Here is a 64,424-nt window from a genome sequence, read left to right on the forward strand (position 1 = left end):
AAGTGCTCCCGAACCGTGTACGTTCCCCCTGAGGACCTCAAGTCGCGGCTCGGACGCCAAAGTGTTCCCCAAGTGCCGTCCCAGACCGCCAAAAGCTCCGTGCGAGCCGCTTCCGGGACTACAGCTCCCAGCATGCTCCGCGGTGTACAGAGAGCGCTGTTCCAGCGGTGACTCCACCTCCCATCATGCCCCGCGCCCCACCCAGAGCCATTGGAGCTGCGCTTCCAACTCCCGTGATGCTCCGCGGCCCCGTTAACCCGTGTTATACCCGCGCCTACAACTCCCATCATCCCCCCGCGCCCCAGAGAGCCCCCTCAGAGCCCCCCAAGTGCCCGCCCGGACCCCGAAGGGCGCCCAGATTCCCCTCCCTGACCTCCAAGTGCCCCCCTGGACCCCCAAGTGCTCCCATGGACCCCGAATTGTCCGACAGGATCCCAAAGTGCCCCTCCAAGTGCTCCCCCGGCTCCCCCAGGTGTCCTCCCAGACCCTCAAGTCTCTCCAAATTCCCTTCTCCAAATGTGCCCCAGAAATGTCACCATGGAGCCCAAAGTGATCCCTTTTACCCTGTCTGAGAAAATTCTGAAAAATATGACAAAAGAACTAAAAAAGCGGCTAATTAGCATAAAGAGGGAGAAATCAATAGCTGATAGTGGTCAATTAACTAATGAAGGGAATGGTGTTAATCAGATCTAATGACCAAAAACTGTTTTGGTTGCTTAAAATGTATAGATTTTTATATGTAAATCTAAAAAATAGCTAATAAAGTACAGAATAATACTAAAAATAACCATAATTTTAAAATTAATTAAATTTCAATTATCAAGAAAACTAAAAAGAATTCTCTGCATTTTGGGATGTCAGTCCGAGGTGAGTGATGTCAGACATGCTGAGGTTGGGGTGAGGAGCAGCTTGTCCCAACAGGATCAGCCCACAAGGGGCTCATTCTTCTTTATGTCCAAATCTCCTGAAGTAACATTCAGCATTAAGATCATTGAGGGAATGCTTCTGTCACCTCTCCTAAGAACTGAAAATTGAAACAATATGCCCTTGATTAAAAAAAAAAAAAAAAAATAATGAGGTGCACTTTGAAATCTTCCTCCTTAAGAGAACTCCAAACTGACTCCAAGCAGCTTCACAAGCCCTGGAGACATGAAGAGAGCTGAAGGAAAGACAAAGAGCTCCTCAGGGCTTTCTGCATTTTAATCAGCCCCACGCTGGATTTGGGGCTGAGTCCAGGAGCCCCAGGCACTGAGAGAAGGTGGAAGAAGCTGCTCAAGGAGTCAGAAGCAAAAGCCCAAGTCCCTTGGAGCATCCCTGGGCCCCAGTGAGGGCAGGGAGTGCCAAAGGCTCCCCAGGGACTGGTGAGAGCAGATCCTTGAGGCCAGGAGTGCAGGGAGCCCGAGGCTGTGAGCAGGGCACTGCAATGCTGAGGCAGGCCTGGGCTGGCTGGAGGGAGCAGAAAGGCCAAGCCCTGAGCCCAGGCCTGGGACAGCAGGGCCTGTCCCTCCCGGGGGGCTCGGGGCTCTTGCTGGGGCACTGGGATGGCAGCAAGGACAAATGGCATCAAGCTGCCAGCCCTGCCAGCCTGCTCAGGGAGGGGCCAGGCAGAAGCCAAGTGCAGCCCCTGGAAGGAAAGTTCCTTCAGTGGGGCCTCCCGAGGCGCTGGCAGAGCCCAGGGGACAAAGGCCTGGGTGCCTGTGGCCCTGCCAGCCCTGCCCAGCCCTTGGCCATGTGTCCTGCAGGCTGTGCCCCCTGGGCGTGCTGCTGCTGTGCCCTGGCCGGCTGCACACGCCCATCTCGCTGTCCCCCCAGCATTTGTCAGCCCAGCATTGCTGTGCCCTCCCTGGGCTCCCTGCACCCAGCGCTGCCGGCTCCTGGCACACAGAGCCAGGCCATGGCCCAGCCTCACGCTGGGACACCTCCTGCACCAAAATTCTGCCCTGGAGGGACTTTTCTTTGTGCTAGCTCCAGGCTGAGCCTTCCGAGCTGCACTTTGGGGAGGTTTCCTTCTCTTCCCACTGCCAAGGGAAGCTCTGTCTGCTGCTGTTCACAAACAGAGAAGGGCTGCTGGGGGATGTGGTGCTCGGGGCCATCTGGGCTACAGCGACCATGGAATAATCGAGTTTTCAATATTCAGTTTCACAAGGAGGGGGCATCAACAGAACTTCTAAACTGGACTTCCAGTGGGCAGACTTGGGCCTGTTAAGGTTGTTGATTTGAGACTACTGAATCGGATACTGATTGTTTGAAGGGAAGGAGCCCTTCCACAAAGGGGTCCAAGAAGGACTGATGTACTTCAAGAAAGAAATCTTGAAGATATAGAGCTGTGCCTATGATGAGCTGACAAGTAGAATGACTGGCCTGGAGGGGCAGGGAGCTTTTGCAGGAACTCAGGGCAAAAAAGAGTGTGCACCAGTATTGGAAAGAGGGGAAGGTTGCCCAGGAAAATTCTCAGAATATCATTAGATCCTGAGAAAGAAAATTACAGCTAGTGAAAGCCCATGTAAAACTTAATCTAGCCACTTCTGTGATGAATAATAAAAATGTTTTTAGAAATACATTACTGGCAAAAAGATGGCCAATGACAACCTCCGCTCTTTATTGAATGCAAGGAGGAATAGAGTAACTAAAGATGAGGAGAAGGCTGAGGTACTGAACACCTTCTTTGCCTTCATTTTCAACATTAAGACAGGTTGTCCTCAGGACAAATGTCCTCTTGAGCTAGTGGATGGGGTCAGGGAGCAGAACAGCCCCTGTAATCCAGGAGGAAGCAGCTGCTGACCTGCTGAGCCACTCAGATGCTCACAGGTGTCTGTGGGAGCAGATGGGATCTATCCTAGGGGGCTGAGGGAGCTGGTGGAGGAGCTCCCCAAGGTGCTCTCCGTCATTTCTCATCAGTCCTGGCTCACCAGGGAGGTCCCAGAGGACTGGAGGTGCCAATGTGAGCCCATCCCCAGGAAGGGCTGGCAGGAGGAACTGGGGAGCTCCAGACCTGTCAACCAGACCTGAGTGCCTGACAAGGGAATGGAACAGATCCCCTTGGGTGCCATCACAGGGATCCTTGTGTGGATAAGACCCAGCCAATGTGGGTTTAGGAGGGGCAGGTCCTGCCTGACCCAACTTTTATAGCCAGGTGACCCACCTGGTAGATGTGGGAAAGGCTGTGGATGTGTCTACCTGGACTCCAGCAAAGCCTTTGACACCATGGGGCACAGCATTGCCTGGAAAAGCTGCAGCCCATGGCTTGGGCAGGTTCCCTCTTTGGTGGAAGAATGAAGAACTGGCTGGAGCTTGGGCCCAGAGAGTGCTGGGGATGGTGCTGCATCCAGTTGGTGTCCAGTCCCTGGTCGTGTCCCCCAGGGATGTGTGTTGGGTCCTGTCCTGTTTAATATCTTCATGGATGATCTGGTGGAGGGGATCGAGTCCTCCATTAACAAATTGCAGATGCCACCAAGCTGGGTGTGAGTGTGGATGTGCTAGAGGGTAGGAGGGCTCTGCTGGGGGCCCTGGACAGGATCCAGGGCCCAAATCAACCAGTGTGAGGTTTAACAAGTCCAAGTGCCGGGTGCTGCACTTTGGCCACAACAACCCCTGCAGTGACACAGGCTGGGGACAGAGTGGCTGGAGAGTGGCCAGGCAGAAAGGGACCTGGGGGACTGCTGGACAGCAGGCTGGACATGAGGCAGCAGTGTGCCCAGGTGGCCAAGAAGGCCAGTGGCACCTGGCCTGGGTCAGGAATGGTGTGGCCAGCAGGAGCAGGGCAGTGATTCTTCCCCTGTGCTCAGCACTGGTTGGGCAGCACCTTCACTGGTGTGTCCAGTTGTGGGCCCCCAATTTAGGAAGGACATTGAGGGGCTGGAGTGTCCAGAGAAGGGCAACAGGGCTGGGGAGGGGTCTGTAACACAAGTCCTGTGAGGAGGGGCTGAGGGAGCTGGGGTTGTTTATCCTGGAGGAGTCTCAGGGGAGACAAGGCAGTGTCAGGGCACAGGTTGGACTTGCTGATCTCTGATGTCTTTTCTAACCTTGTTGATTCTGTGATTCTCTGAAACCACCCTTGCAGAAGTTGCAGGATGAGCCCTGGGCCTCCTCTTCAGAAGGTGCAGAAGCCAAGATCCCTCAGCTTCTCCTCACAGCCCCAAAGCCCATCCTGTCAGTCCTGCAGAGCCTCTGCAGCTCCTCCTCATGGCCCAGAGCAGGGAGCCCCACAGCCAGACACAGCAGCCCAGATGTGCCCCCCTGGGCTGTGGTGCCTCTGGCAAGGAGCAGCACCAGGCACTGCAGGAGCCTGCAGACAATTCCTGAAGCACTTGGAGAATGATCCTGCTCCCCAAGGGATGTTCCCATGGTGCCAGCTCAGGAACTGCAATGGGCAGTGGGGCCAGAGAGGAAAGGGCCAAGAGGGATGGGCTGTTTGCAGGGGAGGGAACATGGGGTGGGCAATACAAAGAAACTTGCAGCTGGAAGAGTAGGTAAAGAAAGTTCAAGCAAAAGAAATGCTCTGGACGGTTTAGGGTTGGATGACTCTGAGAAACAACGTTTGCAGTGGCACAGGAAACTCACAGCTGATGGGAATAAACTTTCTGTGTGACTCAAGAGCCCTTGACAAAGCTCAGTGGTTTCCCTGCTGTCCCTCAGCCCTTCCTGTCCCCAGGGGCTGATGGCATTTGTGCTCCCTCAGGTTCATCTCCCCACACCAACACCATGGGGGTGCTCAGGCCTGCTCTGGGCAGTGCAAACAGGGGCTCCTGAGCCAGTGCTGCCGTGTCTGTGCCTGCAAGGATGGGGCCCCTGTGTGAGCTGGGGGAGAGGCCAGGGCTGCAGAGGGGGGATGTTGTTGGCAGGTGCATGAGGACGCTCTGGGACGCTGCCCTGGGGTGTCCAGCGCAGTGGGGATGGATCAGGCCCTGCTCTGCTGCTCCTTCCCGTCTCCCCCAGGGACCTTGCAGAGCCCCAGCCATGCTGTTTGCCCCCAGCCTGCCCACGGCCAGCCTGGGGCTGCTCACGGGGCTTTTCTGTGCTGGGCATTGGCCTGGGCGTGTTCTGGAGAGAGCCTGGGCAAGGAGGCTGGAGCCCCCAGGCCCTGCCCTGAGGCGTCAGCGCTGCCCCAGCAGTGCCCATGGCCTGTCCCTGCTGCAGCCCCGGCACTGCCACCCCCAGCCCTGTGCCCGGCCCCGAGAGCACTCAGGCCCTACAGCAACACCAGGGCCAGGAGGGCAGCGGGGCAGGGCCACGGGAGCAGCACTGCCAACACCAAGGGCTGCTGCTCCTGGCCACAGCTGCTGTGCCAGCCCTGATCTGCCCCAGCTCTGCACACAGACATTGCTGCTGCAGCTGCAGAGAAGGGAACAAAAGGGGCATCTCTGCAGAAAACTTGGCTGGGAGATCCTTGAGTTCCTTTAAAGCCACCAAGAGTGCAGGCCCTCATTGACACAGGTTGTGGCCACAGTGAACATGGAACGAAACAAACTGAGAAATTAAACAAACAACAACAACTCATTGTGGACATGACTAAAATATAAAACACTGGAAAAAAACCAAAGCAACAGCAAGTATCAAAAATTACTTTTATTACAAGTGATTTGCAGAAATATGCCAGCAGTTTTGAATGATCTGAAACCATCCAGTCATCAGTGTCCTCACTGCAGCTTTGAGCTCCTGGTTCCTCAGGCTGTAGATGAGGGGGTTCAGGGCTGGAGGCACCACCGAGTACAGAACTGACAGGGCCAGATCCAGGGATGGGGAGGAGATGGACAGGGGCTTCAGGTGAGCAAACATTGCAGTGCTGAGGAACAGGGAGACCACGGCCAGGTGAGGGAGGCAGGTGGAAAAGGCTTTGTGCCGTCCCTGCTCAGAGGGGATCCTCAGCACGGCCCTGAAAATCTGCACATAGGAGAAAACAATGAACACAAAACAACCAAATGTTAAACATACACTAAGAGCAAGAAGCCCAAGTTCCCTGAGGTAGGATTTGGAGCAGGAGAGCTTGAGGATGTGTGGGATTTCACAGAAGAACTGGCCCAGGGCATTGCCATGGCACAGGGGCAGGGAAAATGTATTGGCTGTGTGCATGAGAGCATTGAGAAAGGCACTGGCCCAGGCAGCTGCTGCCATGTGGGCACAAGCTCTGCTGCCCAGGAGGGTCCCGTAGTGCAGGGGTTTGCAGATGGACACGTAGCGGTCGTAGCACATGATGGTCAGGAGGGAAAACTCTGCTGCAATGAAGAACAGAGAAAAAGAGATGAGCAGCACATCCTGCATAGGAGATGTCCCTGGTGTCCCAGAGGGAATTGTGCATGGCTTTGGGGACAGTGGTGCAGATGCAGCCCAGGTCGCTGAGGGCCAGGTTGAGCAGGAAGAAGAACATGGGGCTGTGCAGGTGGTGGCCGCAGGCGACGGCAGCGATGACGAGGCCGTTGCCCAGGAGGGCAGCCAGGGAGATGCCCAGGAAGAGGCAGAAGTGCAGGAGCTGCAGCTGCCGCGTGTCTGCCAGTGCCAGCAGGAGGAAGTGGCTGATGGAGCTGCTGTTGGACATTTGCAGTGTCTTGGCATGGGGATCTGTAAAAAAATGAAATCATGGAATAGTTCAGTTTGGAGAGGACTTCCAATATCCCAGCACAGCTTGGTGGCACTTTCCCCCCACTGCCTGCCCAGGGCTCTGCTGCCTGGAGCTGTCCCTGCCTGCAGCTGCTTCCCTGTGCCCAGGGCTGGGCCCTGCCAGTGCTGCCAGAGCCCAGCCCAGCCCTGGGGGCTCAGCTCTGCCCTGCAGACCCCTCCCAGCTCAGGCACTGCCCAGGGGCAGCTCTGGCTCTGCAGGCTCTGATGGCAACATCAGAGCAACCCTGACGAGGCTGGAAAACTAACAATGGTGCTGCCTGCAAGGGACCCTTTGCTGATTTCTGTCACGGTTTGGCTTAGTAAAGTCTGAGAGAAAATTGTTTGGTTCTTTTTTCTAAACCTGAACTGAAAGATCAGTATCTATGAGCAATTTCCCATCGAGGCAACACAGCAATAGATTTAAAAAGCAGAATTTTCCATTTTACGCAGCCTCTCCCTTGCTGTGCTCCCTGTATAATCTGCCTGATAATGTTCTGCAGTTAAATGTCATGCTGGGAGCAGTCCTGAACAATGCAGCATCCTCACCACACAAGGAGAACACTTCCAAGCCTTACCAGCTGTCTCCTTCCACCCAGATCCTGTCCCCCAGTGCTGGGAGCAGCCCCCCAGGGCTGGCTGAGAGCTGTCCCTGGCAGGCAGCAGAGTCCCTGCCCCAGCACAGCGCCCTGGGCTGCAGGACCCTGCTCTGCAGGACAGCCCTGGGCACCCCTGGCTGCTCCACACAAGACACAATCAGAGAATGTACTCACAGAGTCTGTAGGCATTGGCATGTTCCAGCTGTAGGAGATCACTGCAGGAGCTGCAGCTGCATTGTCCTGCAGCCAGAGGTTCCTGTGCCAAGGGCTGGCAGTGATTCTCCCGCAGTCACTTCTCAGCCCCTTCCCAGCCCTGAGTGATTGAAGCTCTCTGTGCCTGTGTGCTGTGCCCGGGCTGGCTGCAGGCAGTGCCCCAGCCCTGCTGGGCTGGGAGAAGAGCTGCTCAGCAAGAGAAATGTGTTTTAAGCTCTTCTTGGTTGCCAGGAGCTGCCTCTGTGCCAGGAGCCCAGCCCAGCTCAGCAGCACAGACACAGCACAAGGACTTTAATGAGCCTCTTGGGGCTTGTGCTGAGGCCCTGAACATCAGTCCCTCAGAGGGAGATGAAGAAACCTCTCAAGAGCTCCAAGTCAGAATCCAACTCCAAAGTTTCCTGAAGTTTTAATGGGTCCCACTGAGGGACACGACAGAGAAAGTGTCCCCAGGCCCCAGGCAGAGCAGAGAACTGCAGGCAGTGATGACAGGTGGGGACAAAGAGAAGCCAAGTCCTGGTGTCCTGGGGCACAGCAGCCTCTGTGCCACCAAGGGCTGTGAGGAGACACCTTGTCCTGAGGCCCTGGGGCCTCCTGGCACAGCCCCAGCAAGGCTGGGCACTGTCAGCCCCTTGTCCTGCCCTCAGCATCCCCCTCCCATGCCAGTGGCCTCTAGGATGTGCTGGAAGGAGTTCCTGGGGAGCCTTGGTCAGGAATGGCCTTGGAGGGCTCCTTAATACTCCCAGGGACTGCAGGTTCTTCAAAGGACTTTGAGTTTTACTTTTGCCTTGGAGTCTCTGAGAGGTCTCTGCAATCCTGGCCTCCAATTATCTGCTTTAATTAGTCCCTTGAGAGGCTTTGTCAGTAACAACACTCAGTGGGGCTCATTAATGCTTCAAGGTACTTCAGTTATTTTAAAGGAACTTGGTTTCCGTTTTAAGAATGTCTCTATAAGAAGTTTGTAAAATCATGGCCACAATTATCTACTTGAACAAGTCCCTTGGGATTCCTAGTCAGTAAAAACACTCTGTGTGGCTCATTAATACTTCAGGCTTCTCATGGTTTGTTAAAGAACTTTTTTTGACACTGAGTGTAAGAGGTTCATGCAATCATGGTTTCCCATTATCTGCTTTAATGAGTCCCTTGAGATTCTCAGCCAGTAACAACACTCACTGGGACTAATCAATGCTTCAAGGTACTCTGAGTAATTTCAGTACTTTTTTGTGCCACTGAGTCTCTGAGAAGTTTTTGTTCAATCCTGGCCTCCAGTTCTCTCTTCCAAGGAATCCATGAGGGGCCTGTGTTAGGGATGGACCTCAGTGTTGTGGATGGACCTCAGTGGGACCCACTAATGCTTCCAGACACTTTGGGTGTCTCTCTGACTTGGACTCCTGTGCGATCTCCTCTCCTCTCAGGCCATGAGGTTCCAGGGCTCAGCACCAAATGCACCACGGGGCTCATTAGGATCAGACAAGTCCTGACAAACCATGGCTGTGCCTTGATTTCCCTCTGGTCTGCTGCAGTTCATTAGGAAGTGTAATTCTTTAAGTTATAGAGAAATCTTTCAAAGACTTCCTAAGAAATATGCATTTCTCTTTTCAAGGGTGTATTTTATTTCTGTTTTCATTGCAGAAGAGGTGATTGCAGGGTCTCTCCCAAGGAGGTCTGGCCAAGTAAGAGAAGCTCAGCCTTGAGATCAGACCCGGTCTAGACAACCCTGCTCCAGATACCCAACCTCATCCTGTCTCCCCTCGCTCACCTGGGACCTGCTTTACTTGCAGAAGTGGCTGCAATCAGGAAACAAGGGGTTTTCTTCATTTCTAAGCAATCTAAAACTCCTGAATTTTGGATAATCTCCTCAAGTGTGTGCCATGGCCAAGGGGCCACCAAGGAGCTTCCCCTTCCCCAAGGCAGAAACATGCAAGGAATGATTTAGACACATGGGAAGTTCTGCAATAAACACAAATCCAGCGTTGGCCAAAGGCAGAATGAGACCAACTCCTGAAGGACAGACAAACTTTGAACTACTTGCAGCTCCAAGCTGCAGGTGAGTTGTTGGGAGGTGTGTGAGTGAGGCCAGAGTGAGGGCAAGGGAAATGCAGAGAGCCCTGGAAGTGCTTCTGTGCAGACAGGCTGTGGGGAAGGGCACTGCAGGCCTGGGCTGGGCCAGGAGTGAGGCTGGATCATCACCCCAAGCTGCCCTGGGCCATGGCAAGGGGCTGTGGCCATGGCCAGTGGCCTGAGCCCACTGCCTGGGCCCCTTGCTCAGGGCTGGTGTCAGTGGCCAGAGGCAGAGGGGATCCCTTGCTGGGGGCTGTGCCATGGCCACCTGCCCTGTGCCGCGCTGGCTGCTCAGGCGCCGCGGGACCAGCAGCAAACGCCACTGCCAGGGCCAAAGGCAGCTCAGGCAGACAGAAAGGGGCAGTGCTGGCCACTGTTTCCATGGCAGCCCTCCCTGGGACACCACACCTGGCTCACCTGTCCTGCCAATTGCCATGGAAACCCGGCTCATTGGGAATGCAATGGTGGACAAAGGGTTGAGTAGGGCCTGTCCCAATAGGACAGAGGGTGGTGGTTTTAAACTAAAGGAAGGGAGGTTCAGATGAGCAGAGATGTCCTGGTTTGGAGTAAATTAGGGAAGAACCTCCAAAAGGAGTCCCCTAAACCAAACCTCCACCACCGCTTCCTCCCCCCAGCCCCGGGTTCGGGAAGGAAAATACCTCGGAGGAAAGTGGAAAAACCAGTTTATTGACAAAAATACACTCCCCAACACCGAATAGTGGGAAAAGACGGGTTACTGTGATGAGGAGGGTTCTGACGAGTCTGTTGCAAGCCCCGGGACTTCTCCAACTTCTCAGGTCAGGTCAGGTCCGGAGCCGGTTCAAACCTTGGCGGGGAGGGGGAGAAAGGAAGAAGGGGAAAAAAAAAAACAAACAGAAGCAGCGGGGGGGGGGGGGGGGGGGGGGAGGGGTGGGGAAGAAAAACGGCGGCAGGGGCAGCCGGAGAGCAGAGCGAAGCAAAGCGAAGCGAAGAAGGCAAAAGCAGCCGAGCTAGCTGAAGCAAGAGCTGAAACAGCCAAGCAAGAAAAAAGAGAGAAGGAACTGCAGGCTCCCGCCCAAGAGGGCGGGATTCAGCTGCGAGACATAACAACATATCCAAGATATGGGATGGATATATGGGATAGGAGGCAGCTCAACCTAGAACATTCCACCCCTTATCCCATATATCCATCCAATTAAAACTTTCATCTCACTTACTCAGACCTTTAACACTTACACATTTCCGTCCATCTTACTTGCTCAGACCTTCAACACTTACACATTTTCTTCTGTTTCATGTCTAACTGATCTAACACGCAGACAATGGTAGTAACATTCAGCACATATCAATCTTACCCCATATTCAGATCTCCCTGAGGTACACATCGCATTGTTCCATCTTTCTGCATTATCCACCATGTACAACCCGGTCCTCGAGCAGAGACAACTCCACGGATGGGTTTGCCTGTACTCGAGTCAGGGTTGATCCATACTGTCTTTCCCAACAAACCTCTAACATGGGCCACTGGGACTTTATCTCCATCTACTACATTAAGGTGCTGGGACTGAGCAGGACCCGCTCGGCTGGTGGAACCTCGAGTGTTAACTAACCAGGTGGCTTTTGCTAAATGCTGCTCCCAGTTTTTTAAGGACCCTCCACCCAACGCCTTCAGGGTGGTTTTTAACAGCCCATTGTACCTCTCCACTTTACCCGCGGCTGGTGCATGGTAGGGGATGTGATATACCCATTCTATGCCATGTTCCCTAGCCCAGGTTTTAATAAGATTATTTTTGAAATGAGTCCCATTGTCTGACTCAATTCTCTCGGGAGTGCCGTGCCTCCAAAGGACCTGCTTTTCAAGGCCCAGGATGGTGTTGCGGGCTGTAGCATGAGACACAGGATAGGTTTCCAACCATCCTGTGGTGGCTTCTACCATGGTCAGCACATGGCGCTTGCCTTGGCGGGTTTGAGGCAGTGTAATGTAATCAATCTGCCAGGCCTCCCCATACTTGTACTTAGACCACCGCCCTCCATACCAGAGAGGCTTCATCCGCTTGGCTTGCTTAATGGCAGTGCATATTTCACAGTCACTGATAACCTGAGAAATGCTGTCCATGGTTAAATCCACCCCTCGGTCTCGTGCCCACTTATAGGTGGCATCTCTACCTTGGTGACCTGAGGCATCATGGGCCCATCGTGCTAGAAATAACTCTCCCTTGTGCTCCCAGTCAAGATCTACCTTCAACTCCCCTATCTTTGCAGCTTGATCTACCCGCTGATTATTTTGCTGCTCCTCATTAGCTCTACTCTTGGGGACATGGCCATCTACATGGCGAATCTTCACAGGTAGGGTTTCTAACCGGGCAGCGATATCTTTCCACTCTTCAGCAGCCCAAATTGGTTTACCTCTACGCTGCCAGTTCGCCTCTTTCCATTTCTTCAGCCATCCCCACAGAGCATTGGCTACCATCCAAGAATCAGTGTATAGATAGAGCCTTGGCCACTTCTCTCTCTTTGCAATATCTAGGGCCAGTTGAATTGCTTTAAGTTCAGCAAATTGACTGGATCCACCCTCTCCCTCAACGACCCCTACGACCTGTCGTGTGGGGCTCCATACAGCTGCCTTCCACCTCCGACCCATCCCTATGACACGGCAGGAACCGTCGGTGAATAAAGCGTAACATATTTCCTCTGCTGGCAACTGGTCGTATGGCGGAGCTTCCTCAACCCGGGTCACTGGTTCTTGTTCTTCATCGGCAACACTGAAACTTTCACCTTTGGGCCAGTTTGTAATTACTTCCAAAATTCCAGGGCAATTCAATTTCCCAACTTGAGCGTGTTGTACAATGAGGGCAATCCACTTGCTCCAGGTAGCACTGGTGGCGTGGTGGGTGGAGGGAACCTTTCCTCTAAACATCCACCCTAGCACTGGTAGTCGGGGTACCAGGAGGAGTTGTGCTTCCATACCTATAACCTCTGAGGCGGCCCGAACCCCTTCATAGGCTGCTAGAATTTCCTTTTCTGTTGGAGTATAGCTGGCTTCCGACCCTCGGTAACTTCGACTCCAAAATCCCAGTGGTCGGCCTCGAGTCTCCCCAGGCACCTTCTGCCAAAGGCTCCAGGACAGACCGTGGCTCCCGGCTGCAGAATACAGCACGTTCTTCACGTGCGGTCCCGTCCTGACTGGGCCAAGGGCTACCACGTGAGCAATCTCCTGTTTGATCTGAGTAAAAGCGTGTTGCTGCTCAGGGCCCCACTGGAAAGTGTTTTTCTTGCGAGTTAACAGGTGGAGAGGGCTTACAATCTGACTATATTCTGGAATATGCATCCTCCAAAAGCCTATGACACCTAGGAAAACTTGTGTCTCTGTCCTGGGTTGTAGTTTAGGATGTATTCTGTCACCATCTTCAGTTAATGGCCCATCAATGCCTTTTGCATGACTCTCTTTAATGGGCCATCAAGGCCCTCTTCCATGACTCATCATCCCATTGTGAGATGCTCCGCCCATGGGGAAGAGCCAAGCATTCTCACCTGGATATAAGCTGGGATTTGGGACAGTAGAAGCAGCCCTCACCCACTGGATTCCCAGAGGACCGGAGCTACCAGACCTTTCTACAAGATTTCTGTTTCAGGAAGACCACCTCGTCTGGACTGTTTCCATCACCCTGATCAGGTTGTATTCTGACTCTGTCAGTGGTTTTTTCTTTTTGTATTTATTTTATTTTATTTTATTCTATTTTATTTTCCTTTTCTTCTCATTAAATTTTATTTCTGACTTAGAGCCTCTCACTTGGTTTGTTTTCAAAACCACAACATATTTTTGGCGCCCAACGTAGGGCAGAGGCAATAAGAAAAGTCAGAAATTACAATTTTATTGAAGAAGACACCTGTCTGTTATGATGCCCAACATGCTTACATGTGTCTTATATCTATCTCTCTATATTTTTCCGAACGTGGGGCACTATCTGCCGGCCTTAATACTCCTGCGTAGACCAGGATATGGTACTAAAATTGCTTTACTGGTCTATTATGTCCATTGCTTGATAAAATCTGAGGCAATGAACATTATTCAGAATATATACCCAGTTTTGTATTCTTGTTCTAGTCTAGGATGCTATGTCTGGAGCCTCAACAATCTCACCCAGCCCCTGTGGGGAGGAGTAAAGAATGATTTTTTCCAGCTTTTCAGGAAGGACACAGCAGTTTTTGAAAATATTGAGTACCCTCTGGATGCCAAGGACAGCATGATGTTCTTGTTAGTCTTGCTTGGTTTTCTCTGTTACTTGTCCCGCACCATGCTTAGAATCAAAACACTGCATGGTGTGTTGGAGCATGTTCTTAAAGAAGTAGAAGAGGTAAAAAGAAGCAAAGCAACAGCATCGACGACTACACAGACTGTCACAGAGGAGAAAGGAACCAAAAGTGCTGTCAGCATCTCCACACAAACCGTCACTGAACCAGAACAGCCTAAACCAGTAGCAGTTGCCACCACTCAGAAGAAGAAATCAAGGAGCAAATCAGTCCGCATAGCGACTGACGAGGATGGAGCAGGACCTTCGCACTCAGCTGAAGAGACAGAGACAGAGATCATCACCCGCTCTCTATCTCTGGGTGAGCTGCGTGACCTGCGAAGGGAATTCACCCGTCAGACCAACGAGTCCATCCTCACCTGGCTGCTCCGCATCTGGGATGCTGCAGCCAATGACACCATTCTGGATGGAACTGAGGCCAGGCAACTGGGATCACTGTCCCGGGATGTGGTCATTGACCAGGGAATTGGAAAAACCCAAGAAACTCTCAGCCTCTGGCAGCGACTGCTAACAAGTGTGAAAGACAGATACCTTTGTAAAGAAGACCTCCTAGTGCACCAAGGAAAATGGAACACAATAGAACAAGGTATCCGATGCCTAAGGGAATTGGCTGTGCTGGAGATCATTTTTGCAGAAGATGAGAGATTTCCTAAGAGCCCAGATGATGTCCAGTGCACATCACGGATGTGGTTGAGATTTGCACGGCTTGGACCAGAGATGTACTCACGTTACCTGGCAACACTGCAATAGAGAGAAGGTGAGGACAAGGTGGGTGTCCTGACTAACAAACTAAGGATTTACGAGGACACTGTCACCGCCCCAGTTCGTGCCCATGTCTCATCTGTGGAAACAAGACTGGCTGAGCAAGTCAGGAACTTAATTGAAGAAGGCCATCAGAGACTGAAAAACAAACTTAAGGAAGAAATTTACGATCTCTCACCAAAGCCGACGAGAGTCTCTGCGATTAAGAGCAGGCGTCCCCCAGCCAGGGAGAGAGGATACACACCCCGAGGTAACCTTTGGTCTTTTCTTCGGGAGCATGGAGAAGATATGAAGAAGTGGGATGGAAAACCCACCTCCTCCTTAGCAGCCCGGGTACGTGAACTGAAAAGAGAAATGCCTACCACAAAAAGCTCATCTAGAATCAGTGTTGCTCCGGTCTCTCGTGCACAGAACTCCAGACATTACAAGAATGATGATATGACTGATCCTCTTGAAGGAACCTCAGCAACTCATTTACAGGAAGAGAACAGCGTATGCGATGACCAGGAATAGGGGGGCCCTGCCTCTAGCCAGGAAGAGGAAAAGGACAATTGGATCTACTGGACTGTGTGGATCCGATGGCCTTGCACATCTGACCCACAAAAATATACGGCATTGGTTGACACTGGAGCCCAATGTACCATGATGCCATCAAGGTATGTAGGAACAGAATCCATTTCTATTACAGGAGTAACAGGAGGGTCCCAGGAACTGACTGTATTAGAGGCCGAAGTGAGTTTAACTGGGAACGAGTGGCAGAAACACCCTATCGCAACTGGCCCAGAGGCCCCATGCATCCTCGGCATAGACTATCTCAGGAATGGATATTTCAAAGATCCAAAAGGATATCGTTGGGCTTTTGAGATAGCCGCAGTAGTGAAAAAAGACATCAGACAGTTGAATACTTTGTCTGGTCTCTCAGATGACCCCTCTGCTGTGGGACTGCTGAAAGTAGAAGAACAACAAGTACCAATTGCCACAGCAACAGTACACCGTCGGCAATACCGCACAGACAGAGACTCTGTGATTCCCATACATGAGATGATCCGTAAACTGGAAAGCCAAGGGGTGGTCAGTAAGGCCCGTTCACCTTTCAACAGCCCGATTTGGCCAGTGCGTAAGTCCAGTGGAGAATGGAGACTGACAGTGGATTACCGTGGTCTGAATGAAGTCACGCCACCACTGAGCGCTGCTGTGCCAGACATGTTAGAGCTTCAGTACGAGCTGGAGTCCAAAGCAGCAAAGTGATATGCAACCATTGATATCACCAATGCCTTCTTCTCCATTCCTTTGGCAGCGGAGTGCAGACCTCAGTTTGCCTTCACCTGGAGGGGCGTGCAGTACACCTGGAACCGACTGCCCCAGGGGTGGAAACACAGCCCCACCATCTGCCATGGACTGATCCAATCTGCACTGGAAAAGGGTGAGGCTCCAGAGCATCTGCAGTACATTGATGACATCATCATATGGGGGAATACACCAGAGGAGGTCTTCAAGAAAGGAGAGGAAATTATCCAAATTCTGCTGAAAGCTGGTTTTGCCATTAAAAGAAGCAAGGTTAAGGGACCAGCTCAAGAAATCCAGTTTTTGGGGGTCAAATGGCAAGATGGTCGTCGCCAAATCCCCACAGAGATAATCAACAAGATCACTGCCATGTCCGCACCTACCAACAAAAAGGAAACACAAGCTTTCCTAGGTGCCATAGGCTTTTGGAGGATGCATATTCCTGAGTACAGTCAGATCGTGAGCCCTCTCTACTTGGTGACCCGCAAGAAGAACGATTTCCACTGGGGGCCCGAACAGCAACAAGCTTTTGTTCAGATCAAGCAAGAGATTGCTCATGCAGTAGCCCTGGGCCCAGTCAGGACTCAGGGGGTCAAATGTGAGGAATGTGCTTTACTCCGCAGCTGGAAACAATGGTTTGTCTTGGAGCCTTTGGCAGAAAGTGCCTGGGGAGACTCGAGGCCGACCATTGGGATTCTGGAGCAGAAGTTACAGAGGCTCCGAGGCCAACTACACTCCCACAGAGAAGGAGATCTTGGCTGCCTATGAAGGAGTTCAAGCCGCCTCAGAAGTGATTGGCACTGAAACACAGCTGCTTTTGGCACCTCGACTACCAGTGCTAGGGTGGATGTTTAAGGAAAAGGTTCCTTCCACACATCATACCACCGATACCACATGGAGCAAATAGGATTGCCCTCATTACACAGCGCGCCCGCATTGGAAACCCAAATCGCCCTGGGATTCTGGAAGTTATAACTGAACTGGCCAGAAGGTGAAACTTTTAGGATTATCATCTGAAGAAGAAGAAGAAGAAAAGCAAGTAACACGTGCTGAGGAAGCCCCACCATATAATGAGCTACCGGAGACTGAAAGACGATATGCTCTGTTCACTGATGGCTCCTGCCGAATTGTAAGGAGCTAACCGGAAATGGAAAGCTGCAGCATGGAGCCCCACACGACAAGTTGCACAAGCTACCGAGGGACAAGGTGGATCGAGTCAAGTTGCAGAGCTTAAAGCTGTCCAGCTGGCTTTAGAAATTGCTGAACGAGAAAAGTGGCCGAGGCTTTATCTCTACACTGACTCATGGATGGTAGCTAATGCTCTGTGGGATGGCTGAATCGCTGGAAAAAAGGCCAATTGGCAGCGCAGAAGAAAACCCATCTGGGCCGCTGACATTTGGCAAGACATCGCCGCCCTGAGTAGAGAGGCTGACCGTGAAGGTTCGACATGTGGATGCGCATATACCCAAAAGCCGGGCTAATGAGGAGCATCGCAACAACGAGCAAGTAGACAAAGCTGCCAAGGTGAAAGTATCACAAGTGGATCTAGATTGGCAGCACAAGGGAGAATTATTCCTAGCTCGTTAGGGCCCATGATGCCTCTGGTCATCAGGGAAGAGATGCAACATATCGATGGGCCCGTGACCGAGGGGTGGACCTCACTATGGACAGCACTCACAAGTCATCCACAGCTGTGAGACCTGCGCTACAATCAAACAGGCCAAGCGAATGAAGCCTCTGTGGTATGGTGAACGATGGCTGAAGTACAGGTACGGGGAAGCCTGGCAAATTGACTATATCACCCTTCCCCAAACACGCCAAGGAAAGCGGTACATGCTGACCATGGTGGAAGTCAGCACTGGATGGCTGGAAACCCACCCTGTGCCTCATGCCACTGCCCGGAACACCATCCTGGGCCTTGAAAAACAAATCCTGTGGAGACATGGCACCCCTAAGAGAATTGAGTCAGACAATGAAACCCATTTCAAGAACAACCTTATAAACACCTAGGCCAGAGAACATGGTATTGAATGGATATACCACATTCCTTATCATGCACCAGCTGCCGGAAAAGTTGAACGGTGCAACGGACTACTAAAGACTGCCCTGAAGGCACTTGGTGGGGGAACCTTCAAGAATTGGGAACTAAACTTAGCCAAAGCCACATGAATAGTTAACACCCGAGGGTCTATCAATCGAGGTGGTCCTGCTCAGTCTGAACCCTTACACACAGTGGATGGAGACAAAGTACCTGTGGTACTGATTTGTTAAAAAAATATGGATATTGATCTAATACCAATATCCAACTATGACGGACAAAGACTCTCTAACAGTTTGAAGTTAGAAAGTGGATGTTTATTATGACGCCGGGCAGCATGAGGGATAGCTCCCAAATACACACGCGCAATTTACAGATGATCACAGGGTCTTTTTATGTACAAAAGTGTTGAATACCCAAAACACAAATGCATATTCATGACTCTGGTCCATCCCATTCCCCGCTTCGTATGGTAATTAGCCAAAAAGCAATTAAGCATGCGTAGTTTGTTCTTTGAAATGGGTCGGTGGTCCTTTTTAGGGGGTGGGGTCTCAGAATGATGAAGTAAGATGCGTCTTCCTCGCTTTGCCTTTTTAACCTTTTAGTGTTGGTGACACCTGGATCCTGTTTTCTCAAGACTATCTGATTTATGATCACATTGTGTTCTTGGAGTCTATTGATTAAGTTGACAAGTCTCCTGATTTATCGGTTCCTTAAATCCAGCTTATGTTAAAAAAAGGAAGTTTCAATGTAAAAGGGGAGTCTACGTCAGCAATGTCTAGTTTATCTAAAGTCCTTTATTCTTAAAGGGAAGTCTACGTCAGCAAGTCCATGTCTACTTTAACTAAAGTCCTTAATTCTTTAAAATTAATATCTCATTCCCCACTTCTTCTTTAAAGTGAGTAAATTCCTTTACTCAATATAGAAAGTCTTCTTCATCTATCCAAGCCGCACAGCTGGTGTCTCTCAAGACTAAGCCATATGCTTTTGATAGTGAGGTTAAGGCTGCTACTCGTCGTAGCATCCTCCAATTCCAAACAAGTATTGCAACAGATAAAATTAAACTTATACTAACTAAAATAAGCAACACAACTATGGGGTGGACTAAGGTGTTTAGTATACCAGTTGCTGTTGGAGACCACCCAAAAAGAACATCCCACCAATGATGAGACAAATGTTCTTCAAACCTTTTAAAAACTCCTTTGATGGTCTCTGTATCATGGTGAATTGTAATTAATGTCTTTTTGCCCCCTTCTCTAATTTCCTTTAAGATTTCTCTCAGTTCAGGGTGTTTCATCAATTGAGCAACTAGAGTCAAATTCATCCCTATGGGCACAGGCAGTATCTTCTGTACAGTATTGTTGTGATACTACAGGTGCTCGATAGGAAAAATCACATCCCTTAATTCTGACAAAATTGCAAACACACAAATTGAATTGGGTCTCCCTTACAATTTGGCTGTCTATTCTTATAATGGGGCACGCTGTCCTTAGACAGACACAACCTTGTTTTGTATACACCAATGAAGTTTTCTGTTCGCCTGGATGCGTTTCAAAGTGACAAATATTTTGATCTGTATCTAAGCAAGTGTCTTTGACACCTTCCAATGTCCCCTCACATATGTATCCTAGTTGTCTCTTCGCAGTGCAGGGCTCTAGATTAACAGTTTGCCATTTTCCTTCAATTTCTCGTGCCCACATCCTGTGCTCAGAAGGGTACAATACAGTTCCCCCATGGTTTAATCCTAAGGGGATTATTGGATGTATCAGGTCCACTGAGGCATCATGTGTGGTTATTGCACACCCCTCTATTTTGAGCCTAAACTGTGGACATTTATTCATGCATTTGTCACAACATTCAGGACTAATGCGGATGGATCTCATGAGTGGGTGGTAAGCCTTGTGGAACCCATCCTGTACGAATGCATATTTACATCCCCAAACATTTCTTCCTTCCCACAAGCTTGCATTCGTGACTTTTAGCATCTTATTTAGAGCCTTACGAGAGTAAGCATCATAAGCTCTCCCTTGACACCTATTTATCTCAGTCACATTGTACCTGCGTGGTATTGCATTGACTCTCATTATGGTTAAGGGAATTACTGCAATAATTACAACTTTCTACATAATGTCCATACTGTCAATACATCTACTCATGATTCCGAGCGAACTTCAGCTTCAGTTCATTATCGCCTGGTGTGATTTTCTAGATTCCTTCTGGGGCTTTCTTCACTCGGGAGTGATGGATCCAGGGCTTCTGTTTCTTGACTTTGATTGCAGTGAAGGTAGTAAGAAGCACCTGGAATGGTCCTTCCCACTGTGGTTCCAAGGTCTTTTCTGCAAAAGACTTAATATATACATAATCCCCAGGTTGTATATCATGTACTGGCCCATCTAATTCCCTGTTTTGAGCTCCAGACACATGTTTCTCAATTTCTCTGAGTTGTCTATTTAGTGCCCCTACTTGCATGGGTGTTGTTTCTTCTTGAACTGCATATGGCCTTCCATATAATATTTCAAAAGGGCTCAGTTTCTCTTTTGCCCTTGGTTTTGTCCGAATTCGCAATAATGCCAATGGGAGAGCCTGGGGCCAGGGCAAATTTGCTTCTTGCCCCAGTCTCACTATTTGTTCAAGTGGTTCATTTTTCCACTTGGCCACTAGATTGAGGGTGATATGGGGTGAAATACAGTGTGGTCCTCTATATGAGGATATGGTGGCTGGAACTCCAAAACGAGGTATTATTTCTTGCAACAGTGCTTTGGGTACCTCTTGGGCCTTAGCTCTTTTAGCAGGAAAGGCTTCTGGCCATCCTGAAAAAGTGTCAGTTAACACCAATAGGTAACGATATCCTCCCCTCCTGGGCAGCTCTGTAAAGTCAATTTGCCATTGTTGCCCAGGTCCACAGCCTTTCCCAATTTGTCCCACTTTAGGCTTTGGGGTGTTTTTGGGATTAGTTCGGAGGCAAAGACTACACTGACGAGTTACTTGTCCCCAGTGTGTTTTCTTATGTTCCCTCTGTACTAAAGACCACAACAAATAGGAGGGTACTACAAGTTTTCCTTCTTTTGTCACAGCCCATCCCTCCTGGTTATAACTTGCCTTTTCTGCCTTAATAAGTCTCTTATCCTTTTTGTTGTATATTGGCTTACCTTCAATAGAAATCATCAGTTATCTTACTTTTTGCTGCTTCTTTTGCCTCTCTATCCGCCAGCATGTTCCCCTCTTCCAACTCCGAGCTCACTTTCTGGTGTGCCTTGATGTGCATGATGGCTGCCTTTTCAGGCAGTTGCACTGCATCTAACAGTCTCAATATTTCTTGTGCGTGTTTAATGTTCTTTCCTTGTGAGTTTAACAGTCCTCTCTTTTTCCAAATGGCTCCATGTGCATGAACTACTCCAAATGCATACCTTGAGTCCGTATAGATGTTAATTCTTTTTCCTTTTGCCAGCTCCAGAGCTCGAATTAAGGCAATTATCTCAGCCTTCTGTGCAGAGGTATTTGTTGGTAATGGTTTGGACTCTATTACCTTTCTGCTTGTGGCAACTGCGTACCCAGCATGTCTCTTTCCACTGATGACATAGCTGCTCCCATCAGTCATTTTCAAGCAGGGTATCTTTCAGATCCAGGCGACTGGAGTAGGTGGCTTCAATGGTCTCCAGGCAATCATGGATCACTGGTTCTCCCATACTGCTGCTGAGGAAGGAAGCTGGGTTCACAATGTTAGTTACCACAATCTCAACATCATCTTGTTCCACCAGTATAGCTTGGTACTTCAGGAATCTCTGTGGGGAGAGCCAGTGCCCCCCTTTCGTTTCCAGGACTGTAGACACTGTGTGAGACACTAGCACACCTTCTGACCCAGGGTGAACTTGTGTGCCTCTTGGATGTTCACTGCCACTGCTGCAATGGCTCTGAGACACCCTGGCCATCCCTTAGCTGCCGTATCCAGCTGTTTAGAGGCGTAGGCAACTACCCTTCAATATGGACCCAGATTTTGTGCTAGTATCCCTAAAGCAATCCCTTGCTTCTCATGAGAAAACAAAAAGAATGGCCTACTCACATCTGGAAGTCCCAAGGCTGGTGCTGACATGAGGGCCTTCTTTAGCTGGTCAAAAGCTTGAGCTGCTTCTTTTGTCCATTGAAGATCTCTGCTTCCTTCCGTGATCAAGGCATACAGAGGTTTAACAAATAATCCATAATTATCCTGTCATACCTAAAAAGGTTCTGAGTTCCTTCACTGTCTGAGGCTTTGGGGTCTGGCATATTGCCTCTTTGCGATCTTGCCCTAGGGTTCTTTGTCCAGCACTCACTTCATAGCCCAGGTCACTATTTGGGCTTTCTTTTGAGATACTCAATACCCCTGCAGGCCCAAAAAGTTTAGGAGGCTTACCGTCCAGTCCACGCATGTTTCTTGGGTCTGGGTGGCTATTAGGAGGTACTGGAGCAACTGACCTTCTCCTGGTGGAGGTACCCAAGACTCTAAGTCCTTTGCAAGCTGCTCCCCAAATATAGTGGGTGAATTCTTGTACCCCTGGGGAAGCACACACCATGTGAGCTGGTTCTTCCATCCTGTTTTGGGGTTCTCCCACTCAAATGCAGAGATTTTCTGGCTGGCTTCATGGAGAGGGAGGCAAAAGAAAGCATCCTTCAAATCTAAAACGGTAAACCAGGTTAGTTCGGGAGTTAAACAATTTAACAAGGTATAAGGATTAGCAACTACTGGATACAGGTTTAAAGTTATCTTGTTAACAGCCCTTAAGTCCTGTACTAACCTGTATGAGCAGTGGGGCTTCTTCACTGGCAGGAGAGGAGTGCTAAAATCAGAAAGTTCTCAATAATTGGACTAATCCCTTCTCTATCTTCTTTCTTTTGGGGGTTATTGTTTAACTCTTACTGGCTGTTCTCCTTCTTTAAGTTTGATTTGTACTGGTAGTGCATTCTTTGCCCTGCCTGGTATGTTAGAAGCCCACACTCCAGGAAACACTTGATACTTTTTTTTTTTTTTTTTTTTTTCCTACTTTACCTCCAAAATAATTTTCCCAATTTATACTCCAGTGGTTCGCAAAAGTAACCTCTTTCAGATTGGCCAGTCGCTCCTTTTACCATAACATAGTCATTGGTTACAGGTATTAGGACCTTATTTAGCACTGAAAATGTTGCCCTGCTGTCTATTAAGAATTAAACTCTTCAGGTCTCATCCAGTAAACCGTCTAGATTCCAGCTGTCTGGACCCCGGATCTTCTGGAGTTTCCAGCTGATGTCTCTTGTAGACTGTCCTAAAACTAAATTTATTAATTGCTGTGTCCCTTCATTAGATCCAGGATCCAGGGTGGTGTGTCAGCGCATCGCATCTTGCAGGTGATCTAGAAATTCACAAGGTGTCTGGGAGGGGCCTTGTTTGACAGCATATAGTGCTGACTAAATTATGGTTTTGAAGATTGCTCTTTTTTAGCCCGTCTACTATCAATTTTTGGTATGTTTTTAATTGTCCCAACCTGGGTCTTTAGCCACTTTCAAAACTAATTGCTTTTCCGTTTCTGTTAAGGCATCAAACAGCAATTTGAGGTCTGCCCAATCAGGTAAATGCTGCTTAATTATAAACTTCATTTTCTTAGCAACCCCTATTGGATCACTTCGATAACCCTTAGCACTCTTTTCCCAGATCTCTAAATCAATTGAGGAAAAGGGAACTTTAATCAGTTTTGTTTCTCCATCAGAGGTCATTGCTTATCTGCTTGTATGTATGCTTGTATGACCCCTGTGGTTTGTTTTCGGGCCCTGGATGCTATAGGCCCTTGTGGGGGAAGTTTGGGGGCTGACAGGGGAAGTTCAGGTTCATCCCACTCACTGTCACTGCTAGGCAGTGGTGGGTATGGTTCAGGAGTGGGTGGAGAAATCCCTGCCTTAGTTGCTGTCCTTCCAAGGGAAGATGAAGTCTGCATTTCCCCCCACCCTCCCCCTTTCCTGTCTTTTTGGAGGTGGTTTAAGTATGTCTTCTGTCTCCTGTTCTAAAGCCTCTACTTGGTATACCTTGTCAGGAGTTGTGCACCTCTGATTTATAGAGCAGGTGCTGCAGCAACGTTTGGGCTTCCCTTTAGTAGCTTTATTGTCCTTTTCAAGTGCCAGTACTAAAGGATCAGATGGAGGCTTCATTCCACAATGCCTTTGCTACTCAGGGTGATCTCGAAGGCTGAAAAACATATCTGCATATGTCACTTCTGACCACCTTTGTTCCCGCCGGAGAAAAAGCATTAACTGTAATAGTGTCTCATAGTCCAGTGTACCATTTGCTGGCCACTTCACTCCCTCATCAAGTTTATAGAGTGGCCACCACTGTGTACATAACTTGACCAGCTCCCTCCTGGTTTCTGTACCATCACAACCCACCAGCTCTTTCCAGTGTGTTAAAATGCACCCCAAAGGGCTTCCTCTGGGAATCTCTTTGCTTTCATTTGCTCCCATATTCAGGATCCTATTTTTCCCAATGCCTTTTGACACACAAAAAGGAAAAAAGAAAAAAAAGAACAGAGGAAAAAAAATTTCCTCTTAAAAAACCCACTACACAATCAGCCAGGCACTTGACCCCAAATTGCTGGTTATTAATCACTTATTAAACCGGGTCTTCTGTTATGCCTTGCCTTGGGTATATTACTACTAAAATAATTAAAATTAACAAATGTGAACTTTGCAGAGTATCAACCGAGTTCTCGCAGGAATCCAACAATTCTACTAAAATCCCGGCCACCTCGGCTGGCACTGGGCTTTCCGTTCTCTGCACACAATCAAAAGCTGCTAGACCGGGTTTCCCTTTTCTGCGGGGACCTGGCTTCAAACACCAACAGTTTTAGGCTCACAAAAGAAACAGCCAGGGTCCCTTGCGCCCCTAAACACATTGAACCAAAAAAATTCAACAAGGTCTTGCCAAAATTCCCACAGATTTCAGCCGGGACGTAGCACAGACCCTTCCACAGGAAAGCGGGGAAGCGGGGGAGACCTTGATCTTACACTGCTTTTCTGCTCCTCTGTGGTTGAGGATTAAGCCACCAGCACTTTAAGATACTACCACACACTGGCAACTGCAAACCTCACAAACAGATAAGAATATTTCTTTTTAACTAAAACATCCACTCGCCAAAACCTCTCCGCGTCTTACATAGAGCTAAGGGACGTGGCTTGAGGTTGCGCAAGCCTAGATTCCTCTGCGGTTACCGGGAAAACAAATCACCCCCAATCACCGCGGCTGTGTCGGGCATTCACTTTGAAAAGGAAACCCCTTACCCTTGCTTGGGTTTTTTTTTTTGTTTGTTTGTTTGTTTTTCCTTTTTTTTCCTTTTCTTTTAAACAATTTGTTCACCCACAGATGTTTTTCTACTAAACAACACACTGATTCAAATTACAGATACACTTCAATCACGACATAAACTTGCAAAACTTCCAAAAACACTCACAAAGGTTAGTAACACGCAGCAAAGTCACACAAACCAAAACGCGTACTACACAAGCTTTTACAAACCACAACACATACGGTACACAAATGATTCTTTTCCTCACCAAAACGCACACAATCACCAAACCACAGGACCACACACACACACACCTTCGGCGCAGGACCATGACCCAAGACAGCACCTTCCGTGCCCCAAAACTCGGGCCGGCGTTTCAGATTATGGATCACCAAGGCGCACCTTTAAACTACAAGCCGAGATCGGAGCCACCACTGCTCCCCAAACAACAAAACCTACGGCCCTGGGGCCACTGCTGCCCTCCCCTCTACGGGAGGGAGCTACAAGTTACCAGCTCTACCTGGAACACAACCAACCATTTACAAGACTCCGCGGAGTTTCCAAAACCCAGTCAGGCTTCTGCTTTGCATAAGACGTCTCTTATGACTTATAAGCCGCCTCTATTCCAAGGTACCTGTTCCCAATATTTTAAACATACCTTTTGTCCGTAGTTCCAGCAGGCTCTGGTCTTTCCCCGGGGGTGTCAGCGGGGCCACGGGAGCCCCTCTTCCCAGGAAATTCTGGGCGGGTGCCCTGAGGGGTCCCAGACCCCGATGGCCCCTCAGCCAGAGAGAGCAGTGTCCTGCCGCGGTCGCCAAAATGATTTGTTAAAAATATATGGATATTGATCTAATACCAATATCCAACTATGACGGACAAAGACTCTCTAACAGTTTGAAGTTAGAAAGTGGATGTTTATTATGACGCCGGGCAGCGTGCGGGATAGCTCCCAAATACACACGTGCAATTTACAGATGATCACAGGGTCTTTTTATGTACAAAAGTGTTGAATACCCAAAACACAAATGCATATTCATGACTCTGGTCCATCCCATTCCCCGCTTCGTATGGTAATTAGCCAAAAAGCAATTAAGCATGCGTAGTTTGTTCTTTGAAATGGGTCGGTGGTCCTTTTTAGGGGGTGGGGTCTCAAAATGATGAAGTAAGATGGGTCTTCCTCACTTTGCCTTTTTAACCTTTTAGTGTTGGTGACACCTGGATCCTGTTTTCTCAAGACTATCTGATTTATGATCACATTGTGTTCTTGGAGTCTATTGATTAAGTTGACAAGTCTCCTTAAATCCGGCTTATGTTAAAAAAAGGAAGTTTCAATGTATAAGGGGAGTCTACGTCAGCAATGTCTAGTTTAACTAAAGTCCTTTATTCTTCAAAATGTAAAGGGAAGTCTACGTCAGCAAGTCCACGTCTACTTTAACTAAAGTCCTTAATTCTTTAAAATTAATATCTCACCAGGATACTCTCAATCCCTCTGTCTTGGTTTTGGCAAGACAGGTATCTGCCAGGAAAAGCTGGAGTTTCCCTTGGAATGAAGAATGTAAACCGCCTCCCTTTCAAATTATTAAAATTTTGCAATTAAAGGCTCCTCAGGCAAAGATTTGGGAATAGGAATAACAATTCTTTACTAGAAATATTAAGAACACAAATGTAGTAGTACAAAACAAGTAAACAGAACAAACAGTAAATCCTAGAAACCCTGACAGTCAGAAACACAACCTGACACCCTGTTGGTCAGGGTGTTGGAAGCAGTCCAAAGAAAGCCCTCCTGGAGTAACAGATGTAGTTCTGTTGGAGTAGAGATGGTCCTTGTAGAAAAAACAGGGTCCAGTAATGGTGAGATGGGTCCGGTCTTCCTTCAGAAATCCAGTGGAAAACCACAACGCCTGGTGTCCCTACCTCTCAGTTTTTATCGGAGTAGGAACAGTTTGGTTTCTCCACTGGGTGGAGCATCTCACAATGGGATGATGTAATGTGTCATGTCATTGGTGAGCCTTGATGGCTCATTACCAAAAGATATCCCCCGCAGGGTGGAAAGAGACAGCTGGCCCATTATCAGAAGGGCAGCTGCCCCCCTCCCCCTTGGAGTTACAAGAGATAAGGAAAACGACTCCCCAACTGGTTTCAACAGATGGAAAAGAATAAACATTTTTCGGTTATATAACCCAAGACACCCTCTCTCCTGTGGGCCAGGAAACGGCCCCTGTTCTCATGGCCAGGACTCTCTGTCAGGCTGTTGTTTTGCCCCGCTGGGATCTCAAGCCTCATAGCTTTCAGTAAGACCACATTTAGAACTCTCTGCCTTTGGGACTGATGCATTTATATCATAAACAACTTTATATTAACCAGAAACTGATCTTGGCCCGTTAAGACCTAAACCCATGAATAGCTCTACAGCTTATGGATAAAAACGGATAAAAATCCTCTGTTTTGGGAGCAATGGCATCAATTAATCGATTCTTCGATTGATCGATCCATCCTCCTACCATCTACACCAAGACGAGAATGGGATTTGGCCAGGGAGCTGCTGCCAGGACTTGGCCAGGTATTATTCCAGATATTATTTCCAGGTATTATGGCTGGGATTGATGCCACGAGTGCTGTCGCTGCTGCTGCCACAGCCTTTGCTGCTGCAGACGCTGCCACTGAGAACGCTGCTTGGAAACAGGAACCTGGGCCAGGAATCTACCTTTGCTCCTGTGGCTGGGAGTCTCTGTCAATCTGCCTTTGCTCCCATGGCCTGGACTCTCTGTGTGACCGCCACTTCATGCCCCACTGGGACCTTAAGCCTCATAGCTTTTAGCAAGAATGCACACTTAGAGCTCTTTGCCTTCAAGACTGATGCATTTATGTAATAAACAACTTTGTAGTAACCAGAAACTGGCTCTTTAAGACCTTAAACCAATGAACAGCTCAAACATATACTCTTCAAAAATACCTAGGTAAACATCCTGTAAAAAGGAGTATTTATAATACAGATATTTAAATTGGGGGGAGAGTTAAAATAAAATTGTGTTTGCCATCAAAAAACTTGTAATCTTTGTGATGCATCTACTCCAACATAACTACATTAACTGTTAGTCAAGCACTGTTCCCCTCGCAAGAACAATTTCCAATTGATTATGTGATATATGTTGGAATATCACTAAATATACTATACAATATATAATTCATATTCAATTCTTTCTCCTTCCAGACCTACACCCAGAACTTAATAACCTTTCTCTGAAAGGTTACTCATTGTATTCTTTAAAAGTTCCTCTACAAGTCCTGGCAGTTTTTCCAGTACAGAATTATTTGTCTTCTGCTCAGGTTTCTTATGGTAGACATACTAAAGTCAACAACCCATACAAGTCTTTGGTCTCTTCACAGCGTGAGGCATAAACTGTGAGGCAAAAAAACCCCTGTAGAGAATATCAGCATATACAGGATGCTGTTCCTTTTCACAATGCCAGCTTGACAGAATATATAAGGCATCTAGATTTTAAAATTATACCCATCACTTCAATTACAATATTATAGCTTCATCTGAAGCTAACCATTACATTTGGTGGAATAAATTAATACCTCACTTTAAGAAACTGTAGAGAAGTCCAAACCTCTGAAGTATGCTTTGTTAAGTCATTAAATTAAAGCACGCATTTGTCAGATCTTTTTTCACAAGCTTTGCTCAACTTATTCTATCTTTTCCATTTACCTCAGTAGCAATAGGGAACAAAGCAAAACGGACCCCCTTATGCATCCAAAGGAGATCGTTTTATTGTAAAAATTGTACCCTTTTTATACCTTTAATTTCTCCCCAAAGTAACTGAGACTTAACAGAAAGAAGGCACCCATTGGCTGGCCCAGCTGCAGTGCAGCTGTCCACACATTCTACAATCCAATCACTGTTCTGCTCATACACTGTCCATGCGCCCCTCCAGCCAATCACCGTTCTGCTCATACGCTGTCTGCACATCCCTCCAGCCAATCACAATCTCACTTCCAGCTGTCACTCAACTGACTCTCCTCACTCCCAGCTGCCTCTCACCGCTCAACCGACTTCCAACCATCTGGCCTGAACTGTGGCTTTCCCTCAGGGCCTTCTGGTCAGCGTAAACCTTAAACACCTTTACAATTATAACCCCATATCCTACACGCCTCCACATAAAAACTGTTGAGCGTGCTACAAACAGCATTATACACAAGCCTTCAAACGTTTCCTGTCACACATCTGGGGCAAGACTCTGCCCTTCAGCTTCTCAATGCCAGCTTCATTTTGCAGACAGGCCTCATCCTCAAGTATTTTCTTCTAACTGGTTTTCCTGTCACGCAGAAGAGAAATAATTACCGAAAAATGTTTTACATGTGATATTTTTCTTGTCCTATTTTATAGCCTAATATTAAATGTGAAAACCAGAATTCATTGAGTCTTTAAGAAATTAAAAGGGGAATAGTATTTGAAGAAGCTCGGGGCTTTTTTTTCCATTTCAGCGGAACGCAGCAGTACTCTGTATTGGCATAAAAAGAAAGCAGAATATTGTGTGTAATATGATTAAACTGATTAATAATTACCAGATAATTAACAAGATAGCATATCAAGAAAAACTACAAGAAAACCACATATTTTTTTATTTCTACACTAAGCCTGCTTATTTCTAAGGTAACGATTCCATTTTTATAGAAATCTTCTCCCTGTTCCTCTTTTTAAAAACTAATTCTTCTGGGAGACCATTTCCAAACTTACAGGATATACTTCACATTTTCTATTCTAGTACCTTTTGAATCAAACAAAAATTTAATTTCCCACTTCAGAAGTTTAATTTAGTGCATATCAAGAACAGGAAAACACTTTAAATGGCTTAAACACAGGAAACTGATGAAGAATAAAAGACTTCTCCCAATATATATTAACAGTAGATTATGTTCTACTACAAACTTGATAAAAACGCACAATCCTATATCTGAAAAATAGGCCTGATTGTTTTACTGAAAAGGCATAGGAATGTTGGTGGATATATTCTTGATTTTTTTTTTTTTTTTTTTTACTTTTTCTTAAGGAAACAAAATAGTATTTATTTGTATATAATTTAATGCCAACAGGTGATTGCCTTTTCATCCTGAAGAGCCAAGGAATAAATGTTATCTCCATTGAACACAGGAGAAAGACGGCTTTAGAAACTCCCACCACATGTTCACTAATGCACAATCTAATCAAGACACAGACAGTTGTGGCTTGCACATGGATACTGGGGACAATAATGCAAAGGTACAGTAAAAAAAAATTACTCTGCCTCTTCATTCCTGAGGACTTGGTATCTGCGACTGCAGGCCTTCAATGCTCTCAGTGATCAGCTTATTTAGTGTTTCTGGCAGAAGGAGAGTCACGAATCCTGCCAACAGTCCACTGATTCCATACACCACAAATGGCATGGAAAGACTGAGATACTTCTAAAATTAAAAATACATACTAAAAGCACAGCGTTGTTTCCTGCTCCTAAAATACACAAACTGTAATCAAAACCAAAATACTACAACTTGTCACTACAGCAGTTTGTGCAATTTTCCATATACTGGTAGAGCAAAGAAACCCAAAAAATACCATTTCACAGAAGCACCTTCATATAACAACTTTTTTACATGTCTAAGAGAATTCAGATATTAAGTCTTAGCAGTACAACATGCATTATATGACAATCATTTCACTAACACATGAACAAAAACACAACACAGAATATCAGACTTCTATTTCAAAACCCGATAAAATACTATATATTTTGAAGACTTGTTTGTTAATTCTGAAACTGAGAGAACATCATTTAACTTATCATAAAACCAACTTTTTTAAAGGAATATAGGCATATATTGTACCAAAATCAACAAAATGTTTTAGAGATAAATTTAAGGAATTTCAGTTAAATAAAAAAGTCAGAAATTATTTTGCCATAGATGGCACAAATGGAGCCAAAATGCCCCTAAATTTGCAAGACATGGAGCAGACACCCAAGCCAGCATTTCTGTTTTGAACAAAGGGTGAAAAATTTGTACTTTCAGAATACGTGGCTGAGTCATGCATGAATGTGTGGCAGCACTGTCAGAGACAGCTTATAAATATAAATTATCGGTAGTCTTTATTTCAAATGAAATTTTAAAGACCTACAGCAATTACTCCAAAAGTTTTCCGGAACTGATTGCAGGTAAGGTTCACCAGTGTTCAAGTCATCACAAAGCCACACTTCAAAGAAGTTTGGACAAAGAGGTTTTCCAGGATACTATAGAGGGCAATTCAACTGGACATCCCTGTGCTGAATGGGGAATGATTTCAAAATGCGGCAGGACCTTCAGAGAGATGCTGAATGCTATCTGCAGCTCAGGCTGGAGAAGTCTCAGGCAGCCTCAGAGTGCACAGCTGAAAAGTCAGTGCTTAGCTCCAAACAGAAAATCACTATTAGTCAACATGAAGCTCGAAAACATCTGGCCAGATATGTCACCACACAGGCTGCTGAATTCTGTGCTCCCATCCATTCTCACACAAGTTTAAAAGAATCTCATCCACAGTGCGATAATCAAAGCATGGCTTAGAACAGCAGGATCTTCTTTCAAGAAAGTTTAAAAGTCCTCAGTCCCTTTTATTTCCTGATCAAATGCAAACATCTTCCACCTCAGTATCACTCCTAAAGAGAGTGTGTAACAGCTGCTTCAGAGCCTGACACTGGCATCATCATTAGTGAGATGGCAAGAACAAGCTGAAGGTGGCAGTTCTCTCTACATCTGTTGGTTTCCTCCTCTCATTCATCATCGTCCTCAGTCACACCACTGAGCTGAGCTGCTCCTGCTCACCTTTTTCCTCCCCCTCCTCCAATTACAGAAAGACAGTGACAGGATTAAAGAAGACAAGCAAAGCAGTGATGAGGCTTACCAGTATCACCCTCCTGTATATCCCTCCCTAATGGCCCTTTGCACAGGTGAAGGGAAATGAGATGATGGAGGGAGCTGATGAGAAGCCAGCGACTTTGGTGCTCCCTTACATTGAGGCACCATTTACCCAAACCCCACAAAACCAGGCCAAGCACTTCCCCAGTCAACCCTGAATGATGAGACACCAGTCTGTGGGTGAACCATTCCTCTGGAAGCACCTCTCCTACAGCCCTCTAGCCTATCCATACCCAGAAGTTTGCTAGCTTTTTTTTCTGCTGAGAGGTAACAGGTCAAAAGGTAGTCCTAAATGCAAATTGTATTGTTTCAATTCCAGTGCAAAATGAAAGGAGTTGTTGGAAAACCTCACAATAGTTTAAATTCAGAATACAGCAGAGTTTGGGTTCTACAGAATGATGTGGTATGCAAGAGGGAAATCACACAAATAGCTTAGTAGTTGCTGGAAATAAGCAAAAAAAAAGCTATCCTAGGCAGTCCAAGGGCCACACTCTGATTTCACCCATCACATACATGGGCATCATCATTTTGCAATCATTTTCTCATAGAAAAAAAAAATAAATTTGTTTTTCTAGCTGCTGTATTACTAGAGCTAGGATTGCATTTTTTTCCCTGAGATAACCTTACTCTATTTCCAAAATGCAACAGCAGTAAAGTTTTCTATTTTTAACCTTCTTTTCCCCCACAGGTACTTTAATGACACATCAAAAAGGAAAACAGCCCAAAGCACAAACACTCCCCAACCTACAGCACTGCTCCATTTCTAGCATGAGATGTATTTGTCATTGCTGCTTGAACCAGCTAACTTTAAATATGTGCCTAACAGTCCTCATGCCTCAAGTAATAATTAGGTTTAAATAAGGAGCAGTAGGACTAAAGACTTATTTTTTCTGCAAAACGTCCATCTGGGGAAAAAAAGAAGTGATTCTACTTCCTCTGCCTTTGAAGTAGAGGATGCCTCATGCCTCATCCCATGACATGCCAGTGTGATGCCAGGAGCATCACAAAGCATTGCAAGAGACCAGCAGATGGTGATATTGCACTGCTTTGACTTTAACACCTACCATGACTTCTCTTGCAGAAACTATAAAATTTGTAATTAAAAGTACCAGAGAGGTATTAAACATTGTTAAATGTACAAACTGTCACGTCAGAAATGTTCATATTGTTTAATGTAATAATTTGCCATATGATTAATTGTCTAATAAGGTTACTAATTTTTTGAACTACCTTTATTCTTCCGTGTTCTCCTCTTCTGGCCAGTGAATTTGGCATGCAATGTACGTTTTTTGGCAAAATATTATTGCAGGGTGTAATACAAGGGGGTGGAGTCAAAGGTGTACAGCCATTTCTTGATATGGAAATGAGATTCAAATGAGATGCCAATGCCTTCCAGGAAGACTCAGAAGAGCCACAATGAGATGAAGATTTGGGTGTGGTTAGATAGGGACAGGCGGCGCGGAAGATTTCGGGCTGTAACGGAGAGGAAAAGAGCAAGCCCCATCCCCCTCTCAAGATAAGCTACCCCTGAAAGGAATGTAGACCCTCTACTAACATGTGCCAGTACTTTTCCACTCCAACTACTAACCCGGAAAGTGTGGCAATATCCTGTTTGACGTAGTAGAAGACCCGAGGGTATATAACCTGAACCTTTTACTTAATAAACGTCTTTTGTAACCGTCTGCCATATTGGTACAATGCGTCTGTTACAAGACCCGACCCACTCATGAAAGCAAAGTGGAAGTCGTGCTGTATGTCTAAATACCAAAGCCTCCACTGTGGCAGAAACAGCGGACTGCTACAAGTGGTGCCGTAAACCCGGGAACGATTACCTCGGAGGACGGGAGCCACGCTTTGGAAAAGGCACAGCGGGCAGGAGTCGGCCGGTCCGAACTTCTGCGGAGGAGAAGGAAAAGGGGGGACGCCCCCAGGACCCCGCGGACAGCATGAAGCCCGTGACGATGGTCGTGAGTTTAGTTGCGGTCCACTGGAAACAGCGAGACCAAAGGGATTTATTTCTTGCTATTGCAAGATTATCAGATTTTGGCGTTATAAAACACCCAATATATATATTAAATTCAGAGGGGTGGGACAAATATACAGTTGCCCTGGCGGAAGATACAAAAGCCACCGGCAGCGGAAAAGTTTTAAAAGCATGGGGAAAAGTTGAAAAAGTGTTGCGAAAAGCAATGGAAGAACAGGAGGCTTGGAACGCTGCAAAAACGTGTTTATTCACGGCTAAGCAGCCGGGGAGAGGGGACCGAGGGGGCGCAGGACCCTCCGGAGAAGCCCTAGAAGAGACGGGGGGGGGGGCGCAGTGCGGCAGAAACCCCAGGGGAAAAGCGGGAATCAGACGCGGTAACCCCCTCCACAAATGCATGCATAAAAGCCGCGGAGCACGTGGAAAAACCCCAAATCCCCCCGCGAGAGCCCCCAGATCCGAACACCCCCGAAAAAACCGCGGCTTCCCCGACCGTCCCTCCTTGCCGCGTCCAGGGTCCGAGCGGCGACATTGCGCTAGGACCGGCGGCGGCGCCGCCCGCGCGGAGCGGCGGCGGTCCGGCGCGGTCCGAAACGGCAGTCTCTCCTGGCGCTGAGATGCAGCGCGGGCGGGCGGAGGAGCGTACGCGGTTCGTCTGGGAAGAACTCGCGCGGCAAGCGCGAGACGCCGAGAGATTGGCCAATACCGCGGAGGGAATACACCCCCCGCCATATGGCCAATATGGTGCCGACGGTCTGGCGCGGGGGCGGGGCGACCAATCGCCGCTACCCCCCCCGCCATGTGGCCAAGATGGCGCCGGCCACGTGGAGCGCGCGCGGGGGAGGGCGCCACGTGGCGATGCGAACCCGGAAGTGCAAAACCCCGCGACCGAGCATGCGTGGGGGGTCGGAGGAAATCCGGAGCCACCGACCTACATGGCGCATGCGCGGGAGAGCGGGGGGGGGCGAACACGCGGACAAGGTCCTTTACCAATGCCATCTACCAAGCGCGGGGGCGAGCAAAAAGGGGGAACGTGGGACTACCCCCGCGAAAGGCGCCGGCGTCACCCCCGGTCGGAAGGGGGGGGCCGGGCGCGGGAGGCGGAATGGAGTCAAAGTAGAGGGGATATCCGAGCCCACCCACGGAAGGCGGAACGGGGGCGGAGTCCGACGAAAAAGCGTAGTAAACCGGAAGCTTACCACCAGTTCACTTCCGATACGGAAGGGAGCTACAGCTCCACGGCGAGCTCTACAGAGAGCTCCGAGTCCGATTCGGAAACGGAGATAACAGATTTTATAAAGTTTACAGCGAAACCGAGCAAAGCCTTTAACAATGTAAGGGAACAAACTCAGTGCAAACTAACCGATTTAAGTTTGTTGCCAGAGGAACGAGACACACCACCAAGCCATCAGAAAACACCAGAGAAACCCGCGCGGGCGAGATCCAAGCACCAACGATATGCCTGTGTGATTTTGTTGCTGGGGTTTGTCGCCAGAGGACAAGCCAGCTCAGATTTCTACCCGCACCAGCCATTCAGGTGGGTCATGAGACATCTTACCAGCGGTAAGGTGCTCAGAGACATCACCACACCAAACAGTCCATCCTTCGTGCTTCGTATTATCGATTTGTTTCCAGGACAACCAAAGGTAGACCCTCATTCTCCATTTTCATCACACACATACCTATCCTATTGGTGCCCAGCTTCAAACGCAGGAAAAAGCTATTGTAATAACCCCGGCTGGGGATATTGCGGACATTGGGGATGTGAGACCATTGTAACAGACGCCAGGCCGTCAGGGCCTGGGTGGGACCCACAAGAACCTGACAAATTCCTGCAGTTCACCTGGGCACCCGCAGGTTGTAAAACACCTCTCTCTGTACATGGGAATTCCTATCGATATAGCTACAAAATCCCAAAAATCCGAAAATGCATATACTATAACATGACAGTTTTGCAACCCACTCATCCTAGCTGGACGGTGGGCAAAACCTGGACAGTGGTCCTTCAAGGGTCAAAAAAGTGGGTGAACGTGCAAATTACCAAGTCTCAACCCTCAGAACCCAGAGCTGTGGGGCCCAACAAGATAATTAAAAGCACACAGACAAAGAGAAATATGACCTACCCTAGGGCTGCACCTACAGGTGTCAGCAGAACCCCAACTAGTGATGCAAAAGCCTTTCAGATGGACAAATTAGCTAGGTCAGATCCCGATCCAATCTTTCGTATGTTAGAAGCTACCTTCCTATCCCTGAATGAATCTAACCCTAACCTAACTAATTCCTGTTGGCTTTGTTATGATGTCCAACCACCTTTTTATGAAGGAGTTGCTTTAAACACCCCATTCAGTTACTCCGCCGCTGATGCACCCCAGCAGTGCCGATGGGACACACCTCGCAGAGGCATCACCCTAAGCCAGGTCTCAGGCCGAGGCAAATGCTTTGGTAATGCAACCCTGGCTGAGCGAAAAGGGAATGTCTGCACCAGAGTTGTAAAGCCTAACAGAAAGAATAACAAGTGGGTAATCCCTGCTACATCGGCAATGTGGGTTTGTCAGAGGTCTGGAGTAAGTCCGTGTGTATTTCTTCCCAAGTTTGATGATTCTAACGATTTCTGTGTCCAAGTTCTGATTGTTCCTAGAGTCCTGTACCACTCAGAGGAAGAAATGTACAGCCTTCTCGAAGAATCCAACAGGCTCCACAAAAGAGAGATATTGACAGGTGTTACCATCGCAATGCTACTCGCCTTAGGAGCAGCCGGCACAGCGACAGGTGTCTCAGCCCTGGCAACACAACACCAGGGTCTGTCTCAGCTGCAAATAACTATAGATGAGGACCTGCAGAGGATCGAGAAGTCCATTTCCTACTTGGAGAAGTCAGTCTCTTCGCTTTCAGAAGTGGTTCTACAGAACCGGCGCGGACTGGATCTCCTGTTCATGCAGCAGGGAGGTCTGTGTGCAGCCTTGAAAGAGGAATGCTGCTTCTATGCAGACCACACCGGAGTCGTCAGGGACTCCATGGCCGAACTCCGAAACAGACTGGCTCAGAGACAGAAAGATAGGGAAGCTCAGCAAGGCTGGTTCGAATCCTGGTTTAACCAATCCCCATGGTTAACCACTTTGATTTCCACCTTGGTAGGCCCATTGGCAATGCTACTTTTAGCTGTTACCTTCGGACCATGCCTGCTGAACAAGATAGTCTCATTTGTCAAAGCTCGCCTAGATCAGACTAACATTCTGTTCATAGGCCAACATGAGATGCTGTGAATTTAAAATTGCCAGTCACAAGATTTCCAAACTTGCCTGGCAGAAATTTACTCAGGTTTCCAAACTCCTTTTTCCCTTGTTAAATCCTAACCTTCTACCTCATTTAGTGCCTATATCTATATATATATATGCGTATAACTACCTCGTTCTTTTGTGAGAGAGGGGGGGGGAGATGTGGTTAGATAGGGACAGGCGGCGCGGAAGATTTCGGGCTGTAACGGAGAGGAAAAGAGCAAGCCCCATCCCCCTCTCATGATAAGCTACCCCTGAAAGGAATGTAGACCCTCTACTAACATGTGCCAGTACTTTTCCACTCCAACTACTAACCCGGAAAGTGTGGCAATATCCTGTTTGACGTAGTAGAAGACCCGAGGGTATATAACCTGAACCTTTTACTTAATAAACGTCTTTTGTAACCGTCTGCCATATTGGTACAATGCGTCTGTTACAAGACCCGACCCACTCATGAAAGCAAAGTGGAAGTCGTGCTGTATGTCTAAATACCAAAGCCTCCACTGTGGCAGAAACAGCGGACTGCTACATTTGGGGTCTTAGGGTGGATTTTGGGGTAGATTTTTTGGGGGGTGCATGACATCCCAATCAGGGACTGTATGATGAACTTGGAAAATGAGGTGCAAAACATGCAAATTAGATTTTAAGAAGGGGTTTTCTCCCATGTCTGAGCAGTGTCATGTTATTTGTGAGGACTTTGAGGGTCAGTTCTGGGGGGTCTTGGGGATTGAAACAAAAAGGATGGGGCTATCTGCATATTCAAAGGCGATGACATGATACAATACTGCACCTCCAGCACCTTTGATCCGTAATAACTTCCACAACGAAGCCCATGCCAATCACGGATTTGAAGCTGAACATCCAGTATAGACTCTGAAGACGAATAGACTGTATTGAATGAAAGCATTTACACTTAGTAGATTTATAGTGAAAATACTTTCAAAGCGGGGAAATGTTAAGATAGGGTTAAGAATTTCGGTGGCCACAAAGCCGGGGAATAGAACATCAGCTTCACTGTAACCAGGATGTTGCTTTCATTGTTCTAACCAAATCAAGTATAACTTTGCCTGGGTAATCAGGGAGGAGGGAGGATTAGGACGATTTGTACTTAGGCCTATGTATCTAAGAAATAAAGCTGCTCTCTACTAGGTTGGGTGAAACTGTACCTAATCATCGTATCATAGATGATATAATTATAATGATTGTTGGTAGCTGAACGTGATTATTACCTTAAAACAGAATCCTGAGAATCATAAGGGAAGATATTTACCGAAATTCATGCTCAGGTGTATACAATAGAACAATGGGAGTGCATATTGATTAACATACAGTTGTAGACTATAATACTGTATGTCTTCTGAGCCCTCGTTGGGAGCTGGATTTGGACCTGTACCCCGACTCCCAGAGCTCTCAGTAAAGCACCTCGTAATCATCTGTGATTATGTGTTTTCCAAGCTAACAGCAGCACCTGCATCACCTCTGGAAGCCCAGCCAAGCCCAAGCAAATTCCCAGCTCAGCTTCAGCCACTGCCACCTTCTCATGCCGAAGGGGCCCTCATTGCACCCCAAGGCGTCTAGGTACCTCTAGAGGCAAGGACGGCAGAAGGGGCCTGTGTGTCGTTTTGACGCCGCTTCGGCTCCACAGAGATGCAAATAAAGTGAAGAAGACAAAGCGTTTATTAATTAAAGGCAAAGCAAAGGGATGAGCTGGAAGGGAAAAAAAGGGGATGGGCAGGGTCTGAGGGCTGGAACTAACGAGCTGTCAAAAGGGAGGGAGAGGGCTGAAAAGCAATGCCAGTGTTCCACAGGCTCAGCTGTGCCAATCCTCAGCTGTGCCTGGAGCTGCAGCGGCAGTGGGAGATGGTGTCCTCTTCAGTTTCTGCTGGTGCTGTTCTTGGGACACTGCTTCACTGCGTCCTGCAGACAAGCTCCTCTGCCAAACTGGGCTTGAAAGGCAGAACACGGAGGAAGAGAGCCACAGTCAGGGCGCACACCTGCAGGAATCCTGGGAGACCCTCCCGCCAAGGGCGTCCCTCTCGGCTCTTGCAGTGGCCACAAGATGGAGAGGCCAACAGGATCAGCCAGAAGGTACTGACCTGAATCCTCCCCGTGTCCCTGAAATCTCTCTGTGCTCTGCCCACACCACCCCTCGTCCACACAGAGAGCAAAGCCCTCCACAGCCAGGCCAGACATCGCAGCTCCCTGTGCAGGCAGTGCAGCCCCTCCCTGCCGGATCCCACTGCCAGCCCACGGCCATCACTCACCTCATCGAGGACCTGGAGCGCTTCCTTCTGCCCTCTCAAGAGTACCCTGGCGGACCCTGCGGACACAGAGCCTGTCAGGGCCGCAGCGGCACGGCTCCCTGCCAGCGGCGCTGCCGGCCCTGTGGCCACACGGCCTCCTGCCCCGGCAGGGCTCAGCCCGGGCCCTTGCCGCACTCTGCCGCCCCAGGGCACGGCTGCCAGAGGGCGGCGGCGGCCCCGAGGCCAGGCGGGGCTCCACGGCGCCGGGCCCGGCCGCCGCCGCAGCCGGGGCAGCAGCCGGGGTCGGGGCGGGGGCCGAGCTGCGGCGGGCCGGGGAGGGAGCCCGGGCCCGTGGCTCACCGATGAACCTGAGGGCCACCTCTCGCAGGGGCTCCTGCGGGCTCTCCAGGTACGGCAGGGCCTGGCGCAGGGTCTCGGCCGCTCGGCTCCTGTCGTCTGTCAGCTGCAGAGAGCGGCGGCAGGGAAGGGTCGGCGCGGGCTCTGCCCCTCGGTCGGCTCTCGCCGCGCCCGGCCCCGGCCTCCCCTGCCCGCACAGCCCCGAGGCCCGGGCAGCAGCCGCCGGCGCCGGGCTCTGCAGCGGGCACAGGGCCGGGGGCTGCCCGGGGAGCCGCGGGGCCTGCATTAGCATGGGAGACATCAACATCTGTGACTGACAAAATCCATGTGAATCATGAGCGTGATCAAGGTTTTGTCCAGAAATCATCAGTCCTTGTTGGTGTCATAAATAAAGAGCTATCCTTCCTCCTATTGCTTTTGAAACAATGAGGGGCAAATTTATGGCTAGCAGGATAGTCCGCTTAATAGTAACCTAAAGAGCACAACCTACAGTCCTCAAGTTTTATTATCTCTGAAAAAAGCAGTGCTTTTTAATGGATCTGCTTAAGTGTGACCTCTTAAATGATCTCTGCTAGTGGGTTGTAGCAACAGTTCCCCAGCTGTGCTGTTATTCATAAGTAACCATAGAAACTAAAGTGCTGCCATGTATGTGCTCTTTGTTTTTTTCGAAGGGCTGGAAGATGATGCAGTGATGTCTTTGCCCCTCCTGACTTAGTTCTGAACTCCCCCCCTGGCAGCCCTGACTGAGAGGTGAAGATGAGACTTGCTGTTATTGGAAAGCTCTGTCACCAGAGAGCTCAGACAGCAGTGCCACTTCTGCCACTGAGATGCTGCTGCATTTTCAAAAGGCCTGCAGCTAGAAACAGGATGTGGTGGGAAGTTAAATCCTGTTATTCAGTAATCGCTGGTTTTAATGAAAAATATATTTTACTGATTTCTATTGAGATTGAACTGAAGCAGTAATGGTATCTTTAGCCAAATACTTTGCTTTGGAAAAAAAAAAAGTTGTATAAAATTTCTTCCACTGGGACACTTTCAAGTTATTTATTTGCCCACATTGATCTTCCAGTTTTTCTGGGTAATTCTGTTCTTCAAATAGGATTCTCTGACTCTGAACTGGCTAGGCTTTTTCAGTATGCACTAGAGTGGCACACTTCCAATGGGCAGTACTAATTCTGTGTCACGATGGGATTAATCCTCTTTTTCTCTCTCTTAGAGGGAGACAAATAGCTGAGACCTGACTCCTGTCTTACAGGCAGCTACAGCTCGGTGAGAGGACTACTCATGACATTTTACTGCCCGTTTACTGGGAAATTTAAGGACTAAGAAACCTTGGTGTTTTGCTTTTTATTACCCTGGTTTCTTTTCTGTCACACCTTGTCCTTCCCACAACAGCCAGGTATCCACAGGCAATGACAACCCAATGTGCTTTTGCTTTCTATTGACTAGGCAGCATCTGCCCTACGGGAAAGGAGACTGCTTCCCACTTGCCCAGGAGAATTTAGAGAATATCCATAATGTGGTGCAGTGATTTCTTCAGGAGCTTTTCAAGGAGGAAATCACAGAAGAGGACTTTCTAGCTTGGCGTGGCAGCAATAAATTGTGCACAGCAGACTCAGTTGTCTCTGAGCACTTCTGGCTTGGCATCAGTGTGGGAGGAAGTAACTCATGTCTCTCTACAAACAGAGTCAAAGAATCACCACCCCAGGCCTGTTAATCAAAATAAAACAAAAAGAATAGATTTGGCAAAAAAAAAGTTATTTCCTTCTGTCACCATTTGAGAGGTACACTACTGCCCAGTTTGATTTTGTCACAGGAACTTTGTCTGAGAGGAAAAAATCTGATTTTAAAATTTGACTTGTATGTGCCAGATGTTCCATGCTGATGTGTATCAAAAATGTTGGATCATTGAAATGCTGCAGTCTGAAAAAAAAAAAATATCACTTCATGTTGATTCAAATAAGGAAATCATACAAATACCATAAAGACAAAACTGCCAACTCCAGAGTCCAAATGAATTTAAAAGTCTATATTTAGCTCCTACTATTTCTGTTTCAATTATAAAACATTTCTTGTTAAATACACACCATCATTTCAAATGCTACACTTAGTGTAGTTACTTGGAGCCCCACAGTTCATCTCTATTTTTAGTTTGCTCACAGATAGAGGAATGGCAAAGGACAGCAAGTAAATTATTTCGGCTGGTGTTTTGACAGGACCCTCACAGCTGCTGTACTAGGAATTGCTCTGGAAAAAATCCAGACTTGCCCAAGTCTTGTTAAACAGCCTCTCTTGCTGTTCTTAAGTGTCAGTTCTTAAGCAACCCTTTTCCTGCTTTTGGGAAGGGAAGGAGAAAAGGGTGATGAATCCCTCACAGAGCAGAAGGAGTGGATTTTCCAAGTGTGCAAATGGCATTAAATGTTGATTTGTGGCCATGGATGGGAGAGTGAAAAGGATCACACCTTGAAAGAGAGAGATACTTAATTTAAATGCCAGGCCTGGATGTTACTAGGGGTATTAGGCTGTTGGAATTTTTTTAACCTGACTATTTGGATTCTCTTCAAAGATTTCTTAATTCCCTAATTGCGTATTAGAAACAAAAGTGTTTCCATCTTCTAATAAATGCTAAATTTCTTTCCAGAGTCCTTTCAAAATGTGTCCATGTGTCTGTCCTGCTGTCTGCCACAGAGCGTTTCAAATTTGCCTGTAGCCTGGATTCAAGAAGTGAAAAACAGAGGGGAAATGTAGAAACATGATTCAGTCCCACTTGTGGTAAATAACAGTGGGCTGAAAAACAGAGAGGTTTATTTTATGTTAAATAGAAAAATCAACATTTTTAGCAGGTTGTAGAAAAAAGAAATCCAACTGATGGAAAATTTGGATGGACAGTGGAGATGGGGGCCCAGGCTGCTCGCTTTCCCTCAGGTGTGAGGGGTCAGGTCTCAGCAAACCCACTGGACAACGTGAGGGGAATGCCTTTGCTTTACCACTCTGTCACATGCATGGTGCTTTTCCAAGCTTCAGGGGAGTTAGACTAAGCCAACTCCAATTTGACTGAATGAGAATTGGCTCAGCTGCTTGGTATAATTCAATGGGCTCTCACAGGACGAAGTTAGGCAAAAGGAAAATTTAACTGGAGTACAACTCCTACCACTTGAACAAAGTAGGATGTGAAGCCTTGCCATAAGGAAAGAGGCTGTTTCTCGTGTCCAAAGTCTTTCAGAACTGGACCACACAAAATCCTAAGTACTTCTCCCAGGAGCAATCATCTACTGGTGGGAAGATGGAAAGGATGAAGTAATATGAGATAGATATTAAACTTCTCTTTGAGGTACAAGAAGGAAGGTATATGTCCTCAAAAAATAGAAAAATACAGGCAGAGGGGTTAAAGGCTAACTCCAAAAAAGTCAGCTATAATTGAATAGTAATCTAAGTTTTTAAGCGTGATGTGGAAAACTCTTCATTCAGCTGCTGTAAATCCTGGAAGAAGCTCTGTTTTACTGGTAGCTCACTTTCTCTGTAAAGCCTCCCACTTGCACATCCACACTTGCCTCAACACTACGGCATGAGGCAAAGCCCAGCCAGGAGCCCTCCTGGGCTTCAGGAATAATTGAAAATCCCCAAAATAATAATAATAATAAAAAAAGAAACACCCAACATCTCTCATTTTTTAGCCCAGTTTGTAATCATTAGGATATGATCTAAAAGACCAGTTTTGCTTCATCCTTCTTTCCCTCCAAATATTCATTAAATGTCATCTCTGAGTTGAGCCTTTGAAGAACAAGTGTCTGTGCTCAGGACACAGATCCAGATGCTGCAGCTTAAGGGGGTGACAGCTGCTCCCAGTGTCCTTGGTGCAGGTGCCAGGGCAGGCTGTGTGTGAGGACTGCAGTGCTCAGGGTTGCTGATGCCTGGCTGAGGCACTGGGCACATGTTTCCCACCACGAGCCCCTCTCTGGTGCCAGCCCAACACTGTCCTGAACACCAAGACCTTGAAATAACAAGGGTGATGCTGCACAGCCCCTCAGAGACAGGGAATGCCACGCTTCCCTCCTTGTTATGGCACAAAGTTTGGTAAATTCATTTGGAAATCTGCAATTTTTGCCTCAAATTAGCTACAGGCAGAGCTACAGACAGGAGCAGACACAGCATTGCCATATGTCCAACCTCAGTCCCAAACATTAAACTAGTTAATTATACTGAAGCATGTTTACACAAGCTGACTAGAAGGTAGAAAGTAAATGTTAATGTCTTCATGTTTATAAGAGAGTAACATCAGTTTCTTCATACGTGGAAGAACAGTTTTAAAGTTACAATACAGAATAAAAATTATCACAAGTGTGAGGATTTTTTAAATTAAATATCTATATCAGGAGGTGATCCAATTTGATTAGAAGGATTTTAGAAAGTGGAATTGGCTTGAAATAGCTGCACATCAAACATCTACTCCCTCAAACTAAATTAATGAATAAAATATGAAGTCCTGTACAGCACTGGGTCACATACATACGGTTCAATACAAACTATAAAGGAAATGGCTGCGTTATTTTCTTCAATGCTAGAGAATATTTAAATACAGAACTATTTTTAAAACATTGAAAACAAAGAGAAGTTGGACACTGGAGCTCTTTGCTCAGCAATACTTTTGCAGCAGCATACTTCTTAAAAATAGCAAAAAATGGGAAAAGTTTCTAGGAAATATCAAAGACAATGTTAATAAAAGCAACTCACAAAAAAAAGAAGGAACAAGGGGAAACAGAGCTGACAACTCTCTTGGGACCAAAACCTTTGATTAAATGCTGAATTTGCACTTGAAAAGACATTTGTTTTGCAAAGTATAAAATTTACTGCCTGTTCTGAACTGCCTGTGTCTTGTTTTATCAGTGGTCAAACAGCATCTGATGTTGCTGATCCCTTGGAAGATATTTGTTTTACACACCCAGTGATGTCTAGTAGGTTCCCTCTCCTAGGAGAGACTGAGTATTTATTTGTTGCAGCAAATTCACAAAAACCTACAGTGAACTGGAAATCATCCTAACTCAGCTGAGAAGCATCTACAGACTTCAGTGAACTTTGGGAGCAGCCTTGAAAAGCACTGCCTTCTCCAACGACCAGCAAATTAAAAACAATTATTTGGATTTACATCTAATTTATGTTATAAAGAATAGATTTACAGGCCTCAGCACCTCCGCTGAGAGGGATGTATTAATCACGGGGGCAGAAACCACAACTAAGTTAAACAATTTTTCCACAGTAGTGAGGGCAATCTTTCAGACTGTTCCAGTAAATGTCTCACCCAGATCATCTGCAGTGGGCAAATCCTCCAAGAAGATGGAAAGAACAGTGTGAGGAATTTTTATTTTGTGTATATCTTCTGTAAAACCTTTTGCAGGAGCAAGAATATACTACTTTGCTCTATTCACCCCAGAAGTAAAGAAATTGTTCTGGGAGATAAAATAGCCCTTTTCTCTAAGACATCACTGCTTGAAGATGTAAGATCAGAAGCTTTCTCAGGGCTTGAAAAACCTTCTGTCCTCTTTCCAAAATGCAGAGCTCCTGACTTGCAGGGTGTTGACTTTGGAAGCTGTTTTAGTCCCTCCTCGTAGAAAAGCTGACTTACCATCATCTGGACAGAACACTGCTACAAGTGACAGGAAATTTTCTTATTTATATGGCTAAAAGTTAAATCATTCTTATGGCAAGTGCATTTGAAAAAAACAGATTACTTCTGTTTGAAGCTGCTCAGAGAAATTTCCAGTGAGTTCAAAATAGGTAGAACAGGAAGATACAAAATATGAGAAGTAATTGTACAATAAATGACACTTGCCATGTAATTGTAATATCATCCTAATACAACAAATATCTAATTGATGTTTTTATAAAGACACTAAATAAGAAGAGTAAGATATCTTTTAGTCTTCAAAATAGATGTATTGCTATGTTCCCATTAATGCATTATGGATCCAAACTTGATTGCACTGAAGCCAACAGAAGAAAAATTACACAGATTTTAATAAGATAAAGGGTCTGGCCAAAACAAGTCAGAAATATCCATTTGAATGCATCTTAGTAGGATTTTCTTGCTTTCAGTGCTGTTCCAAAGGAGATTCAATTCATCTGTCGTCTCTCAGAGAAAAGATGAATATATTGCTAATGAGCCTAATCTCGTTCAAATTTCTGAAGTGAGGAGCAAATACTGAGCTCACAATGCAACCTGAGTCACCAGGCCAAGAGCAAGACAATGGGGAGGAAGGCTTTTACATTGCCTCCCCAGAGACTGCTTCAGTGCCACCCCCCTGAAAATCAGAATGAAGGAAGAGTGGGGGAACAGGCATGGCAGCAAGGCCTCCAATCTCACCTCCATCACCAGCAAGTGCTGTCTTGCCACTGCCTTGTCTCTGAGACAAGGAGCCTTTTGATGTCCTCCCCAGATACTTTCCATTCTGCTGTCACTGAACCAGCTCAGTCCCTGTGACAGACAGAAGCTGTACCTTGACACACATTTCCATGAACAAGCCCTTCAGCCTTCTCTACAGTGATTCAGTAGGTACACGTTTGTCACACATAGAAAATGCACCGTCTCACATTTGCCAAATGCAAAGTCTGAAGAAGGAAGTAACTTTTATTTTAGAAGTTTATGAGAAATACCTCTGCCCTAAAAAATGTGGCCACCTTTGGAATTTGCTGAGCTTGGTAATGTTCAGATGGAAAGAAGATGGCAAAATCCACTTTGCTCAACATAATTACATCCTGATTATGGCAAAAGTGAATAGAACATGGCTCAAAATGTACTGAACAATGATAAAGTAACCTTTTAACTATGTGATGTAATGTTAATATTTGTAATAATCCTTTCAACTGCAGAAAAAAAATGTAGCTGTCCAGGCAATCAGGAAGGAATCCCTTCCAACATGTACATGAGAACTGAAATAAATGTCACTTTACAAATTTTAAAAATATTCTCTGTTTAGTGCATTGGCCTTAACCTGTCCCCTACTCCTCTCAGAAAAGGGCAGTGGCACTGACCATAAATGGCCTGTGTGTGTGTGACTGTGAGATGAGAGCACTAAAGCTGGCCAGGTTCTGTCAGCTGCTGTGGCTGCAGACACTGGCAACCTGGGTAACAGCCTTGAAGAAGCCCTCACTGGGGGTGTTTGCACACTAATGCACCTCCCTCAACACAAGTCAGCAACTTCAGAAGACTCTTCAAGGCTGTCTTGAACACACTGTGAAAGTGGGAAATATTTTTAAAAATCACTTGTGAAGGATGTAGGCCATTTCGGTTTAGAGCCGAAAGGCTAAATGCTGGGATGCTGCAATTCAGTGTAGTTACACTGACTTCCAGCTCACTGGTTTATACAAGATTTAAAAATATTAATAATCATCTATTGTATGAAAACTACACAAGTAGATAACAACAATGATCCATGGACACTTCAAAAGGTGCAAACCACCAGGATGGATGCCTAGAATTCTGTCCATTTGAGGAACATGGTGTTTCCTATACATTTAAGAAGTCCTGCTTTTCCTGGGAAGTAACTTTTACACCTCATCATAAGTCTGTGCTGCACCATTAGCAATGTATTTCCAGGCATTAATGTTTCCAGACTGAAATCTTATCTGACAAATTATCAGCCTGGACAAATTTAGATTATATCAGCTTCCAACAGCAGCAAACTCGGCCTTATGCCTTAAAAAAACCAAAAAAACCCCTAAGCTAATCAGGCAAGTCTGTCTGTTTTCCTTTCTATTGCTAGGGTTGTGCTACTAAGGAAGGGTGTCAAGTCCTTTAAACTGCTTTTATCTCCCACTGGCATGTAATCAATTCCCAGTACTTGTCCTAAAAGCCACTTGCTTTTGGCAGAGGTGCCCAAACCTGGCTGCGATGAGGGGAGGAGAGCCAGGTCCTGCCGGGGCTGCCCCCTAGGACTGGGTGTGTGGACAGGAGTGGCGTGTCAGGGTGTGTTTGTGTGTGTTTGTGTGCTCTGCGCCTCAAGACCGGTCCCGAGGATCCGTTTGGCTCTGCCCCCCCCAAATTAGCTGTGGGACCCCCGGGCACCTGCCAATCACAGGACATCCTGATCCCACAAAGTCCCCCACCCCGACAGGGGATACTAACCTGGTGATAATGTAAGGACCAAAACAGATGACGAACGACCCTATAAAAATACTTATTTTCTTGGTAGCCCTCTGCCTCCTCCTTTTCTGCTCGTTCAGACAGCGCTGCTTCACACTACGGAGGGAAAAGAGCAGTGAGGGTGTTAAGGCAAGAAGGGAGGAGGTGAGATGTGAGCCCAAGGCAGAGGGATAGAACCTTCTCCACTCCCCAAAGCCCCTGCGCCCGGGAACGTGGAGAGGAAGGCAGCGCCCGGGGGAGAGGAAGGCAGCCCCTGGGGGAGAGGAAGGCAATCCCCTCGGGAAGAGGAGGGCAGCCCGGAGAGAAGGAGGATAGCCCCGGCCCCGCCGAGCCTCGGGACGATCGCACACAACAAAGCAGTGAGTCCCGCTTGAAGGGAGCTCGGGCAAGTGGGATAACCTGGAGAGCTCGATTAGCATTTAAACAGAGAAGGCTACAAATGCACAAGCCACCGTTCCTGGCACTGTAAGCAGCGTCTGAAACTAGAGGCAGGAGCGCTCGCCATGCGGCCGGGGCGGGCAGGAAAGGGTGCTGGAGAGGCGGGGTATCTTTTCCGCCGGGGGTAACTACCGCGAGTGACCGGGGCTGTGAATCCGAACGCGCAGCCATTACCTGGGGTGGATATCCACCAGCAAAACCAGAGTCTGCATGGTAATAATGTCTATCCGCTTGCAGTGGAACCGGGCAACTTTCAACACCTTCAAATAGGTGAAACACAAGATCACCAGAGACAGCATGAAACTGGTGGAGTGAAAGACGATGGTGAACACTGTAAACCTTCTCCGCTCCGTCTCTTCTTCAGGTGTAAGGTGCAAGAGGCATAAACGCTGTTGTAATCTACCCATGAGTAAAACAAGGATACCAAGGGGAACGTGAGGGAGTGGAGCCACGAGTAGCCCATCAGTATCACAGCGTCCTTATACCGCATCTTGCTGGTGTAGCTCAGGGGGAACACCACGGCAATCCATTTGTCGATGCTGAGCGCTGCCATGCTCAGCATGGTGTTGGAAATCAGGAAAGCTTCCAGGAAACCCACCGCCTTGCAGACGCAGCCCCCGAGAGGTTGCTGGCTCCTCAGGATGCCCAGCAGGGCAAAAGGCATGTTCAGAACGGTGAGAAGCAGGTTGCAGAAGGATAAGTTCACCAGGAAAACCCCGGCGACCTGCTTGCGGATCTCCGTACTGTAGACGAAGCATAGCGGCACCAGGAGGTTGGAGAGCAGAGAAACAACCAGCACCAGCACGAGGAGCAGCGCCAGCAGCACGCCTGCCAAGTCCATCTCTCAGCGGGTTGCCCGGAGCGGGCGAGGGCAGGAGGAAGGGGGCACCCGCGCCGGCCCCGCAGCCTCGCCTGCCGCCCTGCGCACGGGGCCGGGGGCAGCGCCGGGGGCAGCGGGGCGCGCAGAGAAGGGCAGGGCGGGGAGCGGAGTCGACGGCGCTGAGAGAGGGGAGAGTGGACCGGGACTGGGCGGCTGGCCGGGGCAGAGGGGGGAGGACGGGGACAGCGGGGCAGGGCGTCTCTGACAGCAGTCAGCCAGCGGAGGAGGGGGGCCCGGGAAGAGCGTGGCCGGAGCCGAGGGTAGGGGCTCCGGGGCACCCAGCGACCGGATCGGGAGATGGGGTGGAGATGGAGGTAGCCGAGGATGGGCTGGAGATCGGCGGCCCGAGGCGCCCGGAGAGCGGAGCGCGGCCCCCGCAGCGCCCGAGCCCGCGCCCCCTCCGTGCCCCGCCGCGGCTGCGCTCCGCCGGGCGCACGGCCTCCGCAGGCTCTGAGCATCTTCCCCCGCTGCCCAGCCCCTCAAATACTCCAGCCGCCGAGCCTCCCGCAGCGACAAATGCGCAGACGAGCGGTTGCGAGGCACAGGCTCAGCCAGGGATCGCGGCGTCGGTCTGATCCACTCCCGGATGGCAGGCGAAAGCAGCAGCAAGCCCAACTTTCCGCTGGCGTGCAGCTCAGGAAGGATCAGACCCCGAGATGAGTTGCTGGTAGTTTGATCCCTGCGCTATGCTCAGGCACACCCTGAGCGCACCAGCTCTATCTGAAGCTACTGAAACCTGTTCAAAATCTGGTGTCTGTGCCCTTTGGCAGGCTTCCCCCCCCGTCCATCTGAGGGCTTGCTTGCCCTTTTCCCCCTACAATGCTTGCTGTGATTGCCCTCTGGGTACTCAGACCAGCATCCTGCTGGCCAGCACTGAAGGATATTTCTTGGTTAGAGACTCCACTCTGAGTGCTTGGAACTCAGCAGCTGGTCAAACAAGTAGCCACATTAGGGTGCTGCTGGCACACTCTGTGGAAAGCTGAAGTCTCTCTCTCTACCGTTTTCCAGTTACACTGATAACGTGATAGTGTTCTGGTCAGAAAGGTTTCTTCTGTTATCACATTCTGGCAAAAGCTGAAAAGGCAGACATGAAAGAGAACAGAAATTCCCCATCTGCAGTTGTCAGAAATGTGGATCACATGGCTAATTCCCAAATATTCTGTTCATCTTTGTCTTAGATTAAAAAAAAAAAAAAAAGAGAGAGAGAGAGAAGAGAGAAAGTTTTCGTGCATCAAAATACTGGTGTAGAAAAAAGCTGCCATGCCTAATCACTCTCACATTTTACAGTTGATCGCCAGAACTGACACGAAGAAAAAGGAGAAGAAAAGGTATCTTTGCTACTATCCAAAATTAATATTAATATCCTAAGGAAATGCTGTATTGTATACATTGTCCCTACAGTGGAACCTTGTCACGCAAGTGTGACCACTGTGTGAATAACTGTACATAAAACTGCTTGAAAGTGTTGGAGTCCAGGACATCCCCTTGGATGGCCTGGGACCCGAGGAAAGGAGTTTGAGCCCTGGACAGGGGGGTGTGGAGCCGGTCCAGGGGGCTCAGAGACCTTGGCACAGAGCCCAGGAAAACACCGGGGTTCATTTTAATCCATGGGAAAAGCTTCCAACACTGCAAAAGGAATTACAAACCACCAGGATGTGAAAACAGTAGTTTAGCACAGTAGACGATACAGAACTCAGTAGTTTTAGAGTTTATAGAATAGAGGTAAATGGGGACAAGATGGTGGAATTTGGGTGGTACCTCATGTACTTCTCCTTCTTCCTCGTCCTCCATCTTTTGGGGTGGTGATGGCACAAAGTAGTTAGAGTGGATTGGAGCAAAGTAGAAATGTCACTTTTAGTGTGGGCACTGGGCATTGGCACAAAATAGTAAATTACCAATACGTAGTTATCTGTATAAATGTTAGGGGACATCCCCTGAGGCGGGCAGTCGCCTCGTGTCCCAGCTGCTGTCCGGACCTCGGCTGGGGAGCAGAGAAAATTCTGAGATATCGAATAATAAACAACATGAGAAATCTGAAAGCAGACCTTGAGGACTCTGCTTTTTTACACGGATGCGACTCGGGGCTTTTAGAGGGCCAAGGACTTTAAAGCACCTAAAGCTCGGGTGAGGAACCCACCCCGACATCTGGCGTCCCTGGGTGGGCACCGAGGGGGCACCTCACCGAGAATTGGCTTCACTGGGTGCTTTCCAGTGAACGCACAAAGCCCTCTAAAGCCAGGAAGAAATCCAGAGAAGACAGGGGAAGATTTGTGGCCACAGCAGCTGACTTCAACTTCGCCTCGGACAGACGAACTCCAAGGGCCCTGGACTCATCACCCTGAGATCTGCTGGTCAGTGATCAGGACACCTCCGGGACGGATTTGAGAACATCTGCACCCTGTTCTTCAGTTTTGATGAGACCAGTCGAATCCAGAACACATGGGGCTGGGAGTCTCCCAGGAACAACTTAGGATCCTATCTGCTTTACAAGTAGTTATGTCTGCACATCCTGCAGGCCTTCCTGAAAAGGAGCTTCAAGCTCTGCTTTTGTGGGTTCGGTGTAACTTTCCACATTGTGAAACCCACGTCCTATTTGAGCCGGCATTTTGGCAAGAGGCAAATAGGGAACTGTACCACAGGGCAACTAAAAGGGATAAAACAGCTGCGAGGCTATTGCCCGCAGGGAGAATCATGCTAGAGGCAATTTCACGTAATAAAAAGGCAGTTCCTCCTTCTTTACAGCAGCGGAGGGCTGCGCAGGAGGAACAGAGCGATGTTTCTTCTGTTGAACAGCAGCCAGCTGCTTCTCAGCAGCAGGCAGATCCCATATCTCCTAGTGAGAATGTGGGAGGAGGGGATAGCCAGCCGCTTCCCCAGGTTATAGTAGCAGGAGAGAGCCAGCAGCTTCCTCCAGGATGAGGCACATAAATCACAAGAGCTTATCTCGGAGCCTCAAATTCCGAAACCTGATTCCCCGATGCCAGTCCCAGGAAAGAAAAAAATTGTACTTCATCCTAGCGATCAGGATAGAGACATGCTTTCTTTGGAAGCATGTCCCCTGGACATGGGACAGTTGCCCCAGGGGGGGGGAACGGGAAGATTTAGATCGGATTCCATCTAGAAGTCCGTTTACCCCTCCCCAGACACCGCGCGAAATCGCTTCGCCATCCCTTCCTCCACCCGAGCAAGGACAGACACAACAGGGGGGAGGGGGAGTGAGCCAAACCCCAGAGCAGCAGGGAAAACAACCCCAAATCGCGCCGGCGGCGGGAGATAACACCGCGGCGCAAGGACGCCAAGGCGATGCGAGTCAATTGCGCCGGGAACAATCACACGGCGCGGACGCGGAACGTGACGGGGGGCAGCAGAAAAACACACCATGTCAGGGGGGCGCGGATCGCGGGGAAAAACAACTCGCGGGCGACCGTCGGGATTTCGCGGACCGCGAGACCGGGACAAAGGGGGAGGAAAAGCCCGTGCCGGTAGCTCGGCGTAGGGTGATGATGGAGGCTACGGGAAGCGAAATGGACAAAACTGTGTCCACATCGCAAGGTGCGGGCAGAGAGCCAGGAGGGGCGGCGCAGGCGCAGGCGCAGAGCCGTGCACTGCAAACCCCAGAGGCGCTCGCGGCTCACGTTGGCGCAGGCGCAGTGGGGTGGGATGTATCCCAAGCCGCAGTCTCGCTGCGGGCGGGGTAAACCCCGATGGCGAGCGGGACGGGGCGGCCCCGGGGCCGGGTCGAGAGGGAACGCCTCCCAGGGCGGTGCCGGGACGATGCCAGCGGGATCGGAGCAGGCGGGGGCGGTGCAAGTGTTGATGGGGTGGGGCCAGGGCGGAGAATTTCTCCAAGGGGCCGCCTCCTCACAGCAGACGCCACAAACCATAACCCCGCCCACGAGCGGCGCCTCAATACCAACACGGCAGCCACTCAGTGATTCAATATCAGCTAGCTCGTTCAGGCACATGGGTGCACATCCAAACATCACTGCAGTGTTTCCCAGAGATCCAGAAACGGAGAGTTTGTTAGAAGCACAGAGTCTTTTGTCAGAAATAATTGAAGAGATCCCAGGACAAAATATCGGTCGATCGACAGGGTCCGGTTGTCGCGATGCCAGCGCCCCCTAGTGGCGGGACTGCACAATTACAGCGGCCACAGCGACTGCCACACCCAGCCACGGGAGCAACAGCGCCACCGAGTGCCGGAACACCCACAGTGCATCATTTTCTCCCAGTCACATATAAAAAACAGATTTATTCTCCAAAGCAACAATTCCAACAAGAACAAATGAAGCCGTTGTTAACTTCAGAGGATCATGCAGCAACTCAACTGCAACAACAAGCATTTGCCACAGATGACAACATGATTCATATTACTGCTTCACAAGGCATTCCTTTCAGGTCAACAACTGCATGTCCTTCATCTCAAGCTTCTTCAATTTTATTATCTCAAGATTATCATGAAACAAATTTTTCCTCAATTTAAAGAAACAGCTTTGGAATTTAACCCAGATTCAAACATTCAATTCCCTCAAGTGCTCCTTCCACCAAAAGGCAATCAAGCTCCTCTTCAGTTAACTCCACAGACGCTTTCTTCAGTTACCTTCCAGCTATCTGATGGCTCAACCTTTTGTCTTGGTAATGCTGCACAAGGATTGCGTGCTGCACAACAATCTCAGCTTTTTACCCCTCAACTAGAAGGGAGAGAAATGTTAAAAAGAGAAATATCCCTCAAGGATGAAAGGATCACATCTCAAGAAGATGGGAACAAACAACTAATAAAGGCAGACTCCGGAATAGGAGGAGCAGTGTCACAATTGAAATCACAACAATTAATTCCTTTTTCTGAAAATTCACAGCTGTCTGATGCACAGATATCCAGTGCAACAGACTGGACTGAGACAAAGAAAGAAGTATTAAAAGAACTTAGTTCAGCAGGCAGAAGAAGTTTAATATTGCCAGTGGCATACGATGCACAAGGGCAGAATGCAAGATGGGAGAGATTGGATCATGATATGGTCAAAGACTTGATAAAAGCCATCCGTGATAATGGATTGGGATCCCCATACTTCAAGCAGCTTTTGAAGGCAACATTTAATACGTATGACTTAACACCTTTTGATCTCAGATCCATTGCTTCGATGATTTTTACAGATTCGCAAATCCTTATCTGGGAAGCAAAATGGAGAAAAGCTCTTGAAGACCTCAGGAGAAGATATCAAAGAGGACCAAATGCAGGTATCACTGTGGCAGAAATGGCAGGTGATCCACCAAATGATGAGCCACGTCGTCAAGCAAGAGATTTACCATGAGAAGTGTTAACAGATATAAAAGAAGCAGCAAAAAAAGCAATCCTGCAAATTTCACCAGCAGGAGTTCCAGAAAGTATTTATACAGAAATAAAGCAAAGCACATCAGAATCTTTCTCCTCATTCACTGATCGTCTCACACAAGCCATAGACAGGCAAGTCAATGATGAGGGAGCGAAGCCACATCTGCTTCGAAGTCTTGCATTTGCAAATGCCAACACAGAGTGCAAACGTATCATCAGTGCGATGCCAGGTCAGCCTTCCATAGCAGAAATGTTAGAAGCATGCAGCAAAGTAGGAACACCACAGCATGTGGCATCCATTCAAATTAGTAACTTGGGGCAAGGGTTATGCTTGTGTCTCCACAGGAGCCGGACCGAGATGGGTGACGGCGAAGAACGTGAAGCCCTACCGAGTCCAAGTGCAAGCAGACGCGGACCCCAAGATTGGAAACAGGAACGCAGGCACGCAGACGTGAGCGGATGTCGAGACAGCGGATGTCCCCTTGTTCTACGTGCAAAAGAGACTTTGGGATTTGGGTTTTCTTTGGGACTTGGGTGGTGGTGCATTTCAGTGGTTCCCAAGGGAAAGAGGCCTTTGGTGACACACGTGTGCCTCATTCTCTCAATGATTGCTTTGAGCAATGCGGCAGTTTGGCCCATGGCTCAGCCAAAGGAAAATGTTTGGGAAACTCTGGCCAATGCATCAGGGTTGGACACCATTTGTTTAACTCACTCAAGACCAGGAAAACCTTTTTCAACATGTTTACTGGGATTGCCAGTCAACAAATGGCCGACTCCAGAAAACATCCCTCCAGCGATCTTAAAGGTCATTTCAAATCCAGTGGACAAATGGGATGTTTGGACAAGTTTCCTTCCGGTGGCTCCTTTTGAACCACAGGAACTGGAAATTCTTGGATCAGTCAGAATGAAGTTTTGTGTAAAGTTTAATTATCCTGGAGTGGCGGGAAATAAAACAATAGACGTCACTCCCAATCATGTAATTTATAGAAATGCATCATCTTGGTGTAACTACACTAAGATGGTGAGCAGACCATCCAACCATGTTCCAGTGCAATTGCCAAGAGGAATCTTTTTTATCTGTGGGGACAGAGTTTGGCCCGCAGTCCCTGCAAATGTCAAAGGCGGTCCATGCAGCATTGGAAGACTCTCATTGTTAACACCTAACATAACATTGTTGAGAGAGCAAGAACATAAAGAGAAAAGATCCATCCAACAATACGATCCAAAATGTGATGACAATGTTCACACCTGGACCAAGGCGCAGAGGATTGCAGTTGCAATTTTTTCACCGCAGGCAGCATCAGGAGAAGCCTTGACAGAATTGGACCACATGGCTTGCTGGCTGAGCAAACATGCCCGAGCCGTTTCTCTTACACTGAGTGATATGTTAATGGACATTGACAGTGTAAGACGAGCAACTGCCCAAAACAGGGCAGCAATGGATTATCTTTTGCTGTCACATGGACATGGGTGTGAAGAATTTGAAGGAATGTGTTTGCATGAACTTGTCAGATCATTCCAGATCAATTCATGAAAACCTCAAGCAATTGCGAGAAAGTGTAAACAAACTTGGAGAGGTAACTGGGTCATGGCTGGATGGCATTTTCAATTTTTTTGACCTTTCACCACTGTGGAAGGAAATTCTAAAAACAGGTTTATGCATCCTGTTGGGGTTTGTAATTCTTCTCATGGTCATACCATGTCTGTTTCAGTGCATGCGGCGGCTCATGGACAAAGCTGCCAAAGAGGTCTTTTTGGTTCAAACAGGAGGGGGAGATGTTGGAGTCCAGGACATCCCCTTGGATGGCCTGGGACCTGAGGAAAGGAGTTTGAGCCCTGGACAGGGGGGTGTGGAGATGGTCGAGGGGGCTCGGAGACCTTGGCACAGAGCCCAGGGAGACACCGGGTTTGATTTTGATCCATGGGAAAAGCTTTCAACATTGCAGAAGTCATTACAAACTTCCAGGATGTGAAAATTGTAGTTTAGCACAGTAGATGATATAGAATTTAATAGTTTTAGAATTTTTAGAATAGAAGTAAATGGGGACAAGATGGTGGAATTTGGGTGGTACCTTATGTACTTCTCCTTCTTCCTCGTTCTCCATTTTTTGGGGCGGTGATGGCACAAAGTAGTTAGAGTGGATTGGACCAAAGTAGAATGTCACTTCTGGTGTGGGCACTGAGCATTTGCACAAAATAGTAAATAACTAGTACGTAGTTATCTGTATAAATGTTAGGGGACATCCCATCTGTGGGGCAGTCGCCTCGTGTCCCAGCTGCTGTCCAGACCTCGGCTGGGAGCAGAGAAAATTTTGAGATACCAAATAATAAACAACATGAGAAACCTGAAAACAAACCTTGAGGACTCTGCTTTTTTACACGGACGTGACTCGGGGCTTTTTAGAGGGCCAAGGACTTTAAACCACCTAAAGCTCGGGCGAGGAAACACCCCCCCCCCCTCCCCCCCCCCCCCCCCCCCCCCCCCCCGACACATCCAGAGGGCTCCTGCCCTCAGGGAAAAGGGCTCCTCTGCTGTGGTGACACCTGGGTCTTGCCCCAGGGTGTTGTCCTAAAGAGTTCCTGGCCCTGGGGGTGCCACATCCTTGGGGATTCCTGCCCCAGAGGTCCCGGGGACCTCTGTCCTGGGGGGGCCCTGAGCATTCCCACTGTCCTCAGTGGGGTTCTCTAAAATCTGGGATACCTAAACTTAAAGAGGCTCCTGATAACACATTGCCCTTATGATAGTAAATGCCAGGCTAAATTTGGTTGTATTGCCTGATGCCCAGTTGGGTGAGAAAAATTATACATCGATGGAATATAGGCAAAATTTTTTCCCACACCATTTTTTACCTAATAGATAAAAAAATTAGCAGAAATCAAACTGACAATGAATGAAATGGTCTGGTTGATAAAATGTTTTTAACATTGCTCCCCCAATAAGTTACTCACAATAAAAACACAAAATTTCACAGAGAAATGAGACATTTTGGCTCCCTTTAGGAGCCCATTGGGGCATATCAGCAGCATTTGCTTGTGGATAACACAGAATGTGGAATCTCCCTGTGTGTCCAGCAGGTCCATGGCATTGTTCCCTGCCTGCTGGGCAGCAACCCAGCCCAGAGGGAAGGCTTTGGTTGGGCCATATTTAGGAACTCTTCCCATTTTTCTCCTTCCCACCTTGGAACTTGATTTACTTCCATGGCTTCTGCTCCTAAAAGGGGAGAAACTCTGTCCATCCTGGGAAGAGTGCACAGGAATCCATGGAAATGCCCGTGTGTCCCTCAGGGTCTGCTCCCCTGGTAAATGCACTCCACCCTGCCCTGAATTCCCCTCCCTGGGCACTCCCTGCTCCTGCTGGGACAGCCCTGTTCCCCAGATCCACGGGTGGAGCCCCTGCTCAGTATTTCCACACTTTTCCCTCTCTTCTGGTGTCCACATCCAGAACCCAAACATTCCTTCTGGGAGGTTCCAAATCGCTGGAGGTTTTGTTCAAAAAGAAGGGTCCTTGTCAGGTTGTTGAGCAGATGAGTGTGAGATTTGCAGAATGTCTGGGGCTCTCTCTGTCTTTTGCTCTTGTCAGGGACAAAACGATCAATTGCTGCATTTCCGGACTGGTTCCCTCACAGCTGACCCTGCAGGGGGGTTTCCAGCCAGCCCTGCTCTGAAAACCATCAAAGGCCCTCGCAGAGCCACTGCTTGGGCTGCCATTGGCTTTTGTGCTTCTTGCAGGGCTGAGCAAACCACAGCCACGCCTTTTTCCCCCACGGAATTCTCACCTTTGCAGCAGCTCTAAAGCTGCCAGAATGCAAGCCAAGGGGAAAGCAGGGGGGACCCTCAGGTCCTGGCTGCCCCCTGGGGCTGGCCAGAGCAGGGCTGGCCAATGCCCATCCCTGTGCATGGGGCTGGGCCATGGCTGGGCCCCACACTTGGATGGCCACTGGCCTCAAGGAGGAGGAGTTGGGCAGCTCCTTCCTGCCTGGGGCTCCATTCCCAAGCTGCTCTTGCCGGCTCAGATCCTGCAGGGACCAGCAAGAATGGAGAAGTCTGGCCCCCTCCAGAGCTGCCATCCTCCAGGACAGGACCCCCTTGGCCAGCGTGTGTTCCCCTGGGACAGGATCCCCCAGGACAGGACCCCCCTGGATGTGCCCCCAGGACAGAACCTGACACTCGTGTGACACTCAGCACAAACGGCCTCTTCCTTCTGCTGCAGAAGGGAGAAAGTGAAAGTGTTGGGGGGACACAGCCCGACACCCCCATCCCCCACAGCCTCCCAACCTCCCTGCAGACCCCTCACCCCTGCTGCCCCTACCCTGGGGTTCCCCCAACCCATTCCCTGCTCAGGGGCTCCCCAGGGGTCATCAAGGCACAAAGTAGGGGTTGTGAAACTGAGGGATAAAAGAAAAGAAATGGAAATGAAGAGAGGAAATATCACTGGGGTTGGGGAGTCACAGACCCAAAACCCCTTGGAATCCCCTTGTGGTGCCTCCCCCAAACTAGGAGCACACGAGGAGGGCAGTGCTGGGCCCTGGGTCACCCCAAAATCTAGTGCACACCCCTCGAAGGAGCTGTAACCCACAGGCCCATCCTGCCAGTGCCCATCCCTGGTAACCCCATTCCCCTGGGAACCAGAACATGAGACGCCATTCCTTATGTTCCCCTCCCTGGGACCCCCATCCCAGTACTCACATTCTCCAGGATCTCCATGGCCCAGGACCCCCATTCAGAGGAACCCTCTCCACAAATTCTGTCCCCTACGCCCCCCCCTTCCCCCAGGACACTGATTCTCCCAGGACCCCCCATTCCCACGGGCCCACCCCATTCCCCTGACAATGCATCTTTGGCACACCCATCCCATGACACCAAATTCCGTGAGCCCAGGTCCCCCTGGAACTCTTATCCCTGAGTCCCACAAGCCCTGGAGACCCCCATTCCCATGGCACCGCCATCCCCAATGACTCCCCCTCCTCTGGACCCCCATTCCCTAGAGATCCCATCCCTGGGACTCCCAATTCCCCAGGACACCCCTCCCTGGCTCCCCAAACCCCCTGAGCCCCCACTCCTGAGAACCCCCTGTCCCACCGTGTGCCACCCAGCCTTGCCCCCAGCCTGTCCCCACCCTGCCCAAAGCCTGTCCCCAGTTTGTGGCCACCCTGCCCCCAGCAAGGGCCACCTACGCATGAGGCTGAGACCTGACCTCGCTTCCTTCCCCTTCTGCCAAAGAGCCACCACCCAGGGGACCGGTGGCCACAGCAGCGAGTGACAGCCAGTCCACATGGCCGGGGACACGGGGATGGCCGGGAAGGTGGCACTGCTCCTGTGGGGTGAGTGCCCCGGGCACGGGCCTGACACCCCAGGGATGGGCCCTGGTGAGGCAGAGACTGGTGGGGAGGGGGCACAGGGGGGCTGTGGGGTCCCTGAGGTCCCCAAGGCCAGCAGAGCCAGTGCATGGGCCTGGAGCCCAGTGTGACCAGAGTCATGGGGTGGCTGTGGGGACAGGAACAGGGAACTGGGATGTGGGGACAGGAACAGGGGGATGGAGATGTGTGGACAGAGATGTTGCAAAAGGAACCTTGGGACTGTGGCAGCAGTGGGGACAGGGACAGGGGATCAGGGATTCAGGGACAAGTGACAGGGGACAAGAGCCAGGTACAATACAGCTGGGCAATGGGGACAGCTGCCATCGCAATTGGACAAAGGGCTCAGGTCCATGGGGATGTGGCTGTGGAGAAAGGTGCTGTGAGAATGGTGGAGGGAAACTGTGCAAACATGGGGTGTCCACAGTGTCCCCATGTCCTCCCTCAAGGCAGGATTTAGGTGTTTAGGCATCCTTATCATCAATACCTCCGTGCTACAGCAGTGTTCCTATTATATACAGTCTGGGGGCAGACACCACACCCTGTCCCGCAGGAGCTGCTGTCCCTGCAGGGCCACCCTCACCCAGCCCTGTCTCTTCTCCCTTCCAGCCCAGACCCTTGGCCTCGCTGGTGAGTCCTCAGGAGATGCCATGTCCCTCCCCCACTCACCCCAGCCCTGTGCTGGCCCTGGCAGGCTGGTGTCCCCTGTCACCTGCAGGTGCCCAGACCACCCAGCTCCTGGTGGAGCCCCCATGGAGGCCGGCGGTGCTGTGGGACCAGGTGACACTGACCTGCCAGGGCTCGGGGACTGCCAGTGTCACCACCCGGTACAAGGATGGGCAGCGCTGGTGGCTGAAGGGACCCGACAACTTCAGAGTCACCCAGAGTGGCCCCTACATGTGTGAAAGATCCGGCAGTGGACTCAGCCCCCCCGTGAGAGTCTTAAATGGTGAGAGGGGATCCTAAATTATCAGGGTGGCCCCTGATAGGTTTGGATGGGCTCCACTCATAGGGTTGGCTCACACCCCTCATTTGGCAAATGCCTGTCCCCTGCACTCGGGGACATTCCAGTGCATCCCAGTGGGATGGGAAACCCCTGGTGACACCTGTGACAAAGGGTCATGTTTGCTTTCTCTGGGATCCTCCTGCACAATGGAGACACCACCCAGATGTCCCCAGTGCCATGGGCACGCACCTTGGACCTGTCTCAACCCTCTCAGTGTGAAGGAACCCTCCTGTCCCACAGACCGGCTGGTGCTGCAGGTGCCAGCACGGACGCTGCTGGAGGGGGACACGGTGACACTGCGCTGCCGGCACTGGAAGGACATGTTGGTCAGCAGGGTGCGATTTTACCAGGACAAGAAGGATCTGGGAGGCTCCCTCAGCGGTCCCGAGCTGTCCCTGTCCCCTGTGCAGGTGCAACACAGTGGCCGCTATCACTGCGTGGCCTTGATGAGCTCTGGGTTGTCACTGTCAATACCAGTGACAGTGACAGTGCACGGTGAGCACCCCCACGGCTGGAACTCCAATGTCCTCAAACCCACAAAGCCTCTTCCCAGCACACTCAGAGTCACAGTCCTCACCTCCCCTCTCCTTCCCAGAGCTCTTCACGGCGCCAGTGCTGGAGGGTCCCCCCGAGCCCACCGAGGGGTCCCCCCTCAATCTCAGCTGCCTCAGCACCCCCAGCCCCCTGCGGCCCCCAGGCCCCCTCCTGTACCTGTTCTACCGGGATGGGCAGTTGGTGGGGGGCCCTCAGGGGTCCCCACAGCTCCTGGTGCCCACCGTGGGGGTCTCCCACTCGGGGAATTACAGCTGCCAGGTGCGCTCTGAGGGAGGGGCCGTGCAGAAGAGCAGCGCCCGGCTCCGTGTCACGGTGCACAGTGAGTGTGGGGATGGGCACGGGGAGCCCCCACTGCCCTCCCAGCTCTCCCAGCCTTGCTCAAGCCCCTGCATGCCACCCTGCCTTCCCTGCTCTCTGCCTGGGTCCTCCCAGCACCTTCCCTGGTGCCTGCATCCCTCACCCAGTTCTGTCACCCCTCCCTGGGTGCCCCTCTCCCTCTCTGGGGTCCCTCCCTTGTCCAAAGGTCCCACACTCCCTGTCTGGGTCCCCAAAACCTTCCGTGTGCTTCCCTTCAACCCTCTCCATTAGTCCCCTGGCTGAATCTCTCATGTTTCCCTGGGGTCCCTTCCAGCCCCTTCCAAGACTCTATCCTCTATCTAGGCCTCCTTCTCCCTCCCTGGGATCCACCCACCTCTCTCTGATCTTCCTCCTCCTTCAGTCCTTCCTTGTTCCCTGGTGTCCCCCACTCCTCCCATGTCCCCAGTCCCCCCTGTGTGCCTCGGCAGGGGTCCTGCTTTCAGGGGTGTCCCTGTGTGTGCAGCCCCCTGGGGGACAAGTGGCACTTGGTGACCGCTAGGTGCTGAGCTACACAGTGGCAGGATGAACATGTCGCCTGTCCTTCTCCTGGCACCCCTGGCACCAGGGGGTTTGGGGACACTGCTGATTAGGAAGCAGTTCCTTCCTGGAGCAGCAGCACAATGGGTACGAGGACAGCAGCCACACCAGTGCTAGGAGAGTGATGGGGATAACTTGGTCGAGAGCCCCCAATGAACGTCACTGTACCAGGGAGCAGGACCCTCGGGCTGGGGGTGATCCCACCCACAGCATCCCCAGTTCCACACATTCCCATTCCACCTCAACCCCCCCACACCATCCCCAACCCACCCCAGGTCACAGCCCCCACCACTGGGTGTCACAGCCCAGGGGAACTGGGACCATCTGGGTCTAGGTATCCCCACCCAGGAGATCCAGGCCATGGATCTCTAATGCCAGCTGTCACATGCCCCACTCCCCATCTGGTCACATTCACCCTCCTGAGTGTGAGCCTCCAAGGGATGTGAGACCCTTGGGATTGGGGTGATGTCCCTGTTGATATGCCTCATCAGACCCATCACGTCCCAGCCACGTCATTCCACACCCCCCACGAGGTGACGGCCATCACCACCCTTGGACACAGCAGCACTCATCCCATCCTCACCTCACCCTCATCCCATCCTCATCCCTCACCCCTCATCCATCACATGCCCTCATCCCATAGCACATGATGGCCCCCACCACCATGGGGTCACTGTCCTGGGTGAAGGAGACCCTGTCTCAGGGTGCCACCACAGAAACTCCTTCATTCTCCCACGCCGGGAGACAGCCCCTCCTGCCAGTCTCAACCCTGTCTCTGTCCCCACAGTGCCCGTGGCCAATGCCACCATCACCCCTGGTCCCCTGTCACACCAGGTGCACTCAGGTGACCCCGTGACCCTGTGCTGCTCAGTGCAGGTGGGCTCGGCCCCTGTAACCTTCACCTGGCTGCACAATGGGCAGGAGGTGGCTCACGGTCACACTGGGCACTCAGCCCTGAGCTGGCCCTGGAGGTGACCCCTGGATCACCCTGGGTCACAGATGGGGTTACATGGGGTCACCAGGGTGTTCAGGATTCCTGGGGTTCAGGGTGATCCTGATGTGTCCCCCTCTGTCCCCAGCAGTGGCTGGGAATGTCGGCAGGACCGTCCTGTTCCTGGTCCTGCTCCTGGCTGTCATCGGGGGATGTCACTGCTGGCACCGCACGGGTGGGTGACAATGTGGGGTGTGGGGGTCCTGGAGTGAGGGGAAGCCCCCAGAGTGGGGGCAGAGCTGGGACAGCACCCAGGGCCCCTGAGCTGGGGGAAACTGAGCCCCCAGTGACCTCGGCTGGGGGTCCTGGGGGATTTGAGGAGGATTTGGAGGGTCTTAGTTGTGCTCCGGACGCATCTCTGGGTGGGCTTTGAGAAACATTGAGGTGGCTCTGGGAGGTCCTCGAGGGTTTGGGCACATCCTCAAAGGTTGTGCAGGGATTTTTGTGGATTTTTCTGCCATCCTGGGGGAGATTTGGAGGTGCCCCTCCCTGCCAGGCTTGGGGTTCTGGGCCTCAGAGAGTGGGGACACAGTGGGTTGGGGTCACTGTCATGGCACAGGAGTTCTGGGGAATTCAGAGGTGCTTGCAGTGTCCAGGCAGAATCAGGGGTTCGATAGGAATTGGGATTTGGGGGTCTTATGGGTAGTTGGAGGTGCTGAGGTCCCAGGAAGGTTCAGGGGTCCCAGGGTCCCCACAGTCACCCCCTCCTCTTTTACTTGCAGCAGCCAGGAGGTCCCAGGACAGGTGAGTTGGGGGCTTCAGCCGGGATTTCTCTTTGCCCCTCCCCAGACACCCCTCAGACCCCCCTGATCCACACAGGACCCCCCCAGATGAGGGGGCAGTGCTGGACCCCCACGCCGTGGGCACTGAGAGGGCAGTGGGTGAGTACAGGGGGGGACAGGGACACGTCTCTCATGGATGGCACAGCCCAGCCATGTCC

General features: G+C 49.4%; 2 protein-coding genes and 1 pseudogene across 2 annotated transcripts; 1 reads left to right on the forward strand and 2 right to left on the reverse strand.

Moving 5' to 3' along the window:
* Positions 1–5,568: 5,568 nt before the first annotated feature.
* On the reverse strand, positions 5,569–7,157 carry LOC136375150 (olfactory receptor 14A16-like; annotated as a pseudogene).
* A 32,050-nt stretch (positions 7,158–39,207) lies between these two features.
* Positions 39,208–49,348, reverse strand: LOC136375153 (G-protein coupled receptor 26-like). The gene is given in 6 exon segments (XM_066340513.1): positions 39,208–39,246; positions 39,565–39,620; positions 39,739–40,180; positions 48,001–48,133; positions 48,650–48,830; positions 48,833–49,348. Coding segments are annotated over 6 exon segments (1,335 nt in total). The 5' UTR covers positions 49,317–49,348.
* Positions 49,349–59,880: 10,532 nt separating this feature from the next.
* On the forward strand, positions 59,881–63,809 carry LOC136375151 (Fc receptor-like A). The gene is given in 8 exon segments (XM_066340512.1): positions 59,881–60,005; positions 60,142–60,156; positions 60,507–60,547; positions 60,549–60,987; positions 61,285–61,539; positions 61,640–61,918; positions 63,281–63,427; positions 63,465–63,809. Coding segments are annotated over 8 exon segments (1,428 nt in total). The 5' UTR covers positions 59,881–59,956; the 3' UTR covers positions 63,668–63,809.
* Positions 63,810–64,424: the final 615 nt, after the last annotated feature.

The sequence above is a fragment of the Sylvia atricapilla genome, unplaced genomic scaffold (genome assembly GCF_009819655.1).
Source record: "Sylvia atricapilla isolate bSylAtr1 unplaced genomic scaffold, bSylAtr1.pri scaffold_96_arrow_ctg1, whole genome shotgun sequence".
NCBI classification, from domain to species: Eukaryota; Metazoa; Chordata; class Aves; order Passeriformes; family Sylviidae; genus Sylvia; species Sylvia atricapilla.